The following is a 72,089-nucleotide window of genomic DNA, read 5'->3' as shown; positions in this document are numbered from 1 at the left end:
TTGATATAAAATACATTAAAAAAATGTGTTGTGATTATTAGGCAAAATTTGTAAAAACGTACACAAATCGTTAACATTTAAATACGATTATTTTTTGTTTTAATAATGTTTATTAATTCATGTTGACTACATATAAAAGAGTTATATGAGTTTTAGTAATTTTTATTTTATTATTTTTTAAATGTATTGAGTTACAAATGGTATTCTTAATGTGACAGTGTTCGTTTTAAAATTATTGTGCCGGTGTTTAGTGAAATAGTGTTAAATCATGGTGAGGACTTAATTTGCCAATGCACATTATTTAAATTGCCCTAATTGGATTCAAAAATATCGGTGTGAATTTTAAAAAATAATTATTATAAGGCCTAAAAAATGTCATAGCAAAATACTACTACAATCAAGCCTATGCTATCCATACTGCCCTAAAATGATACTAATTTCATTTTTCTATAATCATCTTACAAAGATGTTCCATTTATCAAAATATGAAGATTACATGATATAAATTGGTTGAGTAACGTGGAATGGGACGTATTTGAAGAAATGTTGACAAAGCGCTGAGTCATGCCTGAGACAGTCAAAACGTTGTTAAAGACAACGTCGATCATCTTAACGATATGTATGATACAAGCTACAGAAAACCTCGTAACTCTAAATACAAAATCCAGATTATATAATGTAGAAAATTCTACAGAAAATTCGATAACAAACACAGAAAAAGGTTATACGGATATAATAACGCATGGTGATCAAATACGCTCAGAAGTCACGACAGGAATTAAGGATAATTTAGATAAACCTAGAAATTTAAATTTAAATAAATTTTTCAGTTCTGTATCTTACTCAGCATCCACTGAAAAATATGTACGATATGACTCGGTGGATGAGCAGCAGATAGATGTAGAAAGAACTAAGCATATTTTAGATGTAATCAGTCCATATAGTAGACGAGATTTAACAAATTCAAAAAATATCCATATCAGACACAAACCTGAAGGAATTGCTGATGAGTATCTTAAGTCACTCTATAAGTCGAATAAAATTCTAGAATTTATCGGCAAACATGCATACAGCAGTAATATTGCTCAAAAATCAAATATACTACATGATACTAACGTTGACCAGGAGAAGTTAAATTATAGTGTAATTAATTCTAATAATTTAAATAAAAGTAATCATACAAATAACGACAGTCGTGTTTGGGAATATCGGAATGCAAATTTGACGTCCAGCAATGCGTCAATACCAACTTCTGACAGTATTAAAATTAAAAGAAGTGTACTTCCTTACGACCAAGAAAAAAGTCATCATCACGACCACAAAAGCATATTAGACATCCTAGCATTCATCAAACAAAACAACGTAGCAAATGATAATATATCAAAGAAAGTCAAGCTCCTCTTAGACAAAGATGAACAAAACAACTTCTCCAATTTATTTTTCGAAAATCCCAGTAAAATAAAACACGACTTCGATTTGCTCAAAATCATAAAACAAAGAAAGAGATATAGCAGAGATACAACTGGCAATGATAAAAGAATATCAAGAGAAAGCCAGACTTCTGGTGCCCAGGTAAATTCGAACACAAACACGAATCGGGGTAACCCCAGTTCAGATCAGCCCAGTGCAAGCCGGTCTGGAGCGAATTCAGCAGATTCGAGCGGCTCCACGGATAATCAACGTTATACCAGAGTTGTTCGGACAAAGTATGGAGAGTTGCGCGGAAAAGTGAAAACTTTAGACTCGAGACATGCGGATGCTGTCGAAGTTTACCTGGGCATCCCGTATGCGAGCCCGCCTATCGGTGAGTAACACACAGTGAAGATATCGATAGGTGTTTCCATATGTTCTAGACTTGAAATTCATAAGAGATTAATTTTCATTTGTACCACAAGTTCTTCGCATACGATTACACATATAAAGTATCACTTTAAAAGCATAAAAATGTAAAAAGTACCTAGGATTAAAATTGCGCATTTTCCAGCATAACATTTTTGTAATAAGTTATAGCCAAAATATATTATAAAGAAATTGTAAAAATTTCAGTAGAAAAAATTACCTATAGAAAAATAAATTAATTAAAATAACTAGTTGTAATTGGAATTTTGCATAATATGGCAAGTGGCATAAACTTCCCGAATTGTGTGATAATTATGTTAATCAACTAAAATTGAGACTTAGATAATTAGAGATGGGTCGATTCCCAAATAATATCTTTCAAACAGTTTTTGAATTTTTAAAATCGATTTAGAATCGCGGGTTAAATTGTGGACAAAAAATGTTTCCCTTTTCTGCTGCTATAAAAATAACCACTTTACTGATCGTCGAACAAAACTGACAAACGATAGTCCCCATAAAGAGACATCAAATGGCTTTTAAATTTTTGAAATTGGTCCAGCCGTTTTAGAGTAAACATCGACAATAGGCCAAAAGTCTGTTCTCACACACACACAATTTTTTTTAAATATGTGTCTCATTCAATTCAGAATACCTTTTTCAGAAGCTCATTTCACCATAAACATTGAATATTTCCTTAATGATTTTTTTTTCTTTATGAAAAACACATAAAAATATAATATCGAGAGTATCAAATTCAGAATATCATATAAATAACAAATAATTATTAAAATAAAATTTAGAAAGGCTTGTTCTATGTTAATTACCTTTGGATGTTTGTATCCAATATACTCCTAAAATACAAATCATATTTCAAATTTAATTTGCACACTTTGTGTACGGCAGAGAGAAGTTCAAAGTTCCGCGGTTAAAAAGGTCCACCAACGACATCTCAAAACCAGTAAAGTTAAGAATTTTCAGCAACAATATTTGGAAGTAGAGTAATAAATTGAAAGTAGTACATTTTTTGCAACGACTTTTATTAAACATTTTTTAAGCTAATTTAAAAGCTATTGTATTAAACGCGATAAAAAGGAGCCACAATTAGGTTGAAACCAGTCAAGACAATTAGCAACAAAGTGCTTTTTTGTAACAGTTTTCGCAAATATCTTCCTATCTCAACTTCATGGATTTGCACATTGCTAACAGAAATTGATTAATAAATATCAAAATAGATTTTTCTTATCTGTGTCACCTAATGAGCAGCATACAAAACTCCTCCAGTGTAATAAAAGCAAATATAAAATTAAAAGATTAAATAATATCAACACTGCATTTAATGTTTCAGCGATTAATGGAATTTAATGAAAGTTCATACACTAAACAGTCACACGAAAATGATTTGGAATGTTAAAATTAATTAAAATTCGGAATAATAGGCAGCACGTGTTTGTGCACTGTAATTAATATGATTACAGATATCATAAATGTGTTTGAGGGATATCTATTGGAAATTGCAATACTTAGATTTAAGAAAACAAAAACTTTATTTTAGAAATAAACAATTGAAAGAAAAAGTTGAAAATATTTGATAAATGAGCAAAACTCAATTTTTAATTGTTTATGTCAATTAATACACCCACGGGAAAGTTTTGCAACTTGCCTTGAGGCAAAATGTTACTTTTAACTACAGTTTTACATTAAATCTTTATTGTAATGGCTATATGGTTTAGTTGAAAATAAATATTTTATAATAAAACCTACTAGAATTGCAATTATTAAAATATTTATTTAATTGGAATATTGTTTGAATAGTATATTTATTAATATTATTAGTTTGTTCAAATGGGTAATATATATAGATAACCATTGTTGTTATTAAAATAAATGTGTAGTACTGCCCTAGGTCAAGTCTGAGAAAAAAGTTAAACTCCCATTTTCGCTGTGTCCGAAATGGCATATTCTCACACATAGTTTTGATCCATATTATCAAGTGAAAATTGAAATCACTACTGCATGATATCTGGCTATCCAGAGCGGGGATCAACTCAGGGGTTACTCAGTACTAACCATTGCTAATATAACAAGATTTATTAATTTAGATACTAGATAATCCTTGCAAAGATCAAAAGTATTTTTAACTTCCCGAAGGAGAAGTTTATGTTTTCATCAAAAAATCCGAATCGCTGATTTTATGTTTTCTCGACGTTTCAAGCCATTCTGTATCGAATGAGACCAAATTTGGAAAAAGTATATGCGTGTGTGTGTGTGTGTGTGTGTGAACAGATTTTTTGCCGTAAATCGACGTTTTCTCGAAAACGACTGGACCGATTTCAAAAATTTAAAAGCCACTCGATGTATCTCGATGAGGACTATTGTTTGACAGTTTTGTGCGACGATCGGCCAAGCCGTTTCTTTATAAATCGCAGTAAAGTAAAAAAATTTTCGTCTACGTTTTAGCCCGCAATTCTGAATCGATTTTGAAAATTCAAAAATTAGAACTTTCATCGACGTTTGCTCAACAACACCGATATCAGATATTTAAAAAACATTTGATGTATCTTGATGAGGATTATCGTTTCTCAGTTTTGTGCGACGATCGGCCGTTTCTTTGTAAGTTGGAAAAAAGTGTCAAACCTTTCGTCCACATTTAAGCTCATACTACCGAACTGGTTTTAAAAAATCAAAAAACTATTCGAAAGATATTAGTTGGGAATGATACTGATCAGTTTTAGGTGAAAATCTACCGAGCCGTTTTCTTGTAATTAACTGCTGAAAAAAAAAAATAAGTCGATTTTCATGGAACTTTTTTTGGCGATATATATCATGGTCTTATAGAAATTACTGAAATATTACGGTCTTACGACAAGTAGTTTAATTTTAAAAAATTATCAAAGTTTGAGAAAATGGGTAGTTTTTTTTGACGTTTGTTAAAAATAAAATTAGATGATTCAGTTGGTACAACGATAGTGTACTTGGTCTTGAACATAGTAAACCATTAAAGTCCTACGGAAACTGGTTCAATTATAAAAATTATTGACTTTTGAAAATTTGCTTTTAGAAAATACTCCGAGTTAACGTGTTCGTTCGCTTGTTTGCAATGATGTGTGATAAATCCACTCGGAATATTTATAATCACTCATAAATTAATTTATTTTTTATTGATTAAATCGATTATTTACACATTTCGGGAAGTTCAGGTAACTTGCCTCAAGGCAAAATACCAATACCAACTAGTTCAATTTTTTCATTTACCCTTCTATATTTTTCATTACTAAAATTCAATTTCCGAACTTCTACTTCCAATCCTAATACATTCATCACAAACAACAAAACCAAAAACACATTTCAATCAACTCATTCCACAAACCAACTCCTGAAGCATAGAAAATGACAAGAATTTCATTTTAAAAATGTTATTTCAATAACATTACATTAAACCTTCTATCTATTCATTTCAGGTTCATTGCGCTTCATGCCGCCGGTGTCCGGCGCGCTGTGGCAGGGCGTACGCGATTGTTTCGAATTCGGTCCCGTGTGCATACAGCGTCTACCGCGAGTTTTGCAAAAGAACACTGACAAACACGACTCGAAACCGAGTGACAGTAATAAAGCTAAAAGTGACGCCGAGAAGAGCATCAGCAAGGGCAGGATGGATTATTTGAAACGTTTGGTGAAATACTTGGACAAACAGAGCGAGGACTGTCTCTATTTGAACATCTATGCACCGTTACAATCAGGTAAGAGATATAATAATAAATGTACATCATATGATTATATTATTTTGTGAGGAGACGTGTTTTACGTACATAGATCGTGTTTGGATTCAAAGATATAAAACCTAACCTAGAAAATGCAATCCCTTGAGACTATACTCATAGGCAGGGCCGGTCCTGTCTTGCATGCGATGCATGCAAAAAATGCGGGCGCACGCCATAAGGAACGCCAAAACGAGATTCGGAAATGAAATTTATAATACATTATTCCTATTTTTTATTATTTATATAAAATCTAGAATACTTGATAAATTATACAAACAATCTAACTTAACTAGGGATAGGGAGACACAGAAAGCTTATTTATTTTGCAATGTGATATCAGTAGAAGCAATTAACCGATTAATTACTCTGCAAATTAGTAAATGACAGCTCTATTTATTGCTTATTTTACTTATTCATTTTTTTCTTTGTTTGAAGTTACCGTGGAATCGAAAAAAAATATCTAGTGTTCAATCCCATAAGCGCAAACTTGCGAAATATTAAATTAATTATTGGGCATTATTGACGAAAAATTGCGAGCTGATGTAGTTGAAACAGAACATGTTGAAAAATATAAACAAATTATAATCGGGAAAATGAAAAATGGGGAGTCAGTTCTTAAAAAATGGCATGTTTATGCCGAGAAATTGAATTGTAACTTTTGTTTTTGTTGCAAATATTTCGCATCTGATGAACTTTGAAAGACATGCGTTGTTAGGGTTATGGAAATGGAACAAATATGAAAAATGAAAGCAAAATTCACTTTGGAACGAAAATCTTAAGGCTTTTTTATACCTAGTGGTATCCATACTCTAAATTTAATAATTATTAACTATGCAGAAATAATACAAATGAAATATAATTGTTTTTTTTTGATATAGTTCAAGAAATGTGTAAAGTCTTTACATTTTTTACAAATTTTTTGATAATACTTCTAAAATACGTAAACAATTGATCACAATCAAAATTGAAACAATCTGATACTTTGAATATGACAGGAAAGCAAGGATGAACACAATTCGGGTCTTACGATATCAATAAGGAGAAGTTTACGACGCAATTTTGAATATTGTGAATAATGAAAAATTAAATTAAATTAAAATTTAAAAAACCCAACATGAAATACGAGTGTTATAATTGAAAATAAAAAGCTAGTTTTTTTAGCTCTCTTGGCATGATTTGCTCAATAGAATAAATCGCATAATGAATAAGTAAAATGTTTCAAAACCCAAATATCAATATTGCACATACGTTAAAAATAATTGAAAATTTATAAATATTTGATTATAATCAACCTCCCGAATCGCCTCGATTTTCTAAATAAATTTAAAATCAATGTATTTTATACGCTTTCAGATTATATCTAATTGTATGTGTACTAAATCCAGAATAATTAAAAATTAATTTGAAAAAATAACTGAATATTTATGTAACTTTAATAATAAACTGTTAAAACAGTTAAAATCAATAGAAGGGGGGGGTCTGAAAAAAAAGTTGCATGCGGGCGCTAAGGACCACAGGACCGGCCCTGCTCATAGGCATATATGCAGAAACAAAACGAGCAAATACAAAATATGAAGTTTTTTACGCACTCTTTTCGAAACCTATTTGTTTGCATGAGTAATTCCTTGAGTACGATCAATGTTATTTTAGATGATAAAGTATGATACTACAAAAAGTCAATTTTAGAAGGAACATTGTTTCGACAAATATCACTCCACAACAAAAATTTGAATTCTCATCTTTAGTAGATTGAGTGTTTAAATTCAAAATTTATCCAATATAAATTTATATTAACGAAGTAAGCAAATAGTAGTAATTGAAAGTTCCATTTTATATGAAAAAAAAAATTAAAAAACTAAATTCTGTGTGAACATTTTTTTATATAAACTAATTATGTGACATTCAAGTGAAAACGGTAATGTTCATACTTTTGTGTATGAAAATGTTATTTCACGTTGACAGGCCTAGCAAAGGTCATGGAAATTGATATTGAAAATGTGTTAAAATTATGATTTTTGTGCCATCTCATAAAAAAGCCATTATAATTTGATAATATATTTTACATATAATTTGGAATGTGATTTGGAAAATTATGCGGGCCCATAAAGGGTTAAGGATATAGTTTAACTATAGCACACTACTCAGTTTTTAATTTAGAAAACTATGTACCACCACTATATAAACTCACCTCATTTTATATACCATAAAATACATAGCACTTTTCGAAATTCTTCACCTTGTTGACGTACAAGAGCAACTACACTAGTTGTGTACAACATGATATACAGGCGGCGCTCTCTACATAATTCTCTTGATACTTCCGCATATATCGCTTAACTAAAATGCCGTAAATTTCATAACTGACACTGAACACGATTCTATCGCAGGCTAATATTTACAAAAGCATGCCTCGCATTCTGCTAACAGTATCTTCCTCCGCGATACAGTGTACAGTGTGCTAATGCACAGACAACTGGGCATCTAGAGCGCGAACTGTAGCTAATTAGCTATTTAAACTGAAATATTTCCATGGCGATGCAATTTTCTTGAAGTTTTGCATCATTAAAATGCAACGCGGAATTAAGACGCGCGGAAATGTTGCCCCGTTAAAAAGTGTTCACTCCTTTTGTTGCGAAACAAAACTAGTACGTTGTAATTTATGCGAGATATATCATGAGAATGCATATAATTTATAGCAGATCTTAAGGCTAGAGCATCATATGACAGGGTAGATACGCTAGAAAACTATGCAGCTACAACTACAACGCGCGGACTTTAATAAAGATTAAATAAATAGAAAGAAATATTGTGGCGTATACATTGTAGAAGGATAAAGCATAGAAATTTTAGCATACATAGTCGATTCAGTGATCTTAAAGCTTTGCTTCATTTGACATCTAACTGATTTTGCCTAGATAATCTAATCCTTCATCAGTTTGAGATAAATACCATTAACCATTGTGCTACGAGTGTCGTCCATGGACGACAACCATTCGACTACTTTGTTTAATGGTGTCTTCTATGGATGACATGTGTTGGTCTTTGATTCAGGAAATATCACTTTGAATTAAATTATATAGAATGGTAGTATTTAATTGTAACAGTTAGTTCATTACAATTGTCATTTTTAATTTGTCAATGCATTTATGTTAGAGAGTTGAGTTGCCTATCTAAAATATTGTATCATCATCACGATGCTTATACACAAGTTCTAATTGCTGCTCAAAAATTATAATATAAAGAATCTTGTTATTGAGGGTTTGACATAATTCAAAGAAAAAACCAAGATAATAAAAAATTTCAATTTGACATCATTGTTATAAACAACGTTAAAGCAAGATTAAATATAGGATATGCTTTATGTAAAATAAGCGGACCTTCACTATTTTATTATTAAAAATAGTATTGCGATATTGATTCTGTTGAGGCACAATATAAATTCATGTATGTATATATATATATATATATAAATATATATATATATATATATATATATATATATAAGATTTCTCAAATTGAATTTATATGAAATTTATATCGAAATATTAATTCAGTTCGAGCAAGTGATTTTTAAAAAGCATTATTGATGTTTTTATTTATTTAATTTATTAAATTATCTAAATTAATTATATTTAATTTAATTTATTTAAGATTAAATATTTTTGTAACCCACGTAAATCCTACTTACTTCCTAAGTTCGATAATACTGCAAAAATTAATCATGGCCGGTTTATCAGATGCCACAATTACGCCCACGTTAACAAATTATAGTGAATTTATATAAAATTTTTGGCCAAGTTTAGTCTTGAAATATTTGTGCTAATCCAGAGATTGTGGGAACGGTGAAAATTTATTTCAAAACCGCGTAGAATCTTCACATTTTTAATTTAAATATTTTTCATACGTCTCATACATTAAATGTCAAATGGTTTTGACAGATTATGTTGAATTAAATTTAATAGAATATTTTAGGTACAAATTATTTAATTATAGTAAGTAGTTTTATTTATACACAAAAACATTCGCATGTGTTATCAGAAACACAAAATATCAACTTTTCTGAAATGTTAATATGAAAATACAATTTTTGGTTTTATGGCTCTCTTTTTTTGCGAATCATATTTTTTTTTTCAAACTTTGTGCTATGAAAGAACTCATATGTATAATTTTATATTCATTTGTATTTATAGAATACTTTCTAGGTTATATTATTATATTTAAGTTATTTTAATAAAGATTCCAAATTTGGAATCGATATATAGACATTTTGCGAATAACTTGTGTCGAAATTTTAAGTTATAACTGACAACATCTTCAATAAGAAAATTCGGCTGTAAAAATGTCAATAATGTCAGTACACAAGATCTTCCTTAAAGACTTACAATAAAATAGTATTTTTTTTAATTCTGTTGAAATTATTTACATATACCTTATATGGTAAAACGATTGGCGAGTAAGCTAGTTAATTAATAACAATGGGTAGAAGTTTTCAATACATTAAAGCAAAAAATTGTTGTTTAGCAGCAAAAATTAGTATATATAAGTATTAGTATATATAAATTAAAAGTAGATATAAAATTAAATTTACATACACAGCAGAATTCTAGTAAGTGTTTAATTTAAAGTCAATATAAAACATGAGAAGAAAAATTGAGTGTTTTCTAACATCCAAAACGGAATTGTTTGACTAATTTAGAAGTAAGTTGTCGAATTAGAAACAATAAAGATCTAAAATTTTTTAAAAAATCTAATTTTTTTTTATCACGATTATATTTATGTTCAATATATGAAACATAATATTGAATATATTTTCTATATTAATTGAACATTTTAACCGCCTCAAATGTCTCTTAAATAGCTGAATCTTCGATTTACCTCAAATGATAATCTTATTAAAAAGGCAATTCTCAATAACTTTACGTATATTTTGTGAAGGGATATTAAAGGCTTACAATATTTAAAACCCGTAAATCTTTCGATAAGCACAACAAAGGGCCGACAAATGCGTTTTGCTTGTACCATTTGTATGAGAATTTGTTGCCGCCGCGAACAAATATGCATAATCACGGGACCTTCAAAATACCCTTTTGGGCTTTCATTGTTTGCAATGAAGGAAGGGTCAGTCAGTCCTTTGTCTTCGCTTTAAAACATATGGAAAGCACACTCTATATATCCATACAATGAAACTTTGTGTACACATATCTGTTCATATCGCAATAGGAGAAAATAAACGATACTACATGTGGGTTGTATGAAAGGCCGCAGTTTTGTTCTGTTTGTCAACAGTGATTTACGTTTCAATGCCGGATGATACCATAAAAAATGATTTATATAATATTCAAGAAAATAACAATATTTCAGCCAAATTTAGTAATAATAGAGCAATAATAATATGTCGTGTTTATTCTTTTCTGAAATCACGTGGCTTTTGAAAATAATTAAATTATACAGTAGAACTATTTGTATACAATTAACAGTTATTATTAAAAGGAATCGAACAAAAATTTATTTGCGGTCCACAGGTCGTGCTAAGGCGCGGAGACAATGCAATAATGAAAACTTGTTCAAACAAAGATACTTCTTTCTCTCTTTGGACCCTAATTAAAAATCAGTATAGTTTGCTCTTATGCCGATTGTCACTTTCGGACCCTGGCACAACTGTACCCAATATCCCCTTATAATTAATTTTTTTGATACCTCTGAACTTCCATAATCAGAACTATTATTAACAAAGAAAATAATATGTACCTAAGCTTAGTGTAAGGTTTTTTTTAGTATGTGTTACGATTCATTTCGATGATCGAATGTATGATGCAAGTTCGACATGCACTTTTCTGATTAGTATCTTTTTGTATGACAGTGATTCGAATCGAATGGTAACTTCATTTATTTCTGACAAATATTGAGGTTTTAGAATAATTTATGTTGGAGTAACTAAGTTATTTATTTTGTATGTCAAAACTTCTGCACACTATCTCTATTAGAAACCATGACATGCATTGTCATCCAAATAAATCCAATAGTTTTATATACAAAGCTATAAACTTAGTTAAATAACTAACGCGATATTTGTTCGATACTTTCATGTCAATCAAAGGCCAAAGAAAAACGATAAATCAGAACTGCCAATTTTCTAGGTACATGCATCGAAACACAATCTAAAATTAACTAAATAAAAAACAAAGAATTCTAAAGTTTATTTCAAAAAGGGATGAAACGTCATTTCGTTTATTGACTGCTTTTTCATTAATTTTAGTTTAAAAAAACGCATTCATTATCAAATTTCTAGAATAGATTTTTATTAAAATTGAAGCATAGTTTGTTTGAAAATGAACCACACATCTGGTTTTGTCAGGAAATATTTAAATGTAGCAATCGGGATGTATGAAAATTCATATCAAAATAATTTCGTTGTTAGTTTTTTTGGTTGTAAACCTCGTTGGTTAGTTCAAGAGACTTCAATAAAATTGTCAAGTATACTTTATTCAATGGCTTTGTAAGATGTATTATTAATTTCATGTTAGTCTTTTAAAAGCTCTATAAAAGCTGGGTGAAGTAAAAAGGACCAACTAAACCTTGGCTTTGGCTTTTTTGCCTAAACCAGGCAAAGGTGTAAAAAATTAAAAATAGCAAATAAAAAAGTGAGATGTTGAAAAAACTATTTTACAAAAAATAAGTTAAATAGATAGGTATTCCAACTCTGCTGATAAATGTTTCGGACAAAATACCAGATCAAGGTTACTTACATTGTTATCTCTGTAAAAAATTAACCATTGAAATTTATTCTTTGCATTGGTTGAATAATGTAGATATTGTTTTTCTTTGAAATCTTAATAAAACTTTGTACCTGATTGTCCCAAGGCCGTCCCAATTTACCCCACATATGAGATGAGAAGAACAAGGTTACAAATTTTTGAAAAACAGCATACAAAACATAATGATGAATACCTAAGATTTAAAAAATAATATTGAATTGAATAATTGAATAATAATAATTGAATAATATTGAATTGATTAAAAGTTAAAAAAATAATGATGAATTAGCTAGGTGTTTTCCTGAACATAGTCAGATAGTTATTTATTTGATAAGTTTATTTGTTATGCTATAATTGGTTTGGTTTTCACGATATATTTGCTAAAAATCTAATTCGAACTTTGTGCCCCGTACTATCCTGAACCAAAAATTGAAAAAAAAGCTCCTTGAAATATAGGCGGGCGGTAAAGCAAATTTTATAAAAAGAATATACTTATGAATTATTATAAACATAAAAACAAGCAACATTAATAACAAATACGTTATCAATAAGAACTTTTTACGACCATCCACCATAAGCAGTTAAACACATATACTAAATTTCAATCAGGCATATTTATATTCAGACCCGTGTAATTAATTAGCATTCACCTGTATTTATTGAAATATTTGCGAATTCCCTCCATGAATGCGGTTGCAATGGATGTGCGCGATGTATACGTGTGTTCTGATATTAGAATTGTAAAGCCCGCAATAAAATGAATACGCGATTGTTCCAAAAGAGAATAAAAGTATAATGCAATATAACAGGAACAATAGAGGAAAAGTTATTTCGTAAAAGTTTTTCCTTCGTATGTATAATATACAACAAGGTCTATTGGTGCTCGCATTTTTGAAAGTACACATGCCATTGTATATCCATATAAATATATATATGCACAAAGTATAGGAATTTTTATTAGGCCTAAAGGAATTGCATTTCTTATGCCATTTTAATTTCTTTAACATTTTTAACATTTTGTAGAGTAAGTTATAGAAATCTCAGAAAAAAATCCAAAATGAAAATTTATATATATATATATATATATATATATATATATATCCGTACGTTTCAAATGTTTCTGAACATTTTGGCATACTTTAGAAATAATGGATGTTTGTGTGTGTGTGTGTGTGTCTGTATATACAGATACAATGTTTCGTCGACGATTTCAGGAACACGAATCAACCGATTTAGATGACTCAAAAAACATTCGATTCGTATTGATGGGGGGACGTGCTGACTAGTTTTTGGCCAAGGCGGATTCAGCAATTTCGAATATACGAGGGAAAAAGTGCCAAAGAAGACAATTTAGTTTTCGTGAGAACGGAGCGTCCGATTTGAGTGATTCAAAAAACATTTTACTTGTGTGAACCGGCAGGGATAGTTGTTTAAGAGATCCAGAAAAAAAGTTTAAAATAATTTCATTTCGTAGTCAAAAACGATCATCAGACATTATGTACATCAAATTGTGAGATAAATTAAAGAGATTTTAATAATAGGTACACATTTTGTGTAATTTTTTTCTTTGGGTTCCGTACAAAGATTTTAAATTTTTAAAGTTCACTTATTATAAATTTCAGAACATATTGAAATTTTCAAAAACAAAAAATTTAAAAAACAAATTCGAACATTTTTAAAAATTTTCAAAATAAAAGAAAAATACCCAAAAAAATTAAAAGTTTACAAAAAAATCAAATTTTCGGAACTATAGAATTTAAAAAGAAAAAAGAAAATTAAAAAAAAATGATAACATACATAGAAGTAGTTTGTAGAATACGTTCGTCGTTCAATTCAGGGACTTATAAATTTACAATATTTATAATAATGTATTTAAGAAATTTTTGAAACAACTACTGCGGATTATTGAATAATCTTTATTATTTATTGATCATTTTTATTCCTTGGAAAGTTACGTAAAGTTCCAGCAATTTGCCACAAAGCATAATGCTATGCACGATTAGTTTTTACTTTTGAATAATTCTTATTTCTCATCTTAGAATTTATTTAAAAAAAGTGTATAATAAAATAAAAAAATATCAAAAGTTAATTAGTTAGAAGTTAAAAGGTGTGTACCAAATATTAGAACATTTCAATAATAAATAATTTTAAATTAAATTCAATTAAATATGATATAAAGCAACCATAGCAATTTTTTGATGAAAATTGCTTGACACAGAACTGATGGTCATTTTACCCAGTTGATGAAAAAGTACACAAACGTGTGTATTTATCGAAAGCAAATAAAGTATATAAAATTATCAAACCAACTATTTAAAATGCCTTGCTCTAATTATACTTTATGTTTAAACTAATATCTACTTATACCAACAAGTTCACAAAATAAAATAAATTTAATGCAGTTTAAAAAAAAGCTGTGCTAAGTATGCAGCTCGATAATTCAATGAGTGATTATAATTAGTTGTATTGAAATTGAATTTTATATTACACATTATATTTTTTCTATTTTGTTATATAAAATAGATATTATGCTAATTAAAAATTTTATATTTTTTTCTTGAAGAATAATCTGCATAAAAAGGTCGTAATATTTAAAGATGATGTTTTTCATAAGAACGGATTTCACCTTGACGTAATTAAATTGCTTCATGGGATGGAATATTTGAAATAATATTGTCTCTTAACATAATATTTTGCTATAGATATTCTTGCAGAGGCGTAGTAATAAGTTATAACTTTCTTGTAATGCAGATATGTATTATGTTTATTCAATTAATAAAATGTATTAATTATGATGAGAAATCAGGACAATTTCAGTAGCGCAATACAGTAATAAATTTTGAAGTACATATGATTAGTTATCATTTATAAATACTAATTAATTTAGAAACCCAATTTATACATCGTTTTATTTCAGATTTAAATGATGCATAAATTGGCAAAATAGTTATATATGAACAAATTCTGTATAAAATATTGCGATTTTTTTGCGTCAGAATATATATGAAATAGAGCCATTCTTTATTAGAGTACTCAATTTAGAAGTGGTTGTATTAATTACTTTTGTTATGGTGGAGTTGATTTATGATTTTTTATAGTTACCCCATGAGATGGGTAAGAAGAAACAGCCAGGAGACAAACAGAATCAATGTCTTAACTTTAAATTCAAAGTGATTTTGCGAAATAATAGCTACATTATTCAACCATAGCAAAATATAAGTTTTATGGATATATTTATTATAGAGATAAAACTGTAGATAACCTCGATCTGGTATTTCATCAGAAATATTCAATAATCACATGAACAATTATATTGAGGTCTCGTAAACTAAACAACAGTGCTTACAACCAAAAAAAAAATAACAAAAAAATTCTTTTATTATGGGTTTTCAAACATTGTCGTTAATGTTACAATAGAAGAAACTTTTTAATGGATAATTATACATCGTTTTGAAGTAAAACTTCTTTAGGCGCTACTAGGGTGTAAATCCGAACAAATGCAACGAAAGTGCGTTACAGCAGATAAGATAAGATAAGAGTTGAATGTGTATGTGAATAGAGTGAATAGAGAAACGTTGTATGCGTACCGATATCAACAAGGAAATCGGCATAGATAAATAAACATTTTAAAGTTACATCGTAGTACAAATCTTGATTTAATGAAAAATGCCTGAATCAGAAGAATGTTTTACCCTATCGCCCGTGAATAATTATAAGGAAAATAAAACAAATGGAGCATTTGCGCCGTATATGAAACATAAGTTTATTGAAATAATTTGTATATTATTCGTAGTTTCTATAAATCTTTGAAGTTATAGAAATAGAAAATATTTTTTATTTCATTTTTGTTCAAAAAATGAGATTATATCGCCAGCGAAAAAGTAAAAAAAATGCCATCAGTCAATGAATGTATGTTAATTTTAATTACATGAAGTTCTTCAAACACAATTATTACATAAGTGAAGTTACGAAAACAATATTTGTTTAGGCGTTGTTTAACATAATTCATCGTGTGAACGAATATTATAGAAGTTATTAATCAGCAATTACTTCATTTCTCTAATAAAAGTTGATTTCTAAATGCTAATTACAATGACAAACCGATCATGTCACATTTGAAGAATGGCTTTAATTACATTATTGTTTTTAAATATTATACATGTTTTTAATGATTTATAAATATATAATTTATAATTTATCATTATATAAATGTGTATAATAGTTGACACTAATAAATATGTGTATCACGAGTGTTACCATATTACTAATAAACATTATTCAAAATTGTTATATGATGTATTTATTTGTACTTAAATACCATCTTGTACAGTAGCAAATAAGTTTTACTTCAATCGCGTGTAAACCTTACTCGCACTCTTTTTTCCTTTGCTTTCAAACATTGTAGTTTGAAACTTTGTAACATTACTTATTTTTGAATTATCGGCGCTCGATCTTTTAACCCTTGGATTTTCACCTGCTCTACCCTACATTATGTGAATTTTTTTATATACATCAAGTGCTATGAAAAATTATTCATATAAATATACAAGTAATATTCAATTAATTACATACAAATAACAAACCATTCCCATTAGAATATAAAAAGCAAATATAGATTTCACAACTCCAACACCTTCCATCATCAATCAATTACCCACTGTTAATTAAACAATTAATCATAACACTTTCAGAGATACATATGCATCATAATTTGAATTTCATAATGATTATAATAAAATTTGATTTTAATTCTTGCTCTGCACGAAACTGAATTTCATCATAATGTTTTAATAATATATAATGCGTAATTAATTATCTCGTCCAGTTAATGCAGTTTTCCAATTTATAACTATAACATGGCCTCGGTGTTTGCATGGAAAATTTCGCGAACGTGCATACGTCATCGTTCGTGCATTTCATCCGCATTATTTTGTGACGTCATGTTGAGTAATGGATCACAAACGGCTCAGAAGGCCTGCTGGAAACATATATGGAATGGATGTTAGAGCTTTTTTTGCCAAAATGTAGTTTTTGTAATTTTATTTTACGTGTAGAGCATATGTGATATGGAAACCGATCGTATTTCTTTTCTGACGCTGCGTGTTATCTTCTACATATTTGCGCTTTTTCAAGAGCAATGAGGAAAATGGTGAATTATTCAGCGAAATGTAGAATAATATTGTTTATTTGTGAAAATAATAGAGTAAAGCAGAACCTAAAGGTTCCCGGGTAAAAAGCTTCACCACCGATATCTCAAAAATAAGTTAAAAAAAATTTAACAACAATATTTGAAAGTAGAGGGAAAAAGATGGATAACCAACAATCACCTGAATTCTCATGACGTTGCTATCGAGATATAAACGCGTATGTTTGAAAATCCATGACAAATGCATTTTCTTTCGTTGTTAGTTTTTTACTTTGCGGGTAAAAAGGCCCATCACCGACATCTCAAAAACAAGTTAAGAAATTTATTTGAAAGTAGAGGGAAAAATATGGATAACCAACAATCACTTAGATTCTCATAACTTTGCTATCGACATATAAACGGATATGTTTGAAAATCCATAATAAGAGTATTTTCTTTCAGTTTCAGTTTTTTTGGTAGTGAGCACTGTTATTAAGTTTATGAGATCCTAACATAGTCTTTAAGTATACGTTATTTCATTGTTTCATAAGATGTTTTGTTAATTTTAAGTAAGATTCAACAGATTTCTTATATAGCCTGTATTTAAGCTCATGCGTGGGTAGGGTAAGAAGGACCAACCAAACCTTTACCATGGCAAAGGTGCAAACAAAAAATAGTAAATAAAAAAATTAATTTAAAATACAAAAATGTACGACAAATAAATTGAATTTGAAGTAAATCTATCTCTGCTGATGAATTTTTCTGACAAAATACCAGATCAAGGTTATAAACATTTCTATTTCTGTAAAAAATGTACCCATGGAATAAATAATTTGCATTGGATAAATCCCTTTAAAATTAAAAATAAGACATTCGGCCTGTTTGTCCCTGGCTATCCCATTTTTCTGACAAAATACTATTTCAAGGTTATATACATTGTTACTTCTATAAGAAACGTACCCATGAAATTTATATTTTGCATTAGTTAAATGTTGTAGCTGTTTCTTTGTAAAATCCATTTAAAATAAAAAATAAGACATTCGGACTTTTTGCTCTGGCTGTCCCATTTTTCTGTCAAAATGCTAGATCAAGGTTATATACATTGTTACCTCGGTAAGAAACGTACGCATAAAATTTATATTTTGCATTAGCTAAATATTATAGCTATTTCTTCGTAAAATCTATTTACAATAAAAAAATAAGACATTCGGACTGTTGGCCCTGGCTGTTCTATTTTTCCGAGAAAATACTAGATCAGGGTTATATACATAGTTACTTCGATGAGAAACGTACCCATAAAATTTATATTTTGCATTAGTTAAATATTGTAGCTATTTTTTATAAAATCCATTAAAAAAATAAGACGTTCGGACTGTTTGCCCTGGCTATCCCATTTTTCTGACAAAGTACTAGATCAAGGTTACCTCTTTAAAAAATGTACCAAAAAATTTTATATTTTGCATTGCTTACATAATGTAGCTATTACTTTGTAAAATCCCTTTTAAATTGAAAATAAGACATTCGGCCTGTTTGACCCTGGCTATCCCATTTTACTCCGCATATGGGGTAAAAAGGACCAGGTGATAAAATGTTGAAAAACAGCAAAATAAATATTTCTATCATGATGAATTAGCTGGGAGTTTCACTGAAAGTAGTCAGATAGTTGTTTGATATGTGTTATTTGTTGTGATATAGTTGGTTTGATCAGCACAATATAATTGCTCAAAATTAAACTGAATCTTTGTGTCCTGCCCTACCTTTACATCTTTTATAAGCAAAGGAATGATGGAATTTTACTAAGTAGCCTTAAATGTTTTGAAAAGCGACGAAATTACAATAACAATCACACCTTTTTAGTTAGTACAATTAATAATTACCTAATTTTAATATATTATTTGAGTTTGAGAATTAATTATAATAATTAATCTAACTTCAGTTGATTTATGAATTATTGAAAACTCATATATACGAATAAATTAATCGAATATTCAAAGCACATCTCTAAAGAAAAATACTATCCTTTTAACAGGTTTCAAATAAATTTTATAATGCTTCAAGGTTGAAATTTAATATATTATATCTAGTACAATATAAGTTTTTCACACAGAGCATTTCCTGAATATATATCCCACAAATGATGTTACAAAATTAGTCACCGCCCTCAAAGACAAGAATAAATTATATCTAAATTAGTTAAAAAGCAATTTGTGGACTAAATGAAATATCTAATTGGTACTCCAAGTTCGTGTTTACTTTACAAACAGCAATTGTATAACTGGGAACAAAATAAATTAAACAAACTTATACAAACATGCATGTCACATACTTGTATATGAATAAAAACACGAGCAACGGGGTTAAGAAAAGTTTATTGGATTTTCGTTTTGAATACTAATTTGTCCTTTAGTCATTAGTTAAGTACTTCATTAACTCTAATGTCATTTATATACGATATATATATATATATATATATATATATATATATATATATACGAGGTGTGTTCAAAAAGTACCCGGAATTACTAATAATTAAATTTCGCGGGTCTGGAGTGTCTGATTGTCAAAATTTTTTTTTATTGTGTTGGTATACATGCCCCTAAAGTATGATGAAATTTTCAGCTATATTCACTGTTTACTTTGTCTGTGGTAGTCGCTAAGGTTCGACGTGTTTTTCTGAGCTCGGCGATTTTTACAATGGAAGAATTGAAAAGTCAAAGAATTTGTATTAAATTTTGCGTAAAAAATGAAATAAAGTGTTGCAAAGTGCAAAAATTCACCAGATATGGCTCCGTGTGACTTTTTCCTATTCCCAAAGTTGAAGAGACCCATGAAAGGACGGCGGTTTTCCTCGATTGAAGAAAATCGCTGAGAGTGCTCAAGGACATATCAAAAAGTGAATATCAAGGGTGCTTCGAAAATTGGAAAAAACGCTGGCATAAGTGTATTATATCTGGGGGGGACTACTTTGAAGGGGACCACATTAATGTAGACGAATAAATAAATATTTTTTTGAAAAAACGAAAATTCCGGGTACTTTTTGAACAGACCTCGTATATATATATATATATATATATACATATATACCTATATACACGAGTATATAATTACATACAAAATGAATTATTGTTTTCAATAACTTTTTATTCTGAAGGCGAATTGAAGTTTCCTAATGTATTAAAATATAAGATTATATCAAATAATATATGTTCCATAATTATTCACTGTAATTAATTTATTTACATATTAAATTTTATACAGTGTAGAGCGGGGCTTGAAAGTCCATGGGTAGGAAAGGACCATCCACCGATATCTCGCAAATAAGTAAGGTTAAAAACGTTTTGCCAACAATTGTTGAAAGTATAGGAAAAAAAGAAATGTATAACGAGCCACCTCTTTGGTTTTCACGACGTTGCCATTGTGAATAAATGACATTATTTGAAAATCCATAAAACACATTTCTTTCATTTCCTTTCGTCGTTAGTTTTTTTATTAGTTGTGAGAACTGTTGTTCAGTTTACGAAACCTTAATATAGTTTTAGTATGGGTTATATAGTTGTTTTATAAAATGAGTTATTTTTGAGTTAGATTTAACCATTTTTTTACATAAACTTCATAAAAGCTTACCTGTGGTTGAGACTTAAAGTGCCAACAGTAGCTACCCTGGAAAGAGTAAAAAATAATAATTAAGTTAGTAAAAGCAATTTCAATAAAGATAAATTAAATTATTAGTTATTCCTAATCTGCTGATAAATACTTTTAACAAAATGCCAAATCAAGGGTATTATTTTTGATCAAGGATGTTATTTGTGCCAAAAAAGTTTAGAATCATTTCAATTTAAAAAAAGTGAGGCAACAGCTTGAGATAAAAACCAAAAAGCTTTACTTGTTATTAGGGACTGAATACAAACTAACCTCATACAATAATCTAATTTTATATAAAACTTTATTCAAACCAATTTGGTGCTATAGAATACAGTTGTGAGGCAGTGCTCATAAGACTAATATAGAAATAATACAGAAATTTCAGAACAAATTTTTGCAAATTGCCCTAGGAGCACCAAAATATATCCCAAACTGACTAATTCATCTCGACACGAATACACCTACCATAAAAGATGTAATAACAAAAACAGCATATAAATATAGAAACAAGCTCGTTAGTCACCCAAATTCACTAGCACATCCTTAATAGCAGATAACTATCAACGAAGGTTGAAAAGAAAAGCGCCACTGGATTTAAGTCATCAATTTTCCTGGTAAAGAGTGATATAACTTTGTCACTGTTTATAAGAAATTATTTATAAGAAAATAGTTAAGATTATATCATTATCAATAAATTATTGTTAATATTATAACGAACGAGAAAAAAACTATTGAGTTGTTTTCCAACATGCCCATTTAGTATACAATGTTTCTTTACGGCTAACAATTGTAAATTCTCAAAATTTATTAAATGTTCCTAACTGGGCAGTTGTAAATAAAATAGAAAATAAAAAAAATAAAGTTGACATTTAATTTATTTTGGCTTCATAGCTGTCGCTTTTTATCCAGCCTTTGTGGCACAAAAAGACTGATGACTAATTTTAAAAAAAAAACAGTAAACAAACATATTTGTATAATCAGAAATTAACTGGGATTCTATTGAACATAGTTCGATAGATGCTTATTTAATACGAGTTATGTATTATTATGTAGTTCATATTCATTTAGTTTATACTGTATAATTACTTCAATTCAAATTGGTCCTTTGTGCCCCGCCCTTCTCTGTGGTATTTATCTATTTTTTCAACAACAATTTTCAAGGTGTATGTATACCTTTTATGTATATTACTTTTGTATATATATTAGGGTGGTCCTTAATATGGACATTTTCGAATTTCCTTGGTCCCAAGGGATCAAATGGTTCCAAATTGATAAAAAACAATTCTCTGAAAGTTTTTGCTATTAATATTGTCTTTTAGATAGAGCGCAATTCAATCAAAGTTGTTTATGGAAATAGAATGAAAAAATTTTCAAAAATTTTGCAGAGCGTCGAATTTTTAATGATAAATGACACGAATTTTCACTTTTAATTCATTTGTTGCTAAGTTATACTTGAACATTTTTTTTCAATTTTCAAAATGTTTTCCATGCTATTTCCATACAAAGTTTGATTGAATTGCGCACTATCTAAAAGTTAATACTAAGAGCTAAAACTTTCAGAGAATTGTTTTTTATCAATTTTGTTTTATTATCGAAAATGTCCATATTAAGGACCGCCCTAATATATATATATATATATATATATATATATATATATATATATATATACAACATTTTTGCATACATTTCGGCGCTACTCATGTTCTACCCAATATTTTAATCATCAAAAATATTAACCACTACTGTGGCACATGATAAATGTGTTTCATTCATATTTATGTGTTGTGGCCTTTCGTGATCTAGAACAATTTCTGCTACATATTAATACAATTATTCCGGCGCCCGTTATCAAGGACGAGTATAATTTCTGTTAACATTTTAAGGTCTAGACTTAACGTTAATAGAACAATACGTAAAAGCTCGCTACGAAGCGCCAAATAATTTATCGTGCGGTTGTCAAGAACGAAGATGTATCGTATAGTATCGCTCGATATTCACGTTTAACAATAAACGATTTTCAATCCTAGCATTTATTAAGAGAATTAGATTTTATATAACACGCCAGACTGATTTGTTCTCTTACAAGAGCTTTTTGTAAGCTGCAATAATTGTTCTATTTGTGTGTACTTATATCTCCGTCTGGGACAGGGTGTCTTAGGATTTAACGCTAAGACAAACTGGTATAAAAGTATGAACTGTAACTATAATGAAAATAATTAGATTTTATTATTTCTTGCTGTTTGAAAGTTAAGAGCGATTATTGTGGCTCACTATTAAGATTTTTATCAATTTAAACTCTGGAACCGTATCCGTAAATATCATTTATAAGGCATACAGTCAAAAATAGTCGTAAAGTTACCCCATATTTTGTTGATTATATATTGAATTATAGATTTAAAATATACAAAATGGTTTGAATTAAAAAAAAAAAAACATAATAAGAAATTTCTCGACAAGTTCCATTAAAAGTTTTCGAATCTTATCAGGATTCCAAAATGGAATAATACTTATTAGTTTCATACTAATATAATATGTAAAAAACAAAGAACTTGCTTGATCAAATAAAAAATGTTTATATTTTGTTTGTAATATTTTCTAGCAAATATGGGGTAATTTTTGAGTTATTATTTCTCATGGGCAGAAACACAAGCCTATGATTCAGAGAAGATAGTTAAACACTTCATTCAGATAGATATTTTAACAGGAATATCTTGAAATTATAATATATTTTTAACATAGTACCTCAATTTGTTTTAAATATAGTACTTTGCTGTAGTTTGCTCAGTATTAATTCAATTACTGCATTTAGTAATTGTTAAAATAAAAATTGATAAATCAATATTATAAGACTATGAATTACATCATTCGTATTTTAATCCTCCGTCGGTCGGCGTGGTCTGGCCAGACTTTTTTCGACTTGAATTAAAAAAAAAATACTTCTAGTAATCCTATCGACTTGAAATTTCTTGTCTTTTCCTAAAATTTCATTAGCTGTCGATCAATGAAAAAATCAGGACGAAAACATGTACAGAAGGATAATAATAAGGATATTAACTTTTTTATACTTCGAACGGTCGGAGTGGTCTGTCTAGACCACCTATAGATTTTGTATGAAATATACGCTTTTTGATATATTTACACCAGAATTTTGTCTTTTTTCTGGTATTTTCTATTTAAACTGCATTTTATATATTCTTTGCCATGTGTTGTAACATGAATGTTAGTATTTTCACGACGAGAGTTCCTTGAAAACCTACCAAACTTATTGGTCATCGCAAACATTAAAAATCGGACGAGTAATCGGATGAGTAATCAACAATTTTTCTACTCGTACTGCGTTCAAAAATTTTTTTGGCAAACCTGTAGTGAAATTATATTTTCAACTTGAATTTTACAGCTCATTTCAAAGGGGACGCACCTCATTTCGTTTTCATTTTAATTCCACATTCATTTCGAAGAAGCCGAAAAAGAATAAATATTGTTTTTCATTGATATGAAACAGAAAAATAAAAATAATAAAAAGCAACGATTTTTTTATATTATTTCATTTTTTATATAATATAATATAATATATAATTTTTTTTATTATAGGCAAGATCAACACATGCAAAAGACGGTAAAAAAAGAAAAAATCTAAACTATAAATATTTACTACGAATAATCGCTAATATATAAGACACCAAAAACTGTAAAACGAATGGTGATCCAGCCAGACCACTCCGACCATTCGAAAGTGAGAAAATATCCGACCGACGGAGGGTTAAAAAACTAAAATGATACAAGTGTCTATATTTTAGCGACGACCTTTACATATATGTTCACAACAATCGAAAAATAAACAATTTGTAAGTGCAATCATCATTTTGTAAGTCAACTGCAAAGATAATTTTCTTCAATTAAACTACATGAATAAAATTTTTAATTTAAAATACTTTAAAATGTTTGAAAAGACTTTGTATAGTTTTGAAAATTTTCATCAAACTAATCATTTTTTTAATCTGTCAACTCAAGCAACATGTTTTTTGAATCATCCTAATGGGCAATCGTATTCTCAATAACTGATATTTTTTGCACTAGTTACTATGCATCTCCATGTCTCCCAATTAATCTGTATCGAATGTTTCGTGAATAATTCTAATCGGATGCTGCGTTCTCTAAACACTGTCATTTTTTCATTTTTTGCATTGTATCTCCAAAACGACTGGCCCTGTCTTTGCCAAAAACTAATCAGCACGTCTTTTCGTCAAATACTTTTTAAATCGTGGACAAAAAATTGTATCAAAACACATACATACATACACAAAATCACTTTTTATGAGATTTGCTTTAATGATCAGAACTCTTTGAAATAAAGATATTTCAAAATTCCCATTCTCTATTTTTTGCCATTACTAACTTACCCTGCGACAAGTTATTAAAACTATGAATATGTGCATGTTGTTTATAAAACTTCTTATTGTACAGTAATTGTAAGGAACATAAATAATAATATATTAAAATTTTCTCAAATTAACTTCTTAACAGAAACGCCTTGAACGCCAATAACAACTTCATATTACAAAATACTCGAACGAAATGATTAAAAATTTATGTACCAAAACAATTAATTATGAATGTAATTTAATCAGTACAAAATACAAAGGTGAATGAAACAGTACAACGTTCGATATAAAAATAAACTTTAGAAAGCATTAGAGTATTAAAAAATTAAAAATTTAGCAATCGCTCCGAACTATCAGCAAACCTCTTACATATGCAAATACATCCATAAACATATTACAAATTTATACACGAAAGCAAATAACTATGAACGTTTTCGCTGCGTCATTTCCTGCGAAAATAACGCGCTTACGTATTCATGACTGATTCATGAGGAAAAAAGCTCGACACGCTAAACTTTCAGCCGAATATACACGTGCGCCCGTGTGCTGGACGTATATATACGTAAAGAGGAAAATACATGCGAGTTTATAATGCAGGCGTCACATAAAATGTGTGAAAAATATTATCATATGCAAATAGAGCATGTGTCCGACTAGTTTATTTCGGTTATTATGGATCTGGCAAAAAAAAATAGAATGCAAATGAGATACGCAGCGGAGATGGATTTAGTGATTTAGTTGTAGCGATGGAAACAAAGATTATATAGGTTTATTGTAAATTCACAGTTTAGAAATTTTGATAAAATAATATAAGGCTAACGAATGCAGATCCGCGAGGTAATCGAATTTAAATCATGAATATTTTGTATGAAAGAGCTCGCCCGTAGGTAAGCGGTTAAGAGCGACGGGACTTGTTTCAGAGGTCCCGGGTTCGATACCCACTTCGAGCAGCCTGTTGTCAGGCAGCAGTGACAACGATTTACACTTGGAAATATAGATAGCAATAAGTTTGCTAGTGAAAATAGTCCTTTCCCGGCATTGCTGCACCAATAAAAAGTCAGCCATATTAGATTAATTCTAATAACAAAAATCATCAAATATGGATGGATTAACCATTGGGTTACCATCTGAAAATACGAAGTAAGGAGAAGTTTCAGCCCAACAGCTTATAGGACGTAAGGTTCTGATTGCTGTTAAAAATATAATAAAAAAAATGTATGAAAGATTTTTTATTTTTAACTTCCCTTAGGGCAAGTTATAGTAATCGCAACAAAATTGAAAATATTTTTTTTTATATATCTTTACGTTTCAGATGTTCTAAATACAAATTTTTGTCGACGATTTTGGGAGCACGGTTCAACCGATTTCAAATATTCAAAAAAACAAATCATTCCTATTAATAAAGAGACATGCCGATTAGTTTTTGAAACAGACAGGCCTAGCGGTTTCGAAGATACGGGGCAAAAAGTGCCAAAAACGGTAACTCAGTTTTTAAAAGAACCGAGCGTCCGCTTTTAATTGTTCAAAATACATTTTAATTGTATTAACAAGATAAAAAACTGATTAAATTTTTGGAAAGGCAGGTCTAGCGGTTTCGGAGATCTAGTAAAAAAATGTAAAAAAATGCCATTTTGAAGTCAAAATTAATCATTAGACATATGCACAGAAAATTATCATATATTTTATAGAGATTTTAACAATAAGCATATATTTTTTTACATTCCTATGGGTTTTGTACAAATGTTTATCCGTTTGACGGCGACGCTGCGCTTACGCGCTTTAATATTTGGTCTCTTTGCAGTTAAAGCACTACGATTGCTTTGAAAAAATGTTCAGAACTTCAAAATATTTAAAATAAAGAAAATATTTCTATCGGTGATTTCAGATCTGCAAGATTTTAGCCTTACAAAAACACCTTTATTCAAAATGTTCAACAGGTCTCTGTCTAATTGTAGATTACCTGAACAAATTGTAGGCAACATATTGGTTCCAAATGGCCAGATATACATGTATAGGATTAATTAATTATGATCCACATAGACTAATGTTTATATAACTATATCAAAATAATAATTTGAGTTTTAACATCACCGATTAAATATATATTTTGTTGCAAAATTAATCTTGATTCCATGATGAGTAAATATTATAGAACAGCCCATATGGAAATAATTAGAGGTTAAGTGGTTTATAAATATTTTTATGTGCCATAATATATTGAGTTGACAAATACTATACAGATGGCGCAGGAATTTACTTAATGACGTATGTTAATAACAAATATATGAAACTTTCAATTATTGTGCGCTCTATCTAAATGTTTATATAAAGAACTAATATTATTAGAGGTTCATTTTTTATTGATTTGAAAGCATTGAGAGCTTTTGGGAGCAAAGAAATTCGAAAATGCCCTTGTTAAGGACCACCCTAATGTATATTTCAATAATAATTTATTATTTATTAATTAACTAACTGTGTTTGAGAAATATACTTGTCATGGACAAGTGGCAAAATTGTATGTATTTGACGAGTATGCTCATGTATAGAATTTCAGAGTCCTTTGTTATAATACGGTAACAAATTGAATAAATCTGGAATTTGACTTCAGTAATAATACATAGGAGTTTCCAATACATTTGTATAATTGTATAAAAAAATATTGAATTGAAATATATACCATAATTTATGTTACTTAGTACTAGTACTTATTTATATGCACTTCACCAAAGCAATTCTTAATTGAATATGAATTGTTGAATACGAATTAAAAAGTTCCGTTGTGCCTATTTTTGTACGAAGGAAAATCTAGTGGGAAATTGTGTTGGAAATTATTTTCTATGTATGGATTGTCGTTTATGAAATACCATCGAGATATTTGTATTATTAAAATAAATACTATGAAAAGAGTAAAAAAAGTAGAAAATAGTATTAAATTAATTTTAACCCGAGTATTAAAAATTATTTATAATTATTTAATTCAAATATACATTGTGAATGCTATGCGTAACAAATTTATATATACTACCATAAAAATAAATAATGAAAAGAATAATGCTTTTACCGACGACTACAGTTCAACAATTAGCATATTTGACATATCCCAATCATTGTTATATTATATAATAGAGTTAGGATTCATATATTTTATTCAAAAAAATATAAAACATCTGTGCAAAAAATATTTTCATATGTAAATAGAGTACATCATCATTTTAGTTATTAGTATGATATTCAAATAACTATTATAATTTATATGTTGATGGTAGCTCTGAGTGTTATATAAGCTTTTTGTTTAATATATATATATATATATATATATATATATATATATATATATTATAAGCCTTTTATTTATTTCCATGTTGAATCATGTTGTTATAGAAGCAAATTCTCATGAGCCTCTTATATTGATCGAAAACTCCTACACAGTTTTATCAATGAAAATGCAAATAAATAGAAGTGATGTTCGATAGAACATAAGCATCTTTTCCATTAATAATTAATTATTAATGAAATAATATTAAAAAGTTCAACAATGAGATTAGTCAGGTTTTTTCAGTTTCATTGATCAATTTGCATCAAAATAATTTAAACAAAGTCAATTCATATCTATGTTTTTTCAATGATCTATATAAAACCCGTATTGCAATTAATTGCAACAAAAATTTAATGATATAATGTCATTATATTATTTCTACTAACGCATCAATATAAATTCTCTAGATTTTAGGCTATCATATTTCTTTTGAAAGAATGATTAATTGGTACTTTACTTGTTAGAAATTAATTAAATGAGAATTAATCATACAAACGGTGAAATGGTTTTTTAAAATCATTCAAACTAATTGTGAATTATAATTGCGTAGCGAAAACCAAACATATATTTTAGTTAGTGTAGAATGGGGCTTGAAGGTCCACAACCAATATTTCAAAAACAAGTAAAGTTCAAAGGTTTTTTAACAACAACATTTGAAAATAGAGGAAATACTAGCTGACCCGGCGAGCGTTGTTTTGCCATAAAAATATTTCTAGTATAAAAATAACTAATTTATTGCAAATAGGTATGTAAGTGAAAGGGGCAACTAACAAAAACATATGAATAGTTTATCCACATAAAATGTTTCTAATATATATATATATATATATATTATATATTGTATTATTTCCTGTGTTAATTTGTTTAACGCCAGATCCAACTAATTTTATATCTTAATTATCGCTACTGCCCCTGTCCATGAAACATATATTTTTTTAAATTGAAATTCAGTCAAACACATTTAATTTCATAAACAAAACTGTTAATATTTAATAAAAATAAATTTTAAGAATCTCACAAATAAATATTGCTTTCTACCAATAACTTTCCATCAATTCAAAATTGGCAACATAAAGTTACATAATATTTATTAATTTATCTAGCAAATAATAATATATAATATTCAAGTGGTATAAACCGATGCATTCAAATATTACAATATAATCAAAGAAATGTATATATTGCATATATATACATATATATATATATATATATATATATATATATATATACATATATAACCTACGTCATCGCTCAAATTGTTCGTAAGTCGTTGGTCTAGATAAGATCAAACTGATTCTACAATTCACATGACAAACATTATTGAAATTACTAAAAATATAATATTTCGGCTATAAATTAAAACTTTTAATATACCCTATGTCCTAAATGGGATCTATATGCACACGTTAAGTAAAACATATTTTAAATCGTTTCAGTATTTTAGGCGTCCATCGCGGACGACAGTTTTGACACTAAATTTATATATATTAAGATATATGTATAACTAGCCACCATCTTGAAACTTATGACACTGACATCAGGAGACAAACGGCAATGTTTGAAAATCCATAACGAAAGTTTTTTTTCTTATTAGTGTTGATGGTTCTGGGCACTGTTGTTCAGTTTACGAGACCTTAATCTTGCTTTCTAAGATATATTGTAAATTTTAAGTTAGATTCGACAGCTTTTTTATATAACTTTTATAAAAGCTCACTTATGGGTAGGGTGTGAAAGCTACCAACTAAACTTTTACCCTGGCATAGGTGTAACCGATAAAAATAGTAAATAAAAAATAAGTTAAGATTAAAAAAATGCAGTTTTACATCAAATAAAATAATTAAATACTTAATAATAATAAAATAATTAAATACTCTGCTGATGAATATTTCTGGAATAAATACTAGATTAAGTTTATATACAGTCTTTTCACTGTAAAAAGTATACCCATAAAATATAAATTAGTATTAAGTAATTGTTAAATTGGCCGAATATTGCAGCTATTATATTGTATAATCCTTTTGAATTAAAAAAAATACACTGAACTTGTTTGACTCTTGACCGTTTTATTTTAGTCCGCCTATGAAGTAAAAAGAAACACATTTCTACAATGTATTAGCTTGAAGTTTTACTAAGAATAGTCAAATAGTTAGTTTGATATATGTTATTTGTTGTGTTATAAAAGGTTTGGTTTTTACAATATTTTTGTTTAAAGCCAAATTAAACCTTTGTGCCCCATTCTGACCTATATATTTAATTCATATTTTTTTATACGCCTAGCAAACTTTGTAGCAAACACGTAGAAGTGCTGGAATGAATTTTATGAAGTTTCATAAGGATTTAAAAGATTGTCTATGAAAATCAAAAGGACTCTGCTAGTATATCGATTATTATGATGCCTTTGAATAAAATTCCGTCATTATTATTAATGCATAGGTACTTCATGAACACTTGACTGTCTGTGACATGTATTTAATGGGACTTTCATTACAAAATAAAGTGTACTTACATTGATCAATGCACGAATACAAGCGAGCTTAAATATTTATCAGAAATTCTTTCATACGAACGTTAGCAAGCGCGTGGCGCCACTCCTTGAGCGCTTTTGTAAATCGAGTTATAAGCATGCCAGAGAAATCAAAAAGCTTTGTAGTCGAAAGCCCTCGAAAAGCTTCGACGACGAGCTTGCGTTCATACGGAAGCTTTTCCGATATTCATTGCTGTTGCTGCTTGATCCGAAACGATTTTCAGCGATAAATTTGTGATCGAATAATTATAATTGATTAAAAATTTTCAAACGAATGGCATTTATTTATTTATTTTTATGTGAGGTATTGCGAGAAATGTGCATTACAATTATAGAACCCACTCACGGATAACACATACATATATATTAGAAATGACTATTAGCTAATTACTCGAAATAAAATATAATATTTATTCTAAATTATACGTTTTGAGAACCATATATATTATCATTTAGCAAAAAAAAAATATATTTAAATTAAATAAAATAACATTTTTAAACCATTTCGCAGATAGAAAATTTACAGGTCATGCAACTACATGTAAATAATTGATATCATTAACGTAGAATGAATTTTCTTACCCATTTTTTCATCAATATATAATTGCATTAATGTTTTTGCTGAATGATAAGACATATACAACTTTCGCAATATATAATTTAAAATAAATTGAATTATTTTGATGTATTGAAAGTTAAAGATATATTTCATCCAAACAAAAAGTAGAACAAAAAAAATCAAGAAATATATTTATTTATGCGGATTCAACAATAGAGTTGTTAGAATTGAAAAAATTATACTAACGTGAGTGATAATAGAACTATTTTATAGAGTTGGTGATAATTAGAAAATTCAATATAATATAATATCACAAATTGTTGGAATAATGACAATACGAGTAACTATAATTTTTTGGATTTGGAACTTTGAAATACACACTAATAAAACCGTTTTTTGAACTTTTAGAACTATAACATGTAACAAATAATTGAAATATCAAAATATTGATAATTAAAATCTTAAATTATATGGGCTAGAAAGGAATTTTTAATAAAATCTTAGAAGAGAAAAATAGAAAAAAAATAGTAACTGTTAAAATAGTAATATTTAACATTATTCATAGCCAGTTCAATGTTGTTTGATATCAAAATAAGCACTTTTTCAGATTGTTAGGATATTGGTCAACTGGATTTGTGAAATGCCTTAATTTTCTCATACTCAATAATTCAATAAAAATAAAAATTTGTACTAAAAAGGAGGCAAAAAGTATTAAAAGAAGTTGCAGGTTTGAAGATTGATCCATTTATAGTCAAATTTCCTATTTTGTAACATAATAATTTATTTAAATTTTCGCGAACCGCAATCAAATACAATTAATATCATATCAGACTTTTGTCAAGAATAATCATATTAAGTATCAAAAGTAAAACTGTTTCATTCTATATGTAGTTGCTAGCCATATATGCTTGATATATAAATTTAAATAAAATAATAGTTAAAAATTTACTTACGATAAACTATCTTCAATATGTAACTCAACTATCAATTTATACCTGTAAAAAAAATAATGAAGAAATTAATAACTATTATTTAAAAAATCGTCGATTAGATTAGAAGTGCATTTGTACAAAATAAGATTTAAGGAATGAATAATTATTGAAATCAAATTAAGTAACTATCTAAACAAAAAAAATATTATTTCACAATTTTAATATAATTACAAATAAAACGCAAAATGTTTTAAACCACTAAAATGTTAAAATATAACATGTAATATTCAAATATATTCATGATGTTTTAAACCTTTCTCAAAATTATTTAATGTAATTGACAAAAAAACAGTATCTTGATCTTTGAAGACCTTCTCATGATCTTATTTTCCCTTAGATTTATTGATAAATGAATATACATAGAAATGTGTAGTATTTTTATACATTATACATTTTATATTGCATACTATTTACTTAAAAGACTGCAAGAAATACATAATAGTAAATATATGAAATAGAAATCAAAATATATTGAAAAAGTATAGAAATTTGTTAGAAAATTGAACATGGTATGTTGCTCTATAATAACTATATAGAGATATCATAAACGGAAACTAGATTAGACTTGTCATATTGAGATATAACTGGAAACTAGATTAGAGCGTCTTATTCATCATTCATATGTGATCTAGATTTTGATCAGATAATTTGGCATATAATCATAGACCTTACACTACATGGATTGCTAGTCCTCATATGTTTTCCATTTCATAAAATGTTAAAAGATAGAAAGGGACTGTGACGTCACTTAGTGAACGAGCGTTGCAGACAATCGTGGAATACTCCTAATTGATTAAATATCATATGTCATATGTTACGAGCATAACCTAAAAACAAATCTTGTGCTTGAAATTATTAAATTGTTGTGAAGAAAAAAATCAAGTTGACATAAACCTTGTAATAATTTAAATAATAATATGAATATTTTCAAATTTATAATATTTTAAAATTATATGCTAGTGCAATATATAATATGCTCGATTTTCATATCCAAACAATAGTGGATATTTTCATGAACAATAGTAAATAATATAGACTATATTATATTATACATTATATTATCTTATATATTATACATCACAATAGTTAATTCAATTCAAATATTACTTTTGATTTGTTTTAATAATATAATAGCAATTATGTGACCCAATAATTTTGTTAGAATTTTGATATTAATAGTATTGCCCCTGTAAATGTACCAAAAAATGCATTCACCTGTTAAAATCGGTTTATATATTATAAGGTCTATGCATATGACGTTTAATCAAATGGGAGTGTTCGACGATTGTCGACAACGCTCGTTCACTAAGTCACGTCACAGTCCTCTTGTATCTTTTGACACTTATTTTGCACTCGACTAGCAGTCCATGTAGTATAATGTCCATTATATATATACCATATGTACCCTCTGTGCAATCATGACAAATTGATCTGCAGAGTTTTTGTTCTATTTAAATATGCACGTTGCACAAAACGGATAAAATACGTATTACCTTTATAAAATATTACAAATACCTATCTTCTACAAAAAATCCTATTCACTATCATTTTGACAATATAAATATACCATAAAATAATCATCTTTTCAACTCATATTAAAGTTTCTGTTCAAAAACAATTTTCGTCAGTATTCTATTTAAGATATGATTTCTTTTTGTCTTTGTTCTCTTTGATATGTTATATTATATTGAAGCAGTTTGTATTTCTGTTCCGCCGTAGAAGTTTCTGTTGTTTTAAAATTTTACGATCTCTCAATTGTGAAATATTGCTCGAAGTTTATTTATTATTCATTCCGTTTGTACTTGGGTCGTGGGGCTGCTTTAACGGATGTGTATTTGTACGTTTCTGTATTATTTTATTATTTTAAATACATAAAATTGTTTACACGGGATAAATTTTATATTTCTGAGAAAATAATTTCGAATAGTTGATTATTGGCAAGTTTTATACTATCTTTCAATTAGCAAATGTTTGACAATAATTAACTTTCCGTAGGGTAAGTTATTGTAAATGTCCAAAAATCGAAAGTAAAGTTTCTGAACATTTTGGCATACCATGTATGTATGTGTGTATAAAATTTTTCGTCGACGTTTCCGAGATGCGAAACAAAGAGTTCAGAAAATTAACATCTTTGCGAAAACAGGGTATTCAATTTGAACGATTCAAAAAACATTCAATTTATAATAGTGAGATAACGTCGTGATTAGTTTTTTGAAAAGACAGGCTAAGACGTTTCAGAGATAAGAAGCTAAAAATGTAAAAATTATAGTTTTTGAAGAGCAAAGCATCCGATTCGAATGATTCAAAAAAACATTTCGCGTGCAAACAAAATTATTTCAAAATTTCAATTGTTTTATTTTTTAATTTCCTAGAAATATTTTGTTTAATATCGAAAATGATTCGGATTATAATTGTAACTGTAAAATTTCAAATTCTGAAACTCTCTCATACACTTCAAATAAATAATTTTAACTTTGCAATTCGCTTTATATCATTCTTAGAAATATGAGATTACCTTTTGATCATAAAGAACGAATAATACAATTTACAGTAATTTTAAATCAATTAGATAATAATTAATATTATTTGAATATTTCATAACCGTACAGAAATTTCCAGCAATTTGCCTGGAGTTACGATGCCATGCCCTACTAATTATATTTATATATCAAAGATCTAAAGCATCTCAAATATATAAGAATAACATAAACTACACCATCAAATAACAAACGGTTTATTTTATGAAATCCATAGCAAGAAGTTTATATTGTCGCCAGAGACTTCGATTTGGTAATTTCAGGTTTTCTCGACGTTTTAAGTCATTCTGAAGCGTGTGAACCAATTTTTTAAAATTATGTATTATAAATTTTAGACTTTTATCGACTTATTTTAAAAACGGCTGCACCGATATCAAAAGTTGAAAAGCCATTTGATGATACTCGGTAAGGAAAATCCATTATCGGGTTTGAAATGCGATGGGTCGAGTAATTTTTTTGAAATTAGGAAAAAATTGTAACAGGTTTCATTAAAAATCGTGAACCAATTTTGAAAATTGAAAAACCGTTCTAAAAATCATTTGTGCAAGGTACTAATTAGTTTTTTGCAAATTCATAACTAAACGCTATTTTTTGCAGAAAAAAATGGCAATAGAGCCCATGTAGTAATCTAACATCTTAAAATTTTAAAGAGCCACGAAAATTGGTTGAATTATATAGTATAAATACATGAACATTTAGAAAGTTGAGGTGCGATATTAATATAATTACAAATATATTTGGCACTATATTTAATATATTTTCGTATATTATAAATATGTTTCAAACTATTAATTGGAAACTGAATTGACTAGTTGCTAGTGAGAGCAAAAAATATATTTTGTTAAAATTATTTTGATATAATAATTGTAGTATATAATTATACAATATCATTCTTAATAATTTATATATATATATATATATATATATATATACTTATATATAAATATATAAATATTTATATTTAATTAATATATTATATTTATACCGAATTTTCCTTTTTTTTCAGGTCAGTACAATTTCTGTAAAATGGCATTTTGAAGGAGTGTGCAATGTAAGTACATTAATTTAAATATAACAGTCTCAGACTTTGACTGTATATTATGAATTCATAATAATTGTATATAAGTTTTTGAATAGAGTTAACTTTATTGTCATCAAAACAACTTTTCATAAGCTTCTTATATTGACCGTGAACTCTACCAGACAAAGTTCTATCAATGCAATTGCAGATAAGTTGAAAAGTAATAAAAATATGGTTTCTTGTAAATCGACTTTATGGAGAAATTTTCAAGTTGAAAACAATATATTTAATCACAATAATTTAAATAATCATAGTGCTAAGGGGATCATTTCAAAGTAGATAAAATTTAAGACCACATTGATGTTATTGAAATCTATTACTACACGTATGTCTTAAAGCTGACCTATGCAAAACAGTGCATGAAATGTTGAATAAGCGCAATTAACAAATTAATAAAACCTTCCACAGTCCCTTCGGGCCCATAAAAAGGTCCCTGTCGATTAATATGCTCCTCAAAAAGGGTCATATTGAATGTTCACGTCCGAGTGGTTTTTGCACACGTGACTCCACGTATAACTGTCAAATCTAATATTTTACACGTGTTTAACCAGCTCCACGAAATGTTCAGAATTTTCATTTCTCTTGTGAATCGAGGGAAAAATTTACTTCAAAAGTGACTGCAAAACGTCAATCTGAGTAAAGATTTATTCGATACGAACATCGTTCATTAGATCGGAAGAGTAATTAATGAAATGGATTGATTGATTATGGTTTCGTAATGATTGGATTGTGCGCAGTTTGTTGGATTTATGGAAAGATTTTTAATCACTTTATATGGTAATTAGGCTTTGCGATGGGCTTAGATTGCTTATGATAAGGAGAAAATTTTCCACAAATTATTGTAATATTTAAAACGTAAAATTATATGTTTGCAGGAATTTATATAAGTTGTTGTTGCCCCCAATTCATAGATCTATTAACAAATAAGTTTGCTCTGTTATATCACTATATGTTTCCATAAATTTAAGAGAGCAACAAGAACAAGTCAATTGGGTATATTCTGGTTATAACTTCTAGCAATTTTGTTATAACTTCTAGCAAATAAAGATATTTTATTTACGTTTATCTATTACCACACCAATGAACTTAGTATGATATTTTTCGATATGGGTAATAAACGAACAAATTTAGAATTTTATGACGATATCGAAGTAAAATTTATATCAAATGTGCAGATTTCACTGGATAACAATATTAACCACCATGTAAAATTTAATTAAAAATAGTAAAAAAAGACACTGTCATACACAATGTAATACATGATAATTCATTGGAACAAACATTATATATTTCCTTTCTGTTAATATATTATTGCATTTAACTTTTGATACATTGTTAATTTATACTACGACTTTATATTTTATTTTTATAGAACTTTTATTTATATAGGTCGTATTTTATACAAACTGAGTCATGCACCTTTTTGTGCCAATTTAATATTCCTAATAGTTTTGTAATCTCGATACGTGAAAGTTCTATATCATTTCTCTCATATAAGTTTACGTACTATCTTTGATATAATAAGTACTCCACAATATCCTGTAATTTCTGTAACGTCATCGGTGTAATTTCATATAAATACAGGGTTCCGTTCAGACATCTTATAATCCGAGTGCTTGTAATACTCTCTTGCTAGTTTTTAAGACATATTTTTATGGTTTTGCGCCGGTGGATGGCTGTACACTGTGAACCCCAAGTCAAGTATTACTCTTATATTAGGATCATTATTCTTTATGATACTTCATTTTTCATCTCCGTTGCAAAAATGGAGCCGAGCATTTGTATATGTCCATGTGACTATATGATTGCAAAAATTTGCAAGTAAACGAAGTTTTACAAGATTTATGAGAAGCTTTTGATGTTTGGTAACAAAAATTTATAGCTATAACTTTCTTGTTCAAATGTTTGATAGTGTGATATCTTTTAGTAGATATTTAGCAATCTTTTTAGTATTTTGTTTATTTGAGAAAAGTTTAATTGATATCCACTCACTGTTAGAGCTAAGTGTGGAAAATTTCCTATTGTTTTATATAAATTTCATATGATTAAAACCAACACGAGGTAAATAATATAATGTAGAGCGTGGCATAAAGGTCCAATTCGACTCTAAGCAATTATCTTCTGAAAACAAAACCAATTATTTCACAACAAATAACACATATCAAACAAGCACCTATATGACGATGTTCAGTAAAACTCCCAGCTAATTCATTATTGTAGAAATATGTTTTTCAATTGCTTTTCAGAAATTTGTTATTTGGCCCTACTTACCCCATAGGCTGAGTACAAAAGGACGGCCATTGGTCAAACGAATTCAACGTCTTACTTTTAATTACAAAACGATTTTACGAAATAATAACTAAATTATACAGCCAATGCAAAATATAAATTTTATGGGAACATTTTTCACAAAGATAGCAGTGTATACAATTTTGATCTAGTATTTCGTCAAAATAACCATAAGCATAGTTAGAATGATTTAGTTATTTATTTAACTTATCTCTTGTAATCTTAATTTACAGTTTTATGCACTATTTTTTGAAAGGTTCAGTTGGCCTTTTATACCCCATACGCTTGTGAGCTATCATAGAGGTTATATAAAAATATATTTTGAATCTGACTTAAAATTAACAATATATCTTCTTAAATAATTAAATATTTTATATTTAAAATTTTATCAGGATCTAGCAAACTAAACAACAGTACTCACAACCGAAAAAGAACTAAGAAGTAAATAAAATACTTCTGTTATACACTTTCAAACATGACCATTTATCTCATCATATAAGGTGGTGGCTAGTTATACATATGTTACCCTCTATTTTCAAATATTGTTGTTAAAAATTCCTATCTACCCTTGTTTTTGAGATATTGGTGTTGTAGCTTTTTATACTCGGAGCTTTAGGCCCCGCTATGCCCTACATCAATCATTTTTTGTTTATTTTTTTGATAGTTATATTTCGAATCCAATTAACTTCAAACAATGAATTTATTGATTGATTGGATGTTATTTTGCGTCCATAGATTCACTAGTTTTGCATTTTTCCTAATCAAAAACATTTAATTTCTAAAAATTTCATAATTTCTATATTTTTTCATTAATTAGATACTTAGTAAAATATTTGAATAAAATATAAAACTCAAAAACTATGCGTAATTTATCTTTCTAAAACTAATCAGATTATAAGCCATTAACCAAATTAACCTTAGAATTGCTACATTATTCAGGGTCATTACTATTAGGGGAAAGTCCCGTAACCCCGGACGTCACCTAAAGCCGGACACTCTATTTAACACGTATTTTTTAAGCGAGTATAAATCTTTTTATTTCGAAATCCAAGTGAAAGGGGCGCGAGAGGCACACAGGTGCACGATCACGCGCCAAGACTCATCTGTGACGCACACGGCCACGGCGGGAGCAACCCTTTGTTGTTTTAGGCGCAAAAACACGGCGTCACCTAAATATCAATGGAAGTAATTCTAGTGTATTTATGCATTTATATTATAGTGGCATTCAAAAATAAAAGTAGTACTTGATTGTTATCCGTAAAATGGTAAAATATTAATAGATATTTTAAACAATTTTAGTAGGTACCACCAAATGAAGAAAATTGTCTGTCCCTTAGCACCGGACACTAAGAGGTCCCTTAGCGCCGGAAGTAAACATATTAATATGTTTATACATACAAAAAATATCAATTGATATTTTTTGTAAGAATTGACGTAATTTATTCTAATTATTTAATTTTGTTCTGTATGAGGGCTAACGGTCACTACATACCCCCATTATTTGTATTTCCTAGTCAACGAATGAAAATCTTATGATGAATGCTCCAGCTGAGAGCATTGGTGTGGCCGAGCCAAAAGGGTGGATAATTAGTGATTTTTTTTGCAATATCTAAGAATATTCGTCAAACACAAATGTGCAGATATTCCAGAGTGTGGAGATGGCTACATATGTGTTCAATTCTGGTTATTTTGAAATGTCCGGTACTAGGTGCCACTTTGTAAAAACATATTTTTTGTTACCAAAGTTTGATTGATAGTGTTAATTATTGTTTAGCAAAGATTGCGTTTTTGTTAATTTAGCTTGATTTCTAACTTTGTTATCTAAGATAAGTCATAATTTAATAAACATTTCGTGAAATATTTTTTTATTTATTTGTGAATAACCTTAGGTGTCCGGCACTCGGAGACTTCCCCCTACATGCTCTGCCTATAAGCTTTTGGCAATATTAATAGAAGGCTGTTGATTTTATTATAAAATCAGTCATGATCAATGCCTAAATCAATTATGTTAACTTCGTTGTGAAAATTTGTGTTTCTATCTGTCTATGTAAATATTAAAATGTACATTATTTTAGAGAAAATGTACTATATATTTAATGATCATCAAACATTTTACCCCACTAATTTATTACAAGTCTATTAATTATTTTCTGCAACTGAAATTTCAATATAAATGCAATTATCACGTGTACTTACTATGTATAAACTCGTCTAAAGTCTTATTGTACCGTACACTTGTTATTAATTGAGACAGTATTCTCAGCTTTTTCCATAACCACGTTATTACATAGTTGCAAAATGAGAGTTTAATTACAATGAAAAAAATATATACCTTTTTGATGTGGCTGAAGCAAAGGCAAATTCTATCGCGTAATTGCAAAATTACAAAAGAACTGTAACAAGTACAAAACTCTAGAATTGAACAAACTGATAAATGTTGCAAATTGCGTCGTATTAAAAAAAGTTCGACGACGAGACAAACAAGTACAGTGACATAGATTTTCTTTGTAAAAAACTTGTATTAATTCATATAAATTATATATTGAAAACTCGTAAAAGAATTTGTTATAGAAATTCTTAAAATATTATATATTTGCATAGAGAATTAATATTATTATCCAAGATGTGTAGAAATTCTCAAATAAAAAAAAATGCTTAAGATACATTGAATTATTTCTTTTGGCATTTGTTAATATTCTATGTTAATGTAAATTAAATATAAATTCATAAATGATGAAAATAATTATACATTGAAACATATAATTTGGAAGTAACTTATTAGCTTAAAGCCATTATACATTAAAAATAGTAATGTAAAGCTAGTGAAAATTAAGTTAAAGTTTTGTATAAGATTTTAATCTAATACCGTTAAACTTTTATACAAGAAGATTATAATTAATATAAAAAATACGATTTCATATTTTCGAATAATTTTGAATTGTTTGACACCCAATTTAAGAAAAGTATGCGGATTTTTTTTGAGTATGGGATTGTGTGTATGTGTTTATATCATGTATGGATTTCAAACTATATTTAAATGGTATTTTTATATATAACAAATTATAAAAAATACATAAGATGCAAAATTGAAAAGATAAATTTGAATTACATAAAAACTAATTCTGTGCTAGTGATTGTACATAATTATTAACCGATGACTAGACTGTTTTGATCAAAAAAATTCAGCTTATTCCGAAAAACCTTAAAATTTTCTATAAAATTATGTTTGTTAAAAAAGATATACTCAATTTTTTATATTAAATTAGGATTCTAAAAATATAGAGTCAAATATATTAAATTCAACTTGAAAATTAAAGTCTATTAGTAATTAATTAATAAATAGGATCTAGAAATATTTATAGTGTCAAAATATACAGTTACTTCGAGACATATATTTATTATACTTCAAGACATATAAATTAAGTGCTTATTAATTTCATTTTCTTTCAAAACAACATAAGATCTTACCATTATTTTGCATATAATCTACTGATTTTCAAAACTAAGTTCATATTTTTCATTACAAAAAATGTTTATAATATATTATTTTCTTTCGCTTTGAAGAAGACTAAGTTTTTCCATTACAAAACATATAATGAAGTAGTCATTTCTGTTATGTGCAATAATTTTTATTTTAGAAATCTCATCAAGAAAAACAGTATAAATTATATTGTCATTATAAGCTTTTGAATAAAGTACAATATAATTTAATGTTGTCGACAAATTTTATAAAAGACTGTAAATTTGATTATAAAATCAACCATGAATGCTAAAATTAATAATATTAACTATATTTTAGATAAAATGAATTTTATACTCAATGATCATCAAAAATTTTACACTACTAATTAATTACAGGTCTATTAATTATTTTCTACAATTAAAATTTCAATATAAATGCAATTAGCACGTATACTTACTATGTATAAACTCGTCTAGTCTCATTGTACCGTACACAAGTTTTTCCATTACAAAAAATATAATGAAGTAGTCATTTTTGTTATGTGTAATAATTTTTATTTTAGAAATCTCATCACAAAAAACAGTATGTCTTCGAAGTACATCGTAAAAATTTTTTTACTGCTTCATTTCGGGTACGAATTGTTTAGTTTTATTTATATGGCTTGTGGCTAGATATTATAACGCATTTTTTAATGAGACAATGCTCAGAGAACCATAAACAATCATAGAGTACATAAAATGAGTACTGGACGGTAAATGCATTATTATTTCTAGAGAACATTAAAATTTTATATATCAAAGTTTATATTTATGGTTGTGAATCATCGCATAAAATTTTATCTGTGATTTTGATCATACCTTCCACTATAATATTAAATATATATATATATATATATATATATATATATATATCTTTGCAGAAAGCTATATTTTTAACTTTAAATACATTCAACTAAAGCTAATAAATGCGTCACTTAGATTTATTTAATAGAAGAAGCACTCAAAAATTTACAAAACTTTTAAATTCTGGTAATTATAGATTATTTAGTTCGAATATGATTATCTATGAGTATATGTGTTGCATAAATTTTTTATCAACGTTTTAGCCCACGATCCATAATTTTTAAAAATTCAAAAACTGTTTATAAGATTTTAGTTGGAAATATTATTAGTTCTTGGTAAAGATTGGCCGAAGGGTTTTTTTTTGTTTCGACAAAATTTGTTAATGATAGAGAAGGTCTTAAAAAATGAACTACTTAACATTTAAAAATTCATAAAAGTTTTCATCGACGATTTCTCAAAAAGGTCTGAACCAATTTCAAAAATTTAAAATCCATTGATCAAACTTGATAAATCACTGATGATTGTGAATAAATTCATTGTGCTATATTCCTAATGATATCTAATAATTAAGATCTCTCAGGTTATAAGAAAATAATTTTTTGTACATATCTTTATGTTTCAGAGGTTTCTGTACAATTTGGCATACCTTACAAAAAATGTATGTATGTATGTGTGTATGTGTGTGTGTGGATACAAATTTTCGTCGACGATTTCAGGAACACCAATCAACCTATTTGAATAATTCAAAAAATATTATATTCATATTGACAAGGAAACGTGCTGATTAGGTTCTGGCAAAGGCAAGTCTAGCCATTCTGAAGATACCGGAAAAGAGTGCCAAAAACGGTAACTCAGTTTTCAAGAGAATGGAGCGTCCGATTTTGATAATTCAAAAAACATTTTACTTGTATTGCCAAGATGAAGAACTGATTAGATTGTTGGGAAGGCAGGTCCAGCGGTTATAGACCCTCAACAAAAATGTCATTTGGCGGTCAAAAATGTTGATTAGACATAGGCACATCAAATTATCAGATATTTTATAGAGATTTTATTAATATGTACACATTTTGTGTAATGTTTTTGGGTTCCGTACCAAGATTTTCAATTACGGCACGGTAAGTTCGAGCAATTTGTCTTAAGGCACGATGCCATGCACACCACTATAGTTATAATCTAGTTTCTATTAACAGTGCATTTGTTCAAGTAAATGTTAGAAAAACAACTCAAACTCTTAAAACTGTATACTGGATTTTGATATTTGTATATGCTTCTTCTTCTTCTTTATTTTTACCCAGAAACATTCTAGATCTATATTGAAAAAAATGTCACTGCTGCTTAATTTTGGTTTTTATTTTGTGCCGGTTGCGTTTTTATTATAAAATACGATATATCTATTACTTATTAAAACTATAACATGCAAAATATATGAACCCGCAAACAATTAACAATATTTTCTTGTTAAACTTTTACTAGTGTTTTTAAAGCCAACAAGTAATTTCTATTAAATTTCAAACCTTTCATGTTTCTCACACATCCCCCGCTCTTAACATTTTTCTCGTTTTTCATTCAGAATCCCCTTACAAAACCGCAAACTATAAGAAATTACACACATATATAACAAGCTTTCAGGTACCACACAGCAACTTAGTTTAGAGTGAAAAGTTTTCTCAAAGGCTTGTAAAATACGATGACGTAACTATTTAATTAGGCCGCCGGAGCTGGATGATTTACACTGCAGCGCTCAGGTACAGGTACATCTATTTATCCTCTCGCACGAGCGGGAATTAATCTATATAAATGCGCTTTGACAGCGGACTAACAAAATAGTTACGGCAAATTGGACACTGAAGGTTTTGTAATAATATATAGATTACTGAATTATTCAATTGAACCGGTCAGGGACAAATGTTGTGCTTACTACCTAATTGGCACCAAGAAATTGTAAAACAGTAGTTCAGACAGTAAAGACAAAGTGATTTTTACGAATTTGGCCTCTCGAAAAAACTTAACATTTGTTATTTACCTTTCAGGGTTATTAACACTTACAGGACGGCACCGATTTCAAAACAATCTACTGTACCGCCTGTAAACATACATTTATAATTTTAATTTATTTTTGATCATTTTATAAACAATGGTGAGGTTCAAAACAATTTCCAAAATGCATAGCTGGTTGATTTTGACATGTTTCACAATAAAATGTTGTTCGCCGCCTTCCTCCTAGTGCTTTTCTGTCAGAACAGACAATACAATCCCCTTTTTTTTCTTTTGGTATATGCCACTGATTAGTCAGTATATTTGTTCATTTTTTTGTTGCCATAATGGTTTGTTTTTTCTATTATATTGTCTAATAATTCATTTGTAAAATATAAAGTTAAATAATCTATTGCTTGATATTTGTAGTCGGGGTGTTTGTTGATGTATGTGAAACTCGATTATTGAAGGAGAATGGGCACATTCGCTAATGTCTTTCCGCTCTTCATTTAATTTGTCGAACTTCTTCTTTTTGTTGGTTGAAGAATATCGTCATAACATTCATCACTATCTTCGGTGCGAATAGTAATTTCGTAAAATTTGTCTGTATGAATGTCTATTTGAAACTCATCTTCACTACTGCTTAATCCACAAAATTTACCAGTCGTTTAGCCATATTCAAAAGCGCTCGCTCATTTTTAATATTAAAAAAAAGACTATATAGCAAAGAAAAACCTAAGAATACTACTAAAATAACTTAAAATTATTTTCAAAATACAACACTTTTAACACTGCTATATGTAATTTATTCATCGTTTCGATGCAAAATGAGTCATTGTTCACAAAATAGCATGTGTCTCACAGAGTATGTTTGTCCACTCAGGTGGACAGCCGTCCCCAAAGAGTTAATAAACTAACAACGATAAGAAAATATACCAATTTCTTATATATTTCTTCAAAAAACGAATCTTAACTGAGTGCATCTCAAAGTTTTTTGTATTATATCCTTGTATAATCGAAAAAGAAACATTATAATATCAATCTTCGTATTTATTAAAAATGCATAGGTCTGTAGCCATTTTGAATAATTTATCGTACCGACTACCGATCCAAGACGCCCACGTTCCCGATCGTGTACTGACTCAATATTTCATATTAGCAATCACCGATCGAATACTCGAATATATAATTCGTCTTCAGTGCTCTCGATAACAGAAATGTTTGAATATTTACTTTGCTTTGTATGCTGTAGCGTTCGAACGGATGAGAATATTACCTTAATATAGAAACACATGACTCGATATTTATTTTCAAGTTAGTCAATAATTGGATTGTAAGTGAATCGTTCATGCGATACTGTCACATATTGTAAAAAATAAGACTGGTTTTTAACTGGTGCTATAATCGATATATAAGCCCAGTGGTGGCGTAATCGATTCGGGCGGGGGATAGCATCAGCTAGTCCCGGGTTTTCTGGTTTGGCTGCAACATTCAATCGTATGTTAACAACAGAGGAGAATGGTAAACCAATGGGTTGCCTGTCAAGAAATATTTGTTTAAGCTTATAACAAACGGCTTATAGAATAGAACATATGAAGTTCTGATTACTGTTGAAACAATAGAAAGAAATTAATGTAATGAAATTAGCAATGTAATACAAACGAGGTAACAGAAATATGATAGTAGAAATAAATTATGTAGTAGTTGATGATTTCAATTAAATGTCAGAAATATCAGAGAATATCATTTTGGATTTAAGAGTAAACTGTCATAACTTATTTGTAAAAGTTCTTACAGTGATCTCTTAAAATATTACTTTTGTTGCTATCGGGAGATAAACGGTAATGTTTTAAAATTCATAACAAAAGTTTTTTTTTTGTTGTCAGTTTTTTGGTTGTGAGCATTGTGATTTAGTTTACGATACTTTAATATAATTTTTAAGTATGCGTTTTATAAGATGATTTGTTATTTTTGAGTTAAAGTCAACATTTTCTTCAACATAATCTCTACAAAAGCTTACACTTTTAGAGCAAAAAAAAAAACAACTACCTAAAGGTGTAACAATAAAAAATAGTAAATAAATAGTTAATAGCGAATCATGAAAATAAATAAATGTTAAGTTAAACAAATAAATTTTACTTGGGATAAATGAAATAAATAATTATTCCAACCTTTCGTTAACTCAACTCTAACGAAATACAAGATCAAGGTTATTTTCAGTGATCTCTCTGTAAAGAATATACCCGTGAAATTTTTATTTTGCATTGGCTAAATAATGTATTTATATTTTGTAAAATTTATAATGTGAATATTTCGCAAAATCCTTTTAAAAATAAATATAAGTCGTCGGACCTGTTTGCTATACTTTAGGGTAAATTAATCAAACATGAAATAAATTATATAAAAACAACAAAAGAATAAATTTCTACAAGAATAAGTTAGCTGGAAGTTTTACTGAACATAGTCAGATAGTTGTTTATTTGATGTGTTATTTATTATGATATAATTGGTTTGCTTTTCACAAGATAATTGCTCAAAGTCCAATTGGACCTTTGTGACCCACTCTATATCCTATATAATAGATTATTTATCACCTATATAAAGTTTGTGTTTTAAGTTGAAATATGTTTTCAGAAAATATTAGCAATATTTTTTGAAAATATCCAAGAGCTACTGAGTATTGTTCTCGAAATTGTTTTTCGTCTTTTTCTTAATATTATAGACTTCAATTTCAATTAACCCTCCGTCGGGCGCAGCCGATCTGACAGATACAGGGCCAACATTTTAGCATGTTTCTCCATAATTTGATGTCATCGAAAGCTCCATATCTCAGTAGCCTCGTTATTTTATGTCTACTATTTATTCGTCCATATTAGATTGTCTTTGAACTTCGCATATTTTGCTAGTAGCAGTTTTGTTAAAAAAAACGCACTAAATCCAATTTAGCATTTTGAGCGCATGTACGGATTTTTCTAATTTGCTATATTATAAAAATAATATTGATCTAATATATATTTTGTTTTTGTTTACACATAATATACATATTCAGCATTGTAAAAACGCAAATTAAATAAAAATATATAAAACTATAAGCCTCCTGTCAATATATTTATAATCTGTATTTGTCAGATACACTGCGCCCGATTGTGTACATACTTGGACTGCGCCCGACGGAGGGTTAATATAACTTATAGATATATCACTAACCTTCAAAATCTTTGGCATTAAGCAATTTTATTTCCAGTGGCGTACGTAATTATTTTGGTCTTCGCATCAAAACATATTGAGCTCTAATTATGAACATATTTTTTATGAAGTTAAAGTCAGTTCTTTGGATTTAGTCTCTATAATAATAGGCTTAAATATAAACCAAACTTATTCATTGATTAAACATATAGGCAATAACTATACTAATTATTCATTATTTTATACCGGTTATAACCAATCGTATATAGTTGAATACGTAATTTGTCTTCAATGCTCTCGATACCAGAAATGTTTGCTTTACTTTGTATGTTATATCATGCAAATGGATGAGAATATTATGTTAATGTGGAAACATACGACTCAATATTTATTTTGCACTTAGTCAATAAATGGAATTGTGAGTAAATTCTACTTAAATGCAATGAATTAATTAAATGTACATCTTCACTTACTTTATGGTACAGTAACAGTTCGACCCAAACATACAGTTGTAGAAAATTACTGACTATAATTTATTTTTATTATTATTAAGAAAAACATATGATCGGATATACATGAATACATCAGCCAATTATAATTTGAATTTTAATGAGAAGCTCGTATATCAGACTTTGTGATATTTTCTAGGTATTTATTTTCTTTACAAATATTTAATGAAATTATGTTAACATAAAAACGTAATCCAAAGCCATTTAAAAAAGAGCATTACCAATGTTAACTAAAAAAATTAATTTAACTTCCATATCAAACTATTCAAAGTCCTTGGTGATTAAATGTGACCCTACGCTTCCACATGTTCCTACTATAAAATAAATATTGTTTTAATAAGTAATGCATAAAGTACACTTTTGATACTCAGAATGTTATCCTCAGAAGTCGTTTCATTTTATATTACTAAACTTATATCCTTCTTACATACACGTGCTCGTTGGGCCCATATAAGAGCATTAGAATATTCATTGAAGTATTAAATATACATTATACATGGCTATATGGCGAAACGTCTAAAACATTTACAGTGTTTCAAAAGTATTCACTACAACATGACTATGGTTGATTTAATATATTAAATATTCAGGAATAAATTGAATAATTATATTTTAATATTGCTAATAATCTAATTCATGCAAGTAATTATAAAATTGCCAATTTAATCAGATAAACACATTATAGATAGATTTTGAATGCATTGGTCACTCGAGATTCAATATTTATAAGGATTTCTTTAAAAAAAAATCCTAACTAGTTTACCTAATGTACCTTCTATAAAGAAGATATATTTAGCATCACATTTGACTATATAAATAACTGTCACAATAATTTTATTTTATTATTTATATTTAATCAGAAATCTCGAGCATATCCGAATTGCTTTATGGCAGTAATAGTTTTTAAATAACATGTTAAACTCATAATTTGACATATCATCGAAGATCAAATTTTAATTGAATTGATTTTTGATAGTTCTCATCTCATTTGTCAAACATTTTTTTTCCAATTTTAGCATTTTTTTCTCTATGATTACTATATTTATTTATATCAGTTCACAACTACTATTATATATACATTGACACACTCTAAAATGATTTATCAAAATTCGAATAGCCGTTTAGGAGCAGTTTAGAAACAGCACACATACAGTAGATTTTTATATATAAGATATATCAAAGTGGAATATATTTTACGTATGAAATATATGAGTATATCTGAATCTGTTCAAATTGAAATGGAAAACACCAATTTTCTATAAAAATCCCAATTTCTTCCAACTTTCCTACCGCTTTCATTATAATTTATTGTTAGAGTCACGTCGTCAGGCTTCGGTTTATTTATGGCCATATTATTTTTAAATAGAAAAGTGCAGAGAAATGCATTCATAAGAAAAAACAACCTAATAATTCAGAGAAAAAGCGGGGTAGTGTTTTCAAGATTTAAAGGTACGCATAAAAAGCAATGAGAGAGAATTTGATATAAGCGTATAAGGAAAAAAAATTACGAAAGCCTATGTAAATTTTCATGAAGACGCAGTTGGAATATTGAAAAATTATGCGCAAAAATTTATGATTCGCAGCTTAGAAACTGTGGCGTATTACTTTTTTTTATCATGTGCATATAAGAAATTCATGTGGTAAATATTTATTGAAGAATACAAAATAAACATTAAAAGTTAGGTTTAGACTAACACTCAGTATTTGTGCAAGTTCATTCTAGAAAATAAAACACAGTTTCAACATAATTTGTTTATTTGGTGATAATGTATTTATATTGTTTAGAACCTATTAAACTGCAACTTGTCCATTTCCTAAGTTGACACTTTGTAAAGTTATTAAAGGGGATTACTAAAATCTTATTCTGGATGTTTATGATTATTTAAAATTTATTAGATAAGTAAGTTTTATTTATTTAAAAAATTTATTAGATAAGTGAAATGTACTCTGCATTTACCCCAAAAAATTGATTTTAAAACTAGCTATTTTATGACGCTTTCATGTTTATATGAAATGAATCAAACCAAACCGATCAATTATAAATCTTTAGTGTAAATTCAATAAATATAAATTGTTATTATTATCAAACATGTAAAGATAATATATGTTATTATAAAAATTTAAAGGAACTGCATGAGCAAAATTCAAAAACTCTCTTGGAAATATTTTAGGTGATTTCATATGAATATAAATAACTAAATCTGATGAATATTTATAATAAAATAGTACTCTTATAGTTTGTTATAAGCGTATGTGGAACAAAATGACGTAAGCCTCTATAAATTTTCATGAAGACACAGTTGGAATATTGAAAAATTATGCATAAAAAAATAAGATTCGCAGCTTAGAATCTGTGTAGAATTTTTTTTTCTTTTATACGTGCAATGCAATATTATAAAACATTCGTGCTTTAAACTTTCAATACATTTTTGAATATAAAAATAAACGAAATAATTCTATGCACAGCTCAACAAATTTTCAAATATTTTAAATTTTTATCAGATATTTTGCCACAAAATATTCACAGTATTCATATTAATTAACATCAACATAATTATAAAATTTATTGAGTGCATTTTATAATTGCAGTGTAGTGTACTTTATTCTGCCAAACAATTTAATAAACCCAATCAAAATTGCAGAAATTTATTGAGAAAAGCTTTAAATATTAAATATTTTGGATATTCCATTTAAATATAAAACTATATTTTCAGTTGATTTAATTATTTTTCCAGACTTATTGTTGCATATGTACTGATATGTACTTCAAATTGTATCCAAACATACATACATACACACATACACGTACCCATTTTTTCTAAGGTTTGTCAAAATGTTCAGAAACATCTGAAACGTAAAACATTCCAAAAAACTGCATTTTCGATTTTGGGACGATTACAATAACTAACCCTACGGGAAGTTAAAAAATATTTGAAGAACTATGTTCTCCACCAGAAATGAGCTAACAGTAAGGTGACCATATTTTCCAAAGTTAAAACCAAGACGTCAATTTTTAGTTATGCTAGTCCGGGACGGGGAGTATATAATAATAGTTTTTTTGTATATATTTTTTTATAAGAATTGCGGGCTTTTAGTAAGAACATTATTATTCGATTATGTGTCATACTTTTTCATCTATGATATTACATCTTATATCGATCTTTATGTTTTTCTCGATTTTGAGCCTTGTATAATATTCTATTCAATTTTATTCATAAATATTTTGAAAAAATTAGCACTTGTTTATTTGTTTTCATGATTTTTGTTAATTCATCTGTTAATGTTCAAAAAACCGGGACAATCCGGTACAAAAGATCTAAATCCCTTACAAATCATGCTTTTAAAATAACCCGAGACACAAGGTCGATATCCGGGACTGTCCCAGCCAATCCGAGACGTATGGTCAACTTACTAAGAGGCATAATAAAAAATTCGAAACCAGGTTGACTGATTATTTAAATAGTCCATTTAATTAATTTCGTAAACAATTATTAATTGAAAATGGTTAATTATGATGTTGGCTTCAAGATTTCACTTCCAATTCCAGTCTAGATTCTCATTGCGCAACCACATTTGTATTCGAATACTAGAAATAACTAACAGTACAATTTCTCATTGCAGCGCGAAAATAAATTAAAAGTAGCAGTACTTCGGTTGCAATCTTGCTCTCCACATTAATACTACCTGACAAGCGTCGCTTCTGAACGCTGAACCGTCAGTTTGCCGCGTGTGCAGGTGACTTAGTTTCAACGGCACCGTAACGGTTTGCACTGCGCCACCCTTCGCACGCTGACTTTTATATATTCGGTTATGCTTTAGTTCCGCTCGGAAAAATTCTTTTCCGTCTCTCTTATACTTTCAAACGAGTCTCTTCATATCTTATCCTGTGGGAATAGACCGAGAGCTAGGTCAAGAAATTCATTAATAATTTTTATTATTAACTTTCCAACATATAAGCTCTTATATTTTGTCTATAAAATAAATATCTGTAATGAAAGTTACAGTAAGCAAATAATCTATTTGAGAACATTTAATATTTTTTGAACATTTCGTTACGCCACAAAAAGTTCCAGCAATTTGCCTTAAGGCACGATGCCATACATTACTAGTTATTAAGGGACCGATTCTGCCGCATAATAGGAAAATGTTACGGCAAGGCCATGTTACGCTCTGACTTCCATACTTTTCTGCTAGAGAATCATACTGAATGTCATGTATTTGCTGTTCATTTAGGTCTTTTACACATAAACTGCAACGTCACTCGTATGTTATGAAGCTTTATCAGAAACACACTGTTATCTAACATCGTTTTTTTTTGACATTAGTGCGGCTTCTAGGTTATGTTTTCTATCAGACAACCTTAGAAATTTGCCTGACTGCACACCAACCGTCAATATTCTATCTAATATTCTATCTAATATTTTGTCAATATTTTTTCTTATGCGGCAGATTCGGTCCTCAGGGACTTTATGTAAAAGGTTATTGTGGATTTTGAGGGGCAAATTCTCGAATAACATAGCATTATCATAAATATGCTATGGGACTGTTATATTACGGGTGTATCTTCGTATAAGTTGCTAGTAACAAAATTCAAAAAAGCTAGGTTTTTGATGTTCTATCAGGCGTTCGTTACACATAAAACTTAACCTCCGGAACGCACGAAAACTCAAATAAAAATTTTATCATAAGTGCAACTGCCTGATGTGTCATTGATAACACTAAGGTGAATCTAGCTTTAATGTGTAAAGCGCCCAATCGCACAGCAAATACTTAGTTTTTCAATAGTTTTACCCGTAATATAGCATTAATATAACATTTCTATTTTTACATTCTACTTCTATTACCTATTTGAAATTTGAGTTAATGATAACAAAGTTAACATATGATTTTTACGAATAGAAGTATGTGAAAAAAACAGAATTTCAATTGAAAATATTATTTACAATAAAAATTTAAAGGACAATTGATTTATAAGATTTTTACTAAAGTAATTATAAATATTTTATACTTACAGAACATAATAAATTTATTAGTTTTATTATTTTCTATTAATTTGTATACTATCATTTTGACGATTCGATATGGAGACATATTTTAAAATACTCTTTTTGTTTTTAAACATTTAACTTTTGCAATTTCATGAACTTTTTGCTGTAAATTACAGCCTGTAACAGAGTTTTTTGCCAATTTTATTTGTGTTCATTAATGCCATCTACTTATTATTCGCGTATGACACTATTATCAATAATAAGATATTATATGTATAAAGCTTATTTACTTATTATTTTTAATTATTATTTTTATGCATTTTACTTATACAGTTTTAAGTATTTTTTTATTCTCTTTGTTGAATCAGCTTCAGGGGTTTCTGAACATTTTGACCTCAGAAAAAATTGTGTGTGTATAGTATGTATGCATGTATGTGCGTATACAATTTTTTGTCTGCAATTTCAAGATCTGATCAAACAATTTAAATTATTAAAAATTATGTTCTCCTGGGACGTTCTGATTCTATTTTGACAAAGGCAGGTCCAGCCGTTGAGAAAGTGGCAAGGTAGTTTTTGAGAGAACAGAGCGTCCGATATGAATGAAATAAAAAACATTTTATTGTATAGACAAAATAAAGATGTGATTAAATTTTTGGGGAGGCAGATCCAGCGATTTCGAAGATCCAATAGAAAATGTTTAAAATAATGATATTTGGCCGTCAAAAATGATTGTTACACATAGAGATTTTAATAATAAGTATAAAATTTGTTAGTATTTCTAAAGGTTCCGTATCAAAATCTATAATATTTAACCATAACATTGCCATGAGACTTTTTCGTACCTTGATAATTCGTCTATAAAACAGCTACGTAGCGCATTCGCTTTAAAAAAATAAATCAAAAAGATAGTCGAAGACTTTAAAAAAATTTAAAACGTTTTAAATGTTTTCAAAATTTTCAAAACCTTTAAACAAACCAAGATTAAAAAAATTCATAAAAAATTATCTGAAAAATTATTATTTGATGCAGCAATGTCCGGAAAGGGCAATTTTTTATAGTTTTAACAGCAATTATTTGTGATGAATTACTTACACACTACGTTATTATAGATGGCAGCCTGAACAGTTGTGTCATCTCTATATGATGAATTTTATTATTACAATTATTGTAATAGTGATGAATTTTTATTGGTGCAGCAATGCCGTATCACTTGGAAACATATTGTTATCTACATTTCCAAGCAAGTGAAAACCGTTGTCACTACTGCTTGGCTACAGGCTTCTCGAAGAGTATTCGAACCCGGTATCCCTGTTCCAGGTCCAGTCGTTCTAGCCACTTACCTACGAGCGAGCCCTAAATTTTCATTGGAAACAAAGTTTGTATCTAAATACATATTTCAACTATACATATTTTGAATGATTTTTCCATCGTTTTCCTTCCACCGGTGATCCGTCTATAATGCCAAACATCGCATGCCCTGTCCCTTCTCCGGTTGTCTCGACTCTACGCCGCGTGGAAAAATCTTCAATGTTTTTCGCCTGTGACATGATAACTTTATCCCCGTGCAGCCTTCGGCGAGTTTTGAAGGAGCGAGCGAGATCTGGCAGCCTGGCAGTCTCTCTCGTCGGCTCGTTTGTTTGCTGACGTGTCAAGTAGACGAAAATCTCATGATATAAACACTAACTCATGTGCACGCACACGGATGTGTGTTTGTCACAGACGTGTTTAGGCGAGACAGGGGCTTATCGAAGGGAAAGTCACTTTTTTGCTTTATTCATATCCTAGATATTAAGCGGCATCATATTGGGTTATGGTATAGCTTAATATCCTGAAATTTTTAGATTACAGTGAGACGTTTCATCATTTATAGAAGTTCCTCAATGCTATGCTAGTTTAAAATCTCATCCCATCTAGTTTATCTTTACAATATATAAAAAATATATGGTGATAATATAGGCTAGGGCGAGGCGCAAAGGACTTCGACGAGCAATTATATTGTGAACACTAAAATAATTATATAATAACAAATAACACATGTCAAACACACAACTATCTGACTATGTTCAGTAAAAACCTCAGCTAATTCATCATTATAGAAAAATCTTTTGTTTACTGTTTGTCAAAAATTTGTAACCTAGTCCTTTTTACACTATGGTAAATTGGGTAAATTGGTAATGGGTAAATTGAGATGGCCAAGATGCAAAAGGTTAAATGTTTTATTTTAATTTTAATGGGCTTTCTACGAAATAGAACATATTTAACCAATGCACAATATATATGGGTACATTTTTTTAAAGGTAACATTGTATATAACCTTGATCTGATATTTCGTCAGAAATATTCATCAGCAGAGTTGGAATAATTAATACTTTAACTTATCTCTTATAAGATGGCTTTTTAAATTTAATATACTTTTTTATTTACTATTTGTTACAGTTCACACCTTTATCCAGGGTAATATGTCAGAACGTCCTTTTCTCTCTAAACAGGAGTAAGCTTTTAAAGAGGTTATACAAAAAAGATGGAATTTAACTTAAAATTAACAATACATATTACAAAACAATTAAATAACACGTATTTAAAAATTATATCAAAGTCTTGTAAACTAAACAACAGTGCTCACGACAAAAAACCGAACAAAAAAAGAAAATACTTTTGTTATGGATTTTTAAACATTGTCGTTTACTCCCGATAGCAACCTCGTAAGAATCACTGATCACTGATGCGGAAATAACTTTAGTAATTAAAATTAAATGGAAAGAGTGATGAAAAATACTATATTTTTTAATTGGCTGGTTTTCTTGAAATAAAAGTATTATCGAATACATTCTAAGGACAGAAACAACATGGATGTTTTATAATTTCATTGCCTATGTAATAAGATGCCTCTCAATGGTATTAGTCAATCTTGAATATATCAAAAGGTCACGAAATTCCTGATTAGCGCAACTACCATTTCATACCTCTGTGCCCCGGTTTCCCATATATACAAAGGAATACGAAGATAAATGCCTGATCCACTGGACCATATACAGACATGAGCATAGTCACATTCAGATCAGCCTGGATTGATTGATATGTGAGCGAACACATACTACAAATATCTAGCAGAGGGCGCGAGAGCTTCCTCGGCTACCGAACATTGTTCTCAATTGATTGATAGTCAAACAATTACGGGTCATAAGAAACATGTGGCTTTCTGGATTAGCAATTACGTACATATAGGTGAATATTATTTCTTGATACTATAATTGGTAACAGAATTTACTCTTGCAATCGTTAGGATAATGAGAAATATTTTCTTCATTCATTTGCCCAGATTGCTTGAAAATAATATCTTTTGTTTATTGGCTATTTGAGTAAATATACTTACTCATAAAATAAAAATAGATCAAGTGGTATAAAGGTATTTATAAAGTACTGTATAGCATCGTGCCTTAAGGCAAATTGCTGGAACGTCCCGGACGTAATAAAATATTCGAGGAATATTGAATGTTTTCAAATAGATTATTAAAAATATTGTAAAAATATAAGAACTTTTCAATTGGACGACAACGGTTGAATATTTATTACAAAAAAATTAATAAACAAAACTTAATCAATAGGATTTAAAATGAAGAACATCGTTTAATATTTATAAGAATTATATGAACAGAATGGCAAAGATGAAATTATTTATTTGAGGTATATAATTAAACTTTAGAACTTTTGCTAAAATTAAAATTAAAGTTAATGAAATTAAAATTAAAGATTTATTTTCGATATACAAAATTTTTTTTTTTTGAAAATTAATTAAAAATTAATAACATTTTATTTTTTCTTAGCCAAAAGCAATTTTTTGTCAACACAAGCTTTTTAAATCATTCAAATCGGTTCGGATTTGAATCTCAAAAACTGCTATTTCTTACAAATTTAGCTCGATATCGCCGAAACAGCTGGACCTGCCTTCGCCAAAAACTAATATTGTTTTACCACTGCCTAAGTCGTATTTTTTCAATTTAAACAAATTTCAATATCCGGTACCATAAAATAGAAATGTTTAGTTGAGTAAGCAATAGTTTACAATTAGAAGATTGGGCGAATTTATAAAACAGAAATTATTAAAATATAGGCTTTTTGAAAACTTTTCGCTATTATTTTAGAATCATTTGTATGAATTTACTTTTATTGCTTATCTGGCAATCTTTTAGTAATAATTAAATAATAGAATTTGCTTAGGTTGTGTTTTTATATCAAACTTCAAAGACCTTGTAGCTTAACGAGCAAATTAAAATCCAGTAAAATAGTTCGTTATTAAAGCAACGCTATGTTGTACCATTTTCTTCATATAAAGTGGTACTAAAAACTATCAATGCCAATGTAATTTTTCTCTCCATCAATACAAGGTGAATGTTCTTGGATCATTCGAAGCGAATGCTCAGCTCAGTTCTCTCAAAAACTCGATTTTTATTTTTTGCACTCTTTTTGCTCCGTATCTCCAAAACGGCTAGACCTGCTTTTGCCAAAAACTGATCAACACATCTCTCTGTCAATAAAAATCAAATGTTTTTTAAACCATTCAAATTGGTTGATCCTTGCGCCCGAAAACGTAGACGAAAAATTATATCTACACATGCATATACACACACCATTTGTTTTGTCATTATATGATAATTTTTTGTTTTTTTTTTTGACTTTTGATATTATTTGACTGCGTGAGAAGAATCGCTATCCAGCGATAGCACCTTCTTAGATGTTATGTAATATTTTGTAGTAAATCATTGCAGATTTTTTTTTGAGACGCTTTGGTGGTAAAGGCTTGATTAGATCTAACGCTAATTTGTTTGTATGATGACTTACACGTCTTTTGTATTTGGAGCAGTAAAGACTAATTTCTTCTTCTATAATTCTGAGATCTTGATGTATCAACCAATTGGGAACGTATTTTAGAGCGTTCACTATTTCTTTGAAAATTTCATTTTGGAACCTTTGTAAAATAGTTATATTCGATTTACTGGCCGCACCCCATAGTTGTAGGCCGTAGGACCATACTGGCTAATAATTGTCTTGTATATTAGGAGTTTATTTTCTGTTGTGACTTGTGATTTCCAGCCCATTAACCAATTTAGTTGCCTACGTATTAATTCAAGCTGCTGGTGCTTCTTTAGAATATTTTCATGCCAGGTTAGTCTTCTATCTAAATGTATTCCCAGAGATTTAACAACATTGGATACAGAAACCAAATCACCATTCAATCTAACATGGGGGGCATTATATGATAAATGAGCAAAAAAATATATAATATTTATGATTATCTATTTAAAAATATTTGAAACAATTTACTTGTTGATTTTTTTTTTCAAATATATAATTCTGGTGCTGCAATTTGCCATAAGGCATGATACCATGCACCACTAGTTAAACATTATCGGTACAACACATGATGATATTCTCAGTAAGACATGGTATACTAAAAGGTACTTAAAAAAACTTCCTATTAATGATTAATGTGGTATTGGTTTCATTCCTCACATTCTAAAACATAACACTATGTATCTTAAGCCTTCTATGTAAAACGCTATTAATTCAAATCACATATGAATACTGTCTCATCATCTACTCCTACGTACCGGCATATCTGTAACCCTTTGTTTCTTATACGATCCGAGGGAGCATACAGTCTAATATCTTCTATATTGTTTCAGTCGATTTCCTTAATCGCATGCTGTCGTCTCACAGCAAAATTCAATTGTCATGCGTGTGAAATGTCACAACTTAATTTGATTATTAAACCTCTGTATATCGTTTAGTATTATTGAAAGCCACAGACATTTAGATATTCTTAGGCCTTGTCGGCGGATTTGCGATTTATTAAGCAGGAGAAGGGTTATCTTGTATATTTTGATACTTAACCCAGACGCTATTATAACTTTAACACTATGCAGGAGGAGGAGATGTACAAGATGGTAATGCGTACACACACAAATATATATATATATATATATATATATAAATATATGTTAAAGTAGTTAATTTTGATGTTGAGAAATATGAGTAAGTTCTTCAAGGGCATACATCAAATAAAAGGCAAAGATTTAGAAGTTAATCTTTAATTTTTCCAAACGTTTCGACATAGTATTTTATGTCATCATCAGTGGATATAAATATGGTCTTACATCAGTAGCTAGCGCTAGGAACACAATTTTGCACTATCATATATACATTAACTTGTTTTTTTATATATTAATTTGTTGAACAGAGTATGGCAAAATATTTGTGAAATATATAATATATTTTGCACAGAGAACGTAGTTTATGTGACAGAGCCCGAGGCTGTATCTTTTATTTGATGTATGCCCTTGAAGAACTTACTCATATAAATATATATATATATATATATATATATATATATATATATATATATTCAATAGATAAGTCAAATTAATCCAATAATAAAAAACAATTGGTTTTTTGAAGATGTTTAATAACGACGTTTCGGAACTAGATACGTTTCATCATCAGGTTTATTCTGTCAAAGACAATGATTTTTAAAACTATTGATTAACATTAATTAATGATGGTCATTACAGATTATTTAGAAAAGTTATAAAGGAATGGATTATGTACCAGTGTAAAGAGTAACAAAAATTAACTAACAAAGGTTTTATATAAAATTGAGAAGCAAAAATTATTTACCTGTAATAATTTATATATCCATATCACTAATATTTTTTGTTAAAAATACTCGATATTTTCCCGAGGATATTTGTAAATGTTTTGACTTCACAAGACTTTAACACACTGATATGGAGTCCTGTCGGCCAGATGTAAGGGATATGTACGGAATTTAGGCAAAAATATTTTTTTATGACTCTTGCATTGGTAATTTACGAAAAATGGGAATGTATTGCTTCAACAAATGTTAAAAAATATTATGTATATATACATGCACATACATATGCACACCTACATACACATACATAGATATGCATATATGCATATATTCATGTACACACAATTATATATACGAACATATACGCAAGTACATGTATATAGTGTATATACAAAAACGTACATATAAGCACATATATGGATGTGCATATATTACTACATATATACATGTATATATACATACAAAATTTTGAGTGTAACATGAATATATGCAAATATGCAAATAGATTATTAAGCAAAAAAAACATTTATATCAAATTTTGCAATCACGCCATCTTATTACACACCGAAACTGGCGGAACATCTCAATATTATTGTGTTGGATACATATTTCTATACATAAGCTTGTTGTATAAAAACATCTATAAGTGTTTTTCTCGTATTTGCATTTATTTGTGAATTATAAAAAATAATATAGATATAAATTTCAAATTCAACTATACTCATTCTCCAATTTTACAAATTTTAATCCTTATTCAATAATTTGTTTTTTAGTATAAAAAACTTCATTACTTTCCTCCTAATAACATTGTGGTTTAACTGAAACAATTTAAATTTTGAACTAGCTACATGTATTTTTTGTTATAAATATTACAGTATTTTATTATTTGCAAATACACAATTTTATTCTTTCGTCGGTTTGTGTATCCAAATGTTTTTATCCCATACGAATATCACTAGCATTTGGTTAAATAAAATTAATCCTCTACTAACTCATTTTTATAAGAATCATAAAATTAGATTTTTCTGTGTCTTACTACCTAGTATATAATATTTTTGTGAATATTGTCTTAGATTTAGCTGCTAAACGATGTCAGATATGGGTAATGCACAAAATAGATATCTTTAAGAATTTATCTATTAAAATTTTGATCAGGAATCTAAATAGCTGATACATATATATATATATATATATATATATATATATTTATATATGTATACTATATATCGTCTCATGTATCTGTTCATACAGCATCACTAAGATTATGAGCGGATTATTCTAAGTACCAACTATATGTACATAAAATCACTACTAAATTCTCGGCAGTAATTCCTAACGGCAAATATATACCGAGCATTAAGTAGTTGTTGTCAGAACATTTGATTAAGTGTAACGTCTTTGCAATGAGTATTTCGTGGATTATCATTACTTGATTGTGTATTAAAATTTTGATCGAAATATCAATAAGTCGACTTTTAGTGACTAATGATGATTTTTATGTAGGCTGTAGATGTTTTATTAAGCAACTACCCAACACCCAAGACAGAATAGTTTAAAACGAGAAACTCATTTCATGTTCATCTACACTTATTTTAACTATTTTACAACCGCTTGTTGCTTCTATGGACTTCAATATGTTATTTTTTCAAAATGTTTTGTTACTAAGCTCTAATCTAAATAGTATAGCTTTTACAAAAGCATTTTTTCAACTGATACAAAATTAATTAACAATATATTAATTAAAGATCCAATTTGACTTTAAGTAGTTTTACTGCTTTAACCAAGTGAACTTACATCATAACACATAATTCGCATAAAACAAACAACTATCGGACTATATTTAGTAAAATACCAGATAATTCCTAGTTATATAAATATGATTTTTAGTAATTTTTTTCTAGTTTATCATTTGTCCCTTTTTACCCTATTGGCTGAATAAAATGGGACTTCCACAGAGTATAGAGATCCAACTTCTTAATTTTAATTTTAAAGGAATTTTACGAAATAATAGCGACGTCATTTTAACATTGCACAATATAATTATCTTCCATATATTATTCACAAAAAACAATACTGTATATAACCTTGATCTGGTACTTCGTCAGAAATATTCCTCAGCTAAGTTGGAGTAACTATTTATTTAATTTATCACTTGTAAAATTTACTTTTTATTTACTATATTTTATTGTTCATACCTTTGTCAGGGTAAATGTTCAGTAGGTCCATTTTACCCCACCCACATGTAAACTTTAATACAGGTACACACATACATGTCTACAACTCAATCCATATCCAGCATTATACCAAAAATATCATATATCCATAACTATGTGATTCTCACGTCAAATCCACGTGTCAACATATAATGCCTCCAGCTATAAACTTTTTTTTATCATTTTCAAGGTCCTTTATCACTAGCTTGCCATTTGACAAAGTTGCCAAGAGTAAATATATTCTGGCAGCTCCTTCCTATAGGTGAGGGCGAGTCCTAGGTAATAGGCACTGTGTTACGCAGATCTGACCTTTTCTGATCTCTGGTCAATATATCATGTGACCAACAACGGAGATACATACACATTACGAAATGTGTTGTATAATATTATTATGTATGCACAGAAGATCATCTGTTATGTACTCGTACTTAGTTCAGATAGAATGATCAAGCGGACAAGGTTATTCAAAATTAGATCCGAGGATGTGAGAACAAAGATTCGAGCACATTCGAATTTTTTCGTAATTAAAATTGCATGGACAGTTTCTGTCTAAATATTCTATTAAGTGCAACATAGTTGTTCGCGCCAATCAAAGCATGCGGTTATATTGATATAAACAAAAAAATCAATCGAAAATCAAACCAAAATCAAATCAATCAATACGTAATCAAAAATATATTAAAATTATTGTAAATACTATTATAACTTATAAAATAAATGTATACAGTTATCAATATACAATTGGTCCTTCATAAGTAAATCAATCAAAACAACATCCAAAAAAACAATAGTTGTAATCAATATTTCTTGTATTGAGATTTATGTATAAAATTTGTGTTTATAATATAGTTTAACCATTTTTGCTCGCAAGAGAACCCTCATATTTACTCTTTAGGGATTTTGATGAAACTTCTCATGGTGATAGATTTGATAGTCAAACCTAACTCTATAAAATATTATAGGCTTAAGATAAGTTCAAATAGAAAGATTATCTGGAAATGGAAATGATAATTCAACTATAGATCCATGGTCTTAAGTATAGAAATTCACCATATGAGTTTGTTGGTTATTAAAACTATGTGTATAGCTTTTGTCAAAACATTTGATTAAGTGAAATGTTTCTTAGTATTTTGTGCTATGATTATTTCCTGAATTACCATTTCAGGACCATTACTATTTAATGTTTTTGCATAAAACATTATGCGAACGATTTCTTCTCATATTACATAGGATGATTCGAAAGTTCAATAAAATTTTGATTCAAAGACGTAATAACGAAGATTCTCAAAATACATAAAAAATTGTTTGTAATTTAAATTGCATGTATAGTTTTTGTCAAACATATGATTAAAAATTTGCAATTAGTATTTTCTGGCTTCGAATATGGAAATATTGGATTTTTTTAGTTTGTAATATTTCTAGAGCAACTTCCTTCTAGTTTAAATAGAATGAGTAATTTCGGAAATGAATAAAGTTATTCAAAATTAAAACCAATAATGTGAAACAAAGATATACCAGGTACACGTGTAGATTTCTTTGTAATTAAAATTATAAGTATATTTATTTGAAAGAGAAAGTGATTAAAAGTTAAGTTTTTGTGCATGTATTTGGTTTTTTGTAACTTTTTTGTGATTTTTAAATTTTTTATCAAAATTACTTTAAAAATGTAGATTTGATTCACGTAAAACTAATTAAATGTGATGAAAATTATTTTTAATATATTTTCGTAAACTAAGTGCAAAGATTAATTTTTTAATTAATTTTAATTTTAATTAATTTTGCATGTGAATTCGTTAAAGTCTAACTCATTCACAAGTATAGCTTTTTTGCAATTAGTAAAAAATGTTTAACTTCTTATAACTTTGTATTAAAATTTTGCTTGTAGATTGCTGCTTTATCTAGAGAGAATTATTAACTGAATGTAGAGAAGGTTATTCATTATTAGATCTAATAAAGTAAAAAAAAATTATAAGCAAATACCTAGATTTAGATAAAACCAAAATTATCAATGCTAACTTTACTCAAGAATGAATAGTTTTATTTAAAAAGGATTATAATACTAATACATATCGCATTAGTTTACCATTTAAGTGGTAATTTATCGCTATTTAGTTTATTTACTTTATTTCAAATGCAACAATGATTAATCCTAATTATTCTAGAAACACTTTCATGTAAATATTAGTTAGAGAAAGTTAAAATAGAACATCCTAGTTATAATAAAATATGTAAATTTTCAAAATTACTTGGTCATAAGATTTTGGATATTAAACATATTTTTTTTTCTACAGTTTTGCTTGTTGCCCATATCAGGACAGGTGTACAAATTACTCTTGTACTGTATAATAAAGTTTAGGCTTGTCGTCTATTACAGGACAGGTGAACAAATTAAAATAGTACTATATAATATAAAAAAAACTATGTAAAAGATGTATTTTCCCAATTACATCTTACAATCTATATCATAAATACAGGGAGTAACTGTTAATTATTTACTGCTATTTTTGTAAAGCTATTCGTAATTTTATAATTATTTTAGTATTAATCATTTTAACAGGGTATTTAAGTTTACATTCGTATGTGTTGACACTAGATTATTCATGGACAAATAAGTAAATGTGTCTAACCAACATAAAACTCAATAAACAACCATGTAAAAAGAAAATGAACAGTCGCACTTTCATTAAAAATATACCAAAAACATGCATTACTCACAATGCATATATTCATGTTACATCAAGGTCTTTTTGCCAAATCTTTTTTTCATTTTGTAAATGAAATTTTGTGAAAATTCAATTAAAAATTGAATATAAGCTTTAATAAGTTACACAGCGGTGTTTGCATGTATATTTAGTTTTGAAGTGTTAAATTATCTTCAGAATTGTATAGAATTAGCTGATATTTCTGAATAAAACATAGCAATGGAGATTTATGATAGGCATTTTCTTTTAATTCACAAGACGAAAAGGAAAAAGTATATATATATTCTTATATAAGTTCACCCCTGAGCGTCTGTATTTCGACTTGATCTGTTTGATATGTGATGCGTATGAGATATCGAATCGCACGGGTAGATTTTGACCTTTGAAATGTTCAGAAGTACAGTTCTCAAATAAAAGATTTTGCTCTAAGCGTTATGAGATATTTCAATGTATTTTGTATACATCAATATTGCCACAAGTGAATATGCACACAAATTCGTAGACACACTAATGTATGTAGTATCACATCAAATTGGTACGGTGTATACATCATTGTAGCAAGATCCAATAATAATTTAGCAAAATTCATTATATTCAATCACATTTCTTAAATATCATATCAAAATGTATAAAATTGCATGACGGCGAATAAATTAAATTAGTTATCTATTGTCGATTATTTTATGTCGACAACGGATTCCTATTTCGTTATTTTCAAACTACTAAAAATTATATAAAGCTCTTTAAGAGCATTATTACACGCCCGCAAGATGACCAGTAAAAATAAAAAATAAACTTTCAAGTAATTGTAAATGCATACATTGTTGTAACAATTAATTGAAAAATTGCTTACGCACCAATTTATTCATCACAATTAGTATCTCATGTGCAATAAATTAAAATCAAAATAGTCCAAAAATTTGTCCCTGCAAATAATTTAAATTAACTATCTATTATCCAGAAAATAATGGGGTATTATTAACTAACCATATTTTCTTTTCAAACTACTAATACTAAGATCATAAAACTTTCTGCATGCAAAAATAGGGGAGAGACTGGGTACCGTTGCATTTGTTTGATACGGTTTGATTAGTCAAAATTTTGTTAATTTACACCAGTTAGCTGGGAAAAAATAAATTAAATGGTAATTTTAAAATTTGTCTACGTAGAAATACTAAAATACTGTCTTTAAATACGATCGATTAGTCATAAAATGAAATCATATAAGAAAATGGCGAATGTCACAACCGTGTATACCTAAAGAACGGTGGTGACATAAATAAAAATAGGTCAAATCAAAATAAGTTTAAACATTTTTTATTGTCATAAATATGAAACACAACACAACATAATCATTAAAAAAATGCTCATGAATATAATATATCAATATATAATAAAACATAATTTTTAAAACAATGTTAACGAGATTTTTTCCCTTTGTCTTTAGAATTTTGTCTTATCGCTAGTTAACATAGATTTTTCTTTATCTGTTAAATCTTCACCCGAAATGAACAAGATCTTAAACCACATGTTACAAACGTACCCAATGCACACTTTTGAAAACAAATAATCATTATGACTGAGCTAAATCATCTACGTCAAAACTTACAGCAAAATAACAAACAAAGTGATCTATTTGTTTACAAGAAACAGTTATTATTAAAAGAAATTGACCAAGAAAACATTTTTTTACTATTTAAAAGCAATGCGGTCTACATATCATGTTTATGAAGGGCGTTGACTCAATGCAATAATGAAAACTTATTTGAACAAACATACTTCATCTTTCTACTATTAGACCCTATCTCAAAATCTAAACTAAACTATACGTTTAGCTGTTATGGCGACTGTCACTACCATACCCGGTCTCCCGTAAGTATGCCAAAATGTTCAGAAACCTTTGAAACGTGAAGATTTGCAAAAATTTTCATTTTCAATTTTCAGCCAATTTTTATAATTTTTGTGAACTTATGAATATTATGTGGATTGACTATCGGGATTTGTATTAATTTCCTATGTAATATCGATTGCAATATTTCTACCAGATCTATAGTGTAATTTTAAGTAATATTCAACTTACAGAAAAATAATAAACAAAGTGATCTATCTGTATACAAGCAACAGTTATTTTTTATTGAAATAAATCGAACAAAAAAACTTTTTTTGACTCTTTAAAAGCAATGTGGTCTACAGATCAAGCTAATGGAGGACGCTGACTCAATGCAATAATGGAAACATATTTGAACAAACATACTTCATCTTTCTACTATTAGACCCTATCTCAAAATCTAAACTAAACTATACGTTTAGCTGTTATGACGACTGTCACTACCGTACCCGGTCTCCCGTAGGTATGTCAAAATGTTCAGAAACCTTTCAAACGTGAAGATTTGCAAAAATTTTCATTTTCAATTTTCGGCCAATTTTTATAATTTTTGTGAACTTATGAATATTATGTGGATTGACTATCGGGATTTGTATTAATTTCCTATGTAATATCGCTTGCAATATTTCTACCAGATCTATAGTGAAATTTTAAGTAATATTCAACTTACAGAAAAATAACAAACAAAGTGATCTATCTGTATACTAGCAACAGTTATTTTTTATTGAAATAAATCGAACAAAAAAACTTTTTTTGACTCTTTAAAAGCAATGTGGTCTACAGATCAAGCTAATGGAGGTCAATACAGATCAATGCAATAATGTAAACTTGTTCGAACAAACATACTTCCTTCTTTATACCTTTAGAACATGTGTAAAAATCAGTATAGTTTAGCTGTTATGACGACTGTCACTATCGTACCCGGTCTCCCATATTATGTAATACAATGTTGCAGCAAAAAATCTTAAAATATCACTTAATTCATCCAATTCACTTGCATAGCAAATAAAAATGTAAAAAACTGTGAGGCTGTAAATAATTTAAATTAACTATCTATTATCTGATGAGAACTAAAACCGACGATATTTTCTTTTCAGACTACTGAGAACGACATAAAGCACCCTAAGAGCATTATTACACGCCCATAAGATACAAATTGGCTATCAAGAAACAGTTATTTTCCATTGAAATAAATCGTACAAAGTAACTTTTTTTGACTCTTTGAAAAAATGCGGTCTACAGATCAGGCTATTAATAAAGGGCGCTGACTCAATGCAATAATGCAAACTTGTTCGAACAAACATACTTTATTTTTCCACCATTAGAACCTATTTCCAAATCTAAGCTAAACTATACGTTTAGCTGTTGTAACGACTGTCACTACCGTACCCGGTCTCCCCTACTATGTAATACAATGTTGCAGCTTAAAATCATAAACTACCACCTGATTCATCCAATTCACTTGCATAGCAAATAAAAATGTAAAAAACTGCAAGGCAGTGAATAATTTAAATTAACTATCTATTATCTGATGAGAACTAAAACCGACGATATTTTCTTTTCGAACTACTGAGAACAACATAAAGCACCCTAAGAGCATTATTACACGCCCATAAGAAGACTGTAATACAAATTGGCTTACGTACTGTGATTTCTAATTTCTACTCTCATTTCCTTGAGTATTCATTTACGGTACTTTCGTAATAAGATATTCGAGCACGCGCGCACACACTCAAAAATACACTTAGGGAAGGACGAGGCGATATTCTATTTAGAACAGAGATTTTCACATTGGAGATTATCTTTTATAGACAATCCAATTATGAAGTGCTTGTTCACAATTTATTTGTTCATTGTTATAAATACACTTTATTATAGATCATATGTAAATCAAATATTGTAGATCACATGCAAATAATAAGAGACTCTATACAATATATTGAAGACATTTGATAGAAATGATTTTCACAATTTCCACATCAAAGATATTTGAAATCCATTTTATTAAAAAAATATAAAGGTATTTTTATTTTTATGTTAAACTTCAGTAAATTTTGTATAGACATCAGACTTGTTCACAATTTACTAGTTCGATTGCATTTTTTGAAAGACATTGATATAAATGATTGTAACAACTTCGAATTGATAGATTTTTTTTTTTTTGCTTTCAAAAAGAAAAACTGTTTTTATTTTCAGAAAGTTTCATTAGGTAGCGTAGAACGGGGTTTGCAGGTCTGTAGATAAAAAGGTCCACCACCGATATATCAAAAACATGTAAGGTTAAGATTTTTTTTTAACAACAATCTTTGAAAGTAGTGGACAAAAGATGTATCACCTTAATTCTGAGGACGACGTTATCAGGAGATAAACGGTAATATTTGATAATATATAACAGAAGTACTTTTTTCGGTTGTGAGCACTATTGTTTAGTTTACAAGACCGTAATATATTTTTTAAGAATACGTTATCAAATTGTTTTATAATAACTATTGTTATTTTTAAGTTAGATTGAACAGTTTTTTATATAACCCATGTATAAAAAAGCTCACCTAACCCCACTTTACTCTGGTAAAAGTGTACACATTAAAAATAGTAGATGAATAAAAAATTTCAATTAAGTAAAAAAAAATGACAAAAGATAAATTAAATTAAAATAACTAATAAAAATTTTCTGACAAAATATCAAGGTTGTATTCACACGGTTGTGTTATCTCTGTAAAAATGTGACTATGAAATTTTTATTTTGCATTAGATGAATAATGTAGCTATTTTTCATCAAATCTCTTTAAAATTAAAAATAATAATAGGATAAATAAAACAGAAAAAAGACATATCTACAATGATGAATTAGGTGGGAGTTTTACTGAACGTATTCAGATAGTGATTTGTTCGATATGTGTTATTAACTTCCCGTAGGGTAAGTTATTGTAATGGGCCGAAAATCGGAATTAAAAATTTTTACATTTCTCGAAGTTTTGAAGGTTTCTGAACATTTTGGCATACCTCAGAAAAAATGGATGCGTGTGTGTGTGTGTGTATGTATGTATGGATTCAAATTTCCAGTCACGTTTTCGGGCGCACGGATCAACCAAATTGAATGGTTCAAAAAATATTCGATTTCTATTGATAGGGAAAAGAGCTGATTAGTTTTTGGTAAAGGCAGGTCCAGCCGTTTCGGAGATACGGAGCAAAGAGTGCAGAAAATAGAAATCGACTTTTTGAGAGAACGGACTATCCGATTTGAATGATCTAAAAAAATTCAATTAGTAATGATTGGGGGAACTGTTTATTAGTTTTTGGCAAAAGCAGGCCCAGCCATTTCGAAGATACGTAGTTAAATATGTAAAAAATGGCTACTTGTCTTAACAAAATAATTAATTTTGGAAAAAAAAATTTTGTTCCAACTTTTTTTTTTTTTATATGTCGAAAATAATTCAGATTTTATTTTTGATTCTGACTATAGTTCTAATATACTTTACAAATAATTTCAACTTTGCAATTCAGTTTATATAGTTCTTATAAATATTAGACAATGTTACAATATTTATAATAATCTATTTGAAAACATTCAGTATTCCTAGAACATTTCGTTACGGTACGGAAAGTTCCAGCAATTTGCCTTAAGGCACAATGCCATAATTGCCTCAAGACAGAATTCCACTTACAGCTAGTTTGTTTTGATTTAATTGGTTTGTTGGTCTGCACAATATAGTTGCTCAAATTCAAATTAGACCTTTGATATCGGCTGCAATTGAAATATAATAATTGAATTTTTATTCAGTTAATCAAAATAAAGAAAAAAATATTTTTGTTTTTCATAAATTCTTGTGCAAAAGAAAAACAATAAAAATCGAAAAAATACAGGCATTTCATGCTTATAAACTGATTTTTTAGAATTTGCAATATAGAGTCTATTTAATTTACAATTATTACTAATTCTTGATTTATAAATAATAATAAACTTTTTATATAAGCATAAATCCAAAACATTTGTGATACACACGTGGAAATAAGAATCTTATACTTGCTCATCTATGCACACTAAGGTGGTCCTTAATATGGACATTTTCGAATTTCTTTGCTCCCAGGGGCTCAAATGCTTCCAAATTGATAAAAAAATCCTCTATACGTTTTAGCTCATAATATTGTCTTTTAGATAGTGCGCAATTTAATCAACTTTTTGTATGGAAATAGCATGGAAAAATTTTCAAAATTTTCAAAAATGTTTTTAGATATAAACACTATAAACAACAATTTCACTGACGTTTTGGATATAGTATTGATAATACGAGTCATCTAGTCAAAAATTTTAGTTATAATCTAGCTCTAATTTACCATTGATAATTAGTTCATGACACGAAGTAATTTTTAAAAAAGTTTAGAAATATTTGCTTAAAATTTTAATATACTATATTTAACAGACAATAATTTGTAATTTTAAGCCCAGGTGTGAAACACAAAACAGTATTTTCAAATATATAATTATAATAGTTATATAAAATATTTTCCACGAACACTTTTTTATAAAACAATAATTTAGGAACAATTTTCCTAAAGAAAGATTACTTTCACAATATACCCTATATACCAAAGTGCATGGGTCGTATTTGTATGAAGGTAAGAATACATATACTGACACATATACATAATTTGCGGATACATTTCTATGAGAGCCTCGTATCTTTATCATGTCTCCGCTTTTCTCATATAAAATGAGCAGAAAAGTGGAGATGTGGATATAACAAAGATATAACATATATAGTATAATAGCTCAAAACCGGTCGATGGAATGAGATTCCATCCGACGGAGTAATTGCTCAAGAGCTGTAGCTGGGGGTCTAAGAAAATTCAACAAAGAAAATGATTTTTTACA

The sequence above is a fragment of the Ctenocephalides felis genome, unplaced genomic scaffold (assembly GCF_003426905.1).
Source record: "Ctenocephalides felis isolate EL2017-DRISC unplaced genomic scaffold, ASM342690v1 CF-g0.4_SCAFFOLD_01492, whole genome shotgun sequence".
NCBI lineage: Eukaryota > Metazoa > Arthropoda > Insecta > Siphonaptera > Pulicidae > Ctenocephalides > Ctenocephalides felis.
The sequence above is the reverse complement of the archived record's forward strand: the minus strand, read 5'-3'. Positions refer to the sequence as shown.